At 49.9% G+C, this 66,035-nt stretch overlaps 1 long non-coding RNA gene across 1 annotated transcript; it reads left to right on the plus strand.

Annotated features, from left to right (window-relative positions):
• Positions 1–20,067: 20,067 nt before the first annotated feature.
• On the plus strand, positions 20,068–59,441 carry LOC114484839 (uncharacterized). The gene is made up of 3 exons (XR_003678203.1): positions 20,068–20,254; positions 28,953–29,060; positions 59,303–59,441. It is a non-coding gene; the product is annotated as an uncharacterized lncRNA (long non-coding RNA).
• Positions 59,442–66,035: the final 6,594 nt, after the last annotated feature.

Below are 66,035 nucleotides of genomic sequence, written 5' to 3' on the forward strand. Positions count from 1 at the left end.
GCTGACTTAAACATCTTTTTTTTTTTTTTTTTTTTTTTTTTTTTTTTTTTTAAACATCTTTTAGAGTAATCTTTTACCATTAAATCTTTCCCTGAACTTCCAACCAAGGTCTTATTTATGTTGAGACCTACCCACACATAGGTGCACATGTGCGCACACACACACACACACACACACACACACACACACACACACATACACACACACCCCAAGGAAGGCAAAGAGGCTCCCAGTCTCTGGATGCCTCTCCACAACACCCTCCAAGCCTGCCTGCACGGCCAGTGTCCTATAGAGAATGTCGCCGGACCCTGATGCTCCCAGCAGCACAGCTCACCCCAAACGCCGGCAGTTACCCCACACATCAGGCGGCTGGCTGCACCGTGTGGCTGCCCCTCCATCAGACAGTGATCCTCACACCCCGACTGCGCGGGGCTCTCACTGCACCTGTGCTTGCAGAGGCCTCAGAAACCAGGGCTGCCATTCTCTCCTGGGCTTGCAGCTCACATCCCCCTGAAGCCCTTCCTCCTTCCGAGCGGAACCCAGCAGGAGAAGCCCCAGCAGAGGCCTGGGGTGACCCCCTTTGAAGGGAAGCCTGAGGACTGGGAGTTTGTGAGGGAAAGGAGGGGGTCTGAACAGGGAAAGCTGGGTGAGGACCAGCACGGCTCAGAGCAGCCATCTCTGTCACCTGCACTCAGAGAGCCCCATTCGACCTCGCCACACCTGCCTCAGGATGGGCAGAGACAGAGCACAGAGAGGTGGGTGGAGGTCAGCTCCACTTCGGGCAGAGAGAAACCAGCCATCCACTCATCCTGTCCCCACTGATCCAGGCTCTGGGGAACTCAGGCCAGTGTGAGAGGGGCCCTTGCCCTCCAGGATGGGGGAGGGACGTCTGCTGAGCGCCTGCGGTACCCCGCGTCTTACGGCACTGATCTCACTCTCGTCACCCTGGGAATGACTCCATAACGTTCTCATCTCCCACGTTAGGAAATGGCTCCCTGAAGGCGAAGGGACCCGTCCAGGGTCACAGAGTGACAACACAGCCGGGACTCGGGTCTGGTTCTCCCAAGACTCTCCCGCCCCCCCATGCACCTAATCTCCCTGGAGAGATAACCCCCATCCACGCTACCAGCAGAGCCCCATGATGGGGCAGAGAAGGGCGGGTAGGTTGGTGGCCTTCAGTCTGGACCCTGAAGCCACAGAGAAGGGTGAGAACCCAAACCCCCAGCTGGGGGGCTCTCCTTACTCTCATGCATGACAATAACATAAGAGCAGGCAACAACGACAGCTCACTTTTATCAAGTGCTTACTGCGGGCAAAGCTCCATTCCATGCACTTTACGTGACGATTCATTTAATCCTCGCAGCAGCCCTCACAGGGCCTTCTGATTGTCCCCACGGAACGGGTGAGGACACTGACACCCAGAAAAGCAAAATAACTTGCCCACAGTTAGAAACAGTCCATGGCACAGTCATGATTCACACCCAGGCTGTCTGACCCCAGAGGCCATATTCCCATCTCCTGCGCTAGACGGCCTTTTCAATTGATTCACATGATTTCTCTAGGAATGTTGTGAGGTTAATTTAGCGCCGATCACAATACACCCTCATTAATTCCTCAGCACTTACTCTGTGCCAAGCACTCACTGTATGAGGCCCCGAAGCTTCTGGAAAAAGAGGTCACGCAGTCTTTGTCCTTAAAGAGACAGGAAATCCTTCCTTTAAAGCAAAAGCGTGCTAGTCACCCTTCTTGCAGAACCGGAGGCTGACCCAGAGCATCTGGTGTGGCAAGCGGAGGGGCTGCCTAGCAGAGAGGAGAGGGCATTCCGGGAGGGATGGGCGGGGAGGGGGAGGGAGAGGCAGAGGGGTGTCCTGGTGGCATTTCTTTTTATATATAAATTTATTTATTTATCTTTGGCTGTGTTGGGTCTTCGTTGCTGCGCGTGGGCTTTCTCTGGTTGCAGCGAGCAGGGGCTACTCTTCGTTGCGGTGTGCGGGCTTCTCATTGCGGTGGCTTCTCTTGCTGCAGAGCACAGGCTCTAGGCACGCGGGCTTCAGTAGTTGTGGCATACAGGCTTAGCTGATCCACGGTATGTGGGATCTCCCCAGACCAGGGACTGAACCCATGTCCTCTGCACTGGCAGGCGGATTCTTAACCACTGCGCTGGTGGCATTTTTCACTGCATAGTCAGATTTGGCACTTCTCCCCGGATGAGTGTGCAGTGACACAGAAAACGCCAAGGCCTGGGCTCTGTAACCAGCTAGACCTCTGAACCCATGGGTGTGACCTCAGGAGGCTCACCCACCTCTACCCACCTCTCTGAGCCTCAGTTCCCCCCATGCAGCGGAGGTGAGACCTACACCAACCCTGGGGGCCCTGCAAGGACTGGTAGATACGGCATTCTCGGTGCTGTCCAAGAGCCCAGAACAGACAGCGCTCAGAAAATGCTTGCTACGGTCACAAACGTCCTCCTCACCACCACCATGACGCTCCAGACACCCAGAGGACTTTTCTCAGCGTGCGGGCAGTGAGGTCGTCAGTGGTTGTCAACATTGCCACCCGGGTCTCTCTGAGCCAACCACCAGCTTCCTGGGTAGGATCACGGGCCGTGTTTGCGCTGTGAGTGTGTGGCACCCGGAAGATAAAGCCCACAGCAGGGGTTCTCCTTTCTGGGACGGCCCCTCACTCAGAGGGCCTCGCAGCCAGGACTGGGTGCTCCCTCGAAGGCTGGATCTCAACTTGGGATCAAGTCAGGCAGCCAAGATGTGGGGAGCCCTCCGGGTACCAGGCAGGCTCTGCTCCCACAAGGGCTCCTTGATAGAAATAGCCCTTCCCACAGGAGGCATGGCAGCTCTGGAAACTTCTCTACTTCTCAGCCAACTCCAACACTAGCTGCACAAAGGCCCTGGGGGAGAAGCTGCAGGACCGAGTCTAATTTTTATTCCAGAAGGTGTGAGTTTTGCATCACAGCACGTGGCTAGCTTTTGATTCTGACCACTGAGAAGGGAGGGGGCCGAGCCATCAGACTGTGACCTCGGGGACAGGGGTCTCTGGTCAAGTCCACCAGTATCTGAGCACCAGCTCAGTGCCTCCAGTGTGGCAGGCACTCGTGGTTGAGAATCTGCCTGCCAATGCAGGGGACATGGGTTCGAGCCCTGGTCTGGGAAAATCCCACATGCCGCGGAGCAACTAAGCCCGTGCGCCACAACTACTGAGCCTGCGCTCTAGAGCCTGCAAGCCACAACTACTGAAGCCCGCGTGCCACAACTACTGAGCCTGCGCTCTAGAGCCCGCGAGCCACAACTACTGAAGCCCGCGAGCCACAACTACTGAAGCCCGCATGCCACAACTACTGAAGCCTGAGAGCCTAGAGCCCATGCTCCGCAACAAGAGAAGCCACCACGATGAGAAGCCTGCGCACAGCAACGAAGACCCAACGCGGCCAAAAGTCAAATAAAATAAAATAAATAAATAAATATTTTTAAAAAGAAAGAAAATAATAACGATCATAATGGAATTTTTCCAAAAACAGTTCCACACACACACACAACTCTCTTCTAGTTTTCGCCATCTGCAGACATAGTTTTACATATTTACATAACTACAAAGGCTGCATTTGTAGTTCTGCACTCTTTATGTTTTCACTTAACGTAATATAAATATGGTCATGTTTCTACCCAGTCTTCGTAATTAATGGCTGTGTGTATAACAACCCATCGTGTGCTGCATACCACGGTATGTTTAACCATCCCCTTGCCACCGGACATCTACCTTATTTTCATTTTTTTCTGTATTACAGATAATGCAAATACACCTTGTTTTCTTTTTTTTGTTCTGTATTACAGATAATGCAAATATCCTCATAAATGTTGCTGTTTTCTTCTACTGAATGATTGCCTTAAGAAAGCTCCCTCGAAGGATGGACTAACTCCAGGAGTAGCTGTCGTCCTGGGGTTACACATGAGCAAGGTAATACCAGGAGGTACAGGCATGATCCACCACCATGGCTGCTCAGCAAATGCTGTGAAATGAATGAAAGCAGCTCGCCTGCGTGATGATGTCCTGAATGGGTGGCAGGGCCACGGCGGGGGGGGGGGGGCCCTGCCACCCGCCCATGTGGTCAGAAGCAGTGCACCTTCAATAAGTCGGCGACAGGGCTTTTGGTAGCAGGTGAGTGAGTAGCAACCCCCGAATGCCATTTTTTAATAAGAAATGAGGGTTGAGTTTCAAAATCCCTTTGGATTCTACTGGATGGAGGCTGGGCCCGTTGAGGAGCCCACATGTAGCCCTGGTACCTTTCACAACCTTCTGCTCTCATCACCCTTTCCCCATTGCTCCTAGATGTCTGGCTCAAGGTCACCTGAGGGCTGCACCGCTTAGGCGTTTCACCCGGGGCACCTCTCGGCCTTACTCGGCCCCAGCACCACAGGCAACTCCCTCCACCTCTGCACTTTGTGGACCTCAGTTTCCAAAACTCTTCCCCAAATACATCCCCAGGGAGTCCCTCTCACCCTGCTGAGATCTTTACTCAAACATTACCTCTTCTGCAAAGCCATCCTGACCCCTCATTTAAAATTAAACCACTCCTCGCCTCGGTCCTCTTCCTGCTTTCATTTTTTTCCATAGCACATTCACCATTTAACAAACAACACATTTCACTCATTGACTTACTGTCCGAACGTCTCCTCCTAACACCAAGACCCAAGTTCCACAGAGCTGACATTTTTGTCAATTTTGTTCAGTTACTTCCCCGTTTAGAAGAGTGGCCACCCCACAGTGGGTGTCCAACTCAGAGTGGATGCTAATTAAATACCTGTTAAAAAAATAGAAACAGTAATATAATATATAAAAAGATTTTTACTCTGTGCCAGGCATTGTGCTTTAGATGGCTCATCTCACTTACTATGAACAATTCTATTATAATCTCCATTTAATGAGAAAACCGTTGCTCAGACAGGTTAAGCAATTTGCCCAAAGACACACAAGCTTAGCCAGGAAGGGAGCGGAGTTTGAACCCAGGTCATCAAGCACCAGAACCTGTGCCCTCACCTAACGACTACCGGCTGCTGCTCACCCACCTGGCCTTTCCTCCAAATAGAAGCAGCCCATGAACCAGCAGAGTTTTCTAGAATAAGGGCAAGCACACATCCTGTGATCAAACTGGGGAAGAGAAGACAGGAGCGGCGAGCCCAGACAGCGGACCCCAGTAGGCCGCTTCGGCTCCATTTCCCCAGGGGAACAGCGTGTCTGACTGCCTCCTCTGGCAGCCACAGGGTGGCAGGGGCCAGTTTGCTGTGACAAGTAGGATTGGGACTTTGACGAGACGGGTGCTAAGAAAACAAATCCTGCCAGGCCAGGAAACTGCTTAAACCAAACAGGGCCAGAGAGGAAGTTTAGTTTTAGCTGTTAGATGCCCAAGACAAGGTCCGGTCATTCGAGGCCACCTAAGTCGCTTTCTGAGACTAGTCAGAAGCCCCCTCCAGCTCAGGGGCCACAAAAGGTGGGGGAGGGTAAAAAAGAACTGGCGCCAATGAGCCAGTTTCCATTAATCACATGGCAACTCCCAGCCCACGTGGCAGTCTGCACACGGGTATTGCGAGTAACGATGTCTTTAGCTTTTGGTTTCTTTTCTTTTCCTTTCTTTTCTTTTTAGCACTACTTCCTAAAACTCTCAGAATTGTCAAAGATGCAGCTGCAAGAGCGGCCCAGCGCTCTGTCTCAAATGCTCACCTCTCCTCATAAACCACCAGGCCAACCACAACAGAAAAGGTTTCCAGTCCCCTAAAAAGACAAGTTTCCATTCACTGGTGGATTCTTCCTTGCTCTGTTCAGTCCCTTCAGTCAGGATGAGTCACGGCCACCAGAGGGAATCTCCCCAGGACTCGTCACCTTCTTTCTCCTAAGATTCGCCAACATTTAAAAGACAACCGTGCCTGCACGTCCTGTCCCTCAGGCCCCAGTACTGCCCAGCGCTAACAACTACATTATCCTTTCTAACCAGAGCGCTTCAAAACAGAAGCCAAGTCCTCCGAGATGGAATCGGGGAAGAGCCTTCACTCTGAACCTGCCTCCCCCTCCTCCCCACCCAGGATGCTTTTCTCTCCATCTTCCTCCTCAGCCAGGAGCGTCCACCTCTACAAATGGTCGCCTGCTAATCTGGACTCTGATGCTGTGGTCATCTCGTCCTCTTTACAACTGTGAGGTAATCCCGTCCAAATGGCATGCAAATGGAGAGATTTTCAGACCCTTTTCCACATAGCATTATTTCTTCCAAAATGCTGAGCATTACCAAAGCTGACCTCTCTCTGCTCCAGACAAGACCCAAGGTCAAACGGGCTTCTGAGAGGATGCAATAAAATGAACGCAAGTGTCAGATCAGACGACTCTAGATCTGAACCCCAGCTCCACAGATTACTGTGACCTTGGGCCTTACTTCCCCAGCCAGAGTGGGTTAATAAGGTTGCCGTTACGGAGAAGCCAACTGAGAAATCTCCTATAAAAACTGGGCGAGTCTATCTCAGACTCGCCGTGACTGGGAGAGGAGGGCGTGGGGAGCCCGAGTTATCATATTCCTAGGATCCAGCCTTCCCTCCCCATCTGGCCACAAGTTCACATGCAAGGAGCCCGAGGAGCAGACGGAGCCTGGTTAAAGTTGGCCCCAATTCAATGGCATCAGAGCACCTGTCCTCATGCCTCACCTCCAAACAAAATTGCAGCCAATGTCTTCCACCAGGTCCATTTCCTGGAACTACCACATGGTCACAGCTCACTAGGTGCATAGGCTGTCCCAAAGTTTGGGAACCCCCTCTCTTTGCCCCACCCTAAGAGAAGAAAATGATGACAAGCACAGAGTCCCCAAGTCTACATTTCCAACGAGAGACAAACCAGAGTCCCCCTTCAGGGAAGACGGGGGGCGGTGGGGGGGGGCAGGGCAGAGCAGCACGGTAAACAGGGGCTTTCCCACGTCTATTTCGCAGGCTCATTTCCCATAAGGGGTGCCTAGATACTCATACCTGATATCGGCAGCCCCACTTCTGAGCTGGCAACCTCAGTTCTTGGGGCCCCTTCCCTGGCAGGCTGAGACTGCCAGACCCAACCGCAGACGACTGAGTTTCAGTTGCCACGGTGAAGCGCAGAGCACAGCTTGGTTCAAATCAAGAAATATTTCCCGAGTCCCCGCACATCTCAGGATGCAGAGATGAGCCGGCCCGGCAGCACAGTGGGCCTCCGTTCACACCTCACCGGTGCCTTCCATGAGTTCACTCATCTACAAACGCCCCCGCTGAGCTGACTTTCTCATTCACTCTCATATCCCACAACGGTACCTGGCACATAACTGGGGGGGTGCAACAACTATTTGTTGAACTAACTGCATTAATTCTTGAGGCCCAACTTGAGGGACATAGCCCCAGGCAACCTCCCTGAGGCAATGGCGGACCGCAGCCCTCATGGACCACCACTTCCCACTGTGTTCCAGGCACACTGGCCTCCTTTCTGGTCCTTGAACACAAGTTCATTTCTGCCTCAGGGCTCTTGTACATGCTGGTTGCTCTGCCTGGAATACTCTTCACCCGGGTTTTCACAAGTCTACTACTGCCCTCTCATCTTTTAAGACTCAGCTCAAACCTTCTCTTGGAAGAAAGCTTTCCTGACGACCCAATCTAAAGCAGCAGCCTTCTCCCCACCCCATCACTAACCCACTTGCAGTGTTCTTTTGCTCAGGCCACTTTTCTCTATCTATTGGCTGGTTTTTTATCTTTCTCTTTCCATTAAAGGAACTGCTCTGTCTTCTTCACTGCTCTTTTCCCAGTACTTAAAACCAGGCACACAGTACATGCTCAATAAACAGTCAATAAATGAATGGGCAGAAGACAGAAATAAATAGCAAATTCAAGATGGGGAATGATTTGCACACTTTAAATGTCTTACAATTTTATTTGGCAATTATAACTCAATAAAGATGTTTTTTAAAAAAATGAAGATGGGAAATGATTTAACAAGGCCCCCCAAAAATGGCCAGGTAGGAGAGGAAAGGCACAGAGACCAAAAAGGATTACAAAGAAAAAAATGAGCTAGTCAACCAGGAGTACAAATTTTAAGAGAGCTATCATTCAAAAAACAGAAAATGGAGGACAGTTTTGCAACTCCCATCACAAAAAATATCCATGCTCTTTGACCCGGTAATTCCATTCCTGGGAATTATCCCAAGGAAATGAATTCAGAATAGGAACAAAACTAAAGAGGTGCCTGTACAAAGATGATTCCAGTCACATTGTTTATAACAGCAGAAATCTGGAAACAACCAAAATGTCCAATAACAGGGGAAATGTTTTGGCAAATTACAGCATACCCACTGGATGAGATATCATGCAGCGATTAAAAGGGCCAAAAGGAAGATAACAGAGAAACATGGACAAGTGTTCTAGAATAATACTAAGTGAGAGGAGGTTAAAAAAAATACTGAATCCCTTCTAAGTACCATCCAGCACACTTTCTGTATCTCAGTAACTCCTACAAGAGTCTAAAATAAACCTATTCTTATCCGCTTTTAATGAACAAGAAAACTGAGGTTCAGAGAGCTAAGGAACTTGCCCCAGGTCACAGAGCTAGCAAGGAATAGAGTCAGGAGGTGACTGTGACCTTCTCCTTCCAGAACCCAGGCACACCCTGAAGTCCTGATGCAGCCCTCAATGACCTACTAAGTGCCCAAGACCATGCTTTCCCATAATGACATCATGACTGTGTTTGAGAGGCCGAACTCAAAGATCTGAAGCAGCTGGCCAAAAGCAACATGCTGAGAAACACTTGGGAGAATACAGCCCAAACAAAACGAAATGAAACCAACAGAAAGCAACAAAGAAAACCACGTCTGCTGGGGGCAAGAGACCACAGAAGAAAGAAATGTTAAGAGTGGCGGGCAAGACCAGGCTTCAGGAGGACTGAGCAGAGCCATGAGAAGAACCATGAAGGGCAAGGAAGCCCCTTCGCGGGTACTGGACCTCATTTTTAGGCCAGAATCGCAGACATGAGGGTTTGCCAGGAGCTCCTTGGAGACAGGGTCTGCCTGTACTCGCCGACTCTCCTCCCAGGGCGCACACACCGTGGCGCTCAGTAAATGTTAGCTGAAATACACTCATCTCATGACGTGTGGATAAAGCAACGAGGAAAAGCAGAAGAGGAGGCGCTTCCCTGGTGGAGCAGTGGTTAAGAATCCGCCTGCCAATGCAGGGGACACGGGTTCGAGCCCTGCTCCGGGAAGATCCCACATGCCGTGGAGCAACTAAGCCCGTGCACCACAGCTACTGAGCTTGCGCTCTAGAGCCCGTGAGTCACAACTACTGAGCCTGCATGCCACAACTACTGAAGCCCACGCGCCTAGAGCCCGTGCTCCGCAGCAAAGAGTAGCTCCCGCTCGCCACAACTAGAGAAGGCCCGCTCGCAGCAACGAAGACCCAACGCAGCCAAAAATAAACAAATATTATAAATAAATTTATATTTTAAAAAAAAGAAAAGTAGAAGAGGAGATACTAGAATATGGAGAAGAGTGGCCTGGAAGTCGGGACTGTCGCAGTGTGACTCTGTAGGGTCGGTCTCAGGTGGGGCTGTGGGAATAAGAAAGGCCGTGGACATTCCCTGACTCTGCCACGTGAGAACAGCTTTCAGTGCAGCAGGAGTGTCAGCTTACAGAACCAGATGACCTTCCTGTAATGTGTGGGCTGCCAGAAGCCACAGTAAGCTTCAGAGGAAATTTTATTTTTTTTAGTTTTTAATTTTTTTAATTTATTTTTGTCTGCGTTGGGTCTTCGTTGCTGCGCATGGGCTTTCTCTCTAGTTGTGGCGAGCGGGGGCTACTCTTCGTTGCAGTGCGCGGGCTTCTCACTGCGGTGGCTTCTCTTGTTGCGGAGCACGGGCTCTAGGTGTGCGGGCTTCAGTAGTTGTGGCTCGTGAGTTCTAGAGCACAGGCTTAGTAGTTGTGGCTCAGCAATGTCATGTTTGAACGTTTCCATAATAAAGTTTTTTTTAAAGATGAAAACTCAGATGCAGGCATTTCACCTAAGAATCACCAAGGGTCTGACCCAGGCTTTAGGGCTTGCCCTCTGGAGCCAGACAAAAGCCACAGGTCTTTAAAAAAAATTATTCTGTGCAAACAGATTTTCTAGGTGGATGAGGAGTTTGTAAATGCAAATCAGGCTGTGCCAGCGGGTAATTAAAACGGTCTGGGCTCAAGTCACAGCTTAGTCTTTCCTTGGCTGTATGACTCTGGGCAAGTCACTCAACCTCTCTGCACCCTCAGTTTCTTCATCTGTAAAATGGGAGTAACAGTCGAACCTTCCTCACAAGGTCGTCGCAAGGAGTAAATGTCACATAAAACTCCTAAGAAGGGGGCCACGCGTGCAGTAAGCTCTCGGGAAATGTCAGGTATTGCGACACATCTATTTAATAACATGTATAGATACTCATTTTGAAAACCACACATCCATTTGATCAGTTACCTGGGGAAAATGAAAAGGGGTGGACCCAGCCCCTATTTCTGAGCCCTCGGGCAGCAGTGTGGGAGCCGTGTAGATGTCTGTCTAGTGTACCCGGAGTGGTCCCAGCCAGCCCAGGCCTCCACTGGCCAAGGAGCTAAAGAGCGCTCCTCCTTTCAAAAGCCAGCACCAGAAACAGGAAGCTGCTTCCTTTCCTTTCCATTCTGAGCCAGTATTTCCTTTTCTGTTTCAAAAAGCATTCCTCGTGTGCAGCCCAGCCCTTCCCCTGCCCTCCACAGCCCCAGGCTCAAACGCACCCACAGACATTTGCATTTCTCCTGGATTGTTTGCTGCTCGCCATTGGGGTCAGGAGGTTCCTGGCAGACCCTGAGGGAGTGTGCCCTTGGCACCGGGCTAACTGGCCAGTGGGGCCAGGAAGAGGTAGGACTCGAGGACTCCAGACATATAAACCTCTCTGGGTACATCTTCCTAATCTTGTTGGGAGGATTAAGTGAAATCTGTCTCTAAGTGGGTAGTGTGGTACCCAGAACACAATCTGTCTCCCTTTGGAAAGTACCTCCCTTGACAAAAGGCAACTTTGCACAGCTAGATAAGTGTATGGGGTCACTAGCCTCTCCTCAACCTACCCAATTTCAACTGGAACCTCAAATGGAACCTCAGTATCATAAAAACAGCAGTAGTTGAAACTACACCTACCATTTCTTGTCTCTTCCCCGTTCATGTTTTCCCAACTATGTTCAGAGGAGAGAAGATGCCCTGGACAAGTAAGTTTGGGAATCCTTGCTGCAGGACTTCTCAGAGCCTTTAAAACACTAATCTTCATTTTCAGGAATCACCAGGAGGAAAACAGCTGATGCAGCTACTCGAAGCTTTCTTTCACAAGAGCATCTTGCAGAATACAGTATAAGAAAGGCTGCAAGCCCTTTCAAGGGTCCTAGACTGGGAGGAGGGGATCATGCCCCATGCATGAGAACACTCAGGTCACTTTTGAAATACGACCTGTAACTTTCTTTTTCTGGCCAGCAAAACTCTGCATACCATGAATGAAGCTGGTTCTGCTAATCCATAACAAAACCCAACCCAAATGAATTGGCTCAATTGGGACTCAATACCTCCAGGTGCCTTGTCAAAGAAAAGCTCCACCACTCTATAAGCAGCTTATCTCATCAGCTTTGGAGAAAGCAAAACCCTCATGATCAATATATTGCAGATTCATGCCTACAGTTTATGCTGTATGAAAAGCTATTTTTCCTGACCATGGCTGGTCTATTCCACGTAACGCATTATGATTTCTCCCTTGGCCCTGTTTTAAATTTTAAGCACAACTCTCAATTCATTCTTGCAATTATTCTGAAGGTGGAAAAATGAAAGGGGGGAGGAAAAACGACAAGCAAACAGGATGACTTCAGCTCCATTATTTTCAAAGGCAATCTGCCCAGTTAAAACACACAGTTGCCCACCAAGGCCAGGATGACAGAGAAACACAGATATATATAAATATATAGGTCTTGTATGTGGCGGCAGTTTGAATTAAAACTTCTTCGATGCAGATGAGAAACAATCGTTAACTGGGAATAAACGACAAAGCATTTTTGACCCCAACATCTGTCCCCAGGGTATGGCTCTGCATCCCCACCTGGGGTCTGGAACAGGGGAGAATGTCATATGGACACAAAGACCTTGGATTAAAAGGCTGTATCTTCTGGAGGCAAAATGGTAAATAAACACTGTATAATGTATCATGGTATTGAATGTAAAATCTGCACAAATTTAGGACATAAACCCAACCCTTATAGGGGAAAATGTTCACCCACCCACGTCCCAGAGGATCTTTCACTGGAAGGATGAGAAGCCCTTGTAAGTACAGTCAGGTCAGGTTCAAAGACTCGGACAGGCAAGCTGGCTTTCGAAAAAGGCCCCACCCACTGGACACCCCAGACTGCTCCCCAAGAATCTCTCCAGTCCCCAGGGTCCCTAAGACACTGAGATGGGGCTGGGAAAACAAACGCATTTGCTTCCTCCTGCAGGAAATGCCTTGAGGCTGAGGACCCCCTCCCCCTGCCCCCAACATCGGGAGAGTGGGATAGCAGGCTGCTGTTTTGCCTTTGGTCAAGGTGGTATAGTGTCTCACTCCAGGGCGTGAGCTCTCAGGTCTGACTCCCCACTCAGCGCTCCTTTATAAGCCCCTGTCTCTCCTCCACTCTTTGTTTTGTTCGGGTTAATAACCTAATATGTGTTCCTGGCAAGTCACTTCCTCTTTGGGCGCTGTTTCCTCACCTGCGGATGAGAGGGCTGGACCAGAGGAGAATTCCAAGACCTTAGTAAGTAGCCCACTTACCTTAGGAACCCACGACTCTTAAATCAACCTCAAAGCCAAGGCTCCCCAAACAGCGCTCTGATCAATATTTGTGGTTGGTGATGAAACCGAGCTTACAGTTCACTGAGATGCCTTTCATGAGCCTCAAGTGATGAAAACGTCACCATATGGCTGTGCACTGCCCAGAGGTGACCAGTCCCTGGACACAGAGCCCTGACATCGAGCCCCCGCTTTGCTGCACGGGAGCAAGGAAAGATCCCTTTTCTAAATGGTCAGTCCAGGGCCCCCCCCTTGCTACGGGTAACCACAAAACTAGAATCCATAATCCTTGACCCGGAACCCAGAACCGCAGCCACGGGGCCCACGTCCTGTCTCCTGTTCACACTCCTCGCCCTCAAGGTGGACACAGATCCAACGGCAAAGGGGTAAACGCATGAAGGCTGCCGTTTTGTAAATCCCGGCACTCCTGCTGAGGAGCGGGGTGGGGGAAATATATCAGGCCCTAAAGATTTCAAAGAATAGGGCTGCTGTTAAATGTGTTCATACACTTTGACCCAGCAAATTCCACTTCTAGGAATGCACTCATGCACTCACTGCAGCAAGGTTTATAACGGCAAGACATGGAAACACCCTGAATGGCTGACAAGTGGCGACAGGTTCAATGAATTTATGATATGACCACCCGATGCAGGCACGACCAGTGATGGTGCATATCTGTGGGTACTGGTGCAGACAGAAGACATTTACAAGGCAATGAGCACAGTGAGCTCCACGAATACATTCGTGTACTTTTTTTTTTTTTTTTTTTTTAATTTGGCTGTGCTGGGTCTTAGCTGCAGCATGCATGTGGGATCTAGTTCCCTGACCAGGGATGGAACCTAGTTCCCCTGCATTGGGAGCATGGAGTCTTATCCGCTAGACCACCAAGGAAGTCCCCATCCGTCTACATTTGTATGCAAATGCAGAGGATAAAAACACGAGAAGAATTTATATAGCCAAATGTTAACAAGAGTTAACTCTGAGAGGTGGCATTATGGGTGGTGTTTATTCTTTTATTCAACTGAATTTTCTTTTTAATAGTGAGCACATATCATTATGTGTATTTTAAAATACTTTAATACAACTGGAAAGTTAAAGAATGCAGCGCTTACCAGAGGAATTACGCATAGACGATAAGGCAGGTATCCATTAAAACAATTATGAGTAAGATGATCTCTAGGCAGCTTCTCATTTCTCAGAATGAGACCAACACAGAGCGATTGCATCACAGTTCGCTGACAGGGACCCATCTTTGAGGATGTGCTGGCCTGCACTTTGGGGAAGCGGCCCCCAGCCCGAGCTCAGAGGCTGCACAGCCTGGCGTGGCCACCAGAAGGCCCGGTCATCTGGAACTGAGCCACCCAGTGGCCCTGGGCCAGCCCTTTTTGTTACCGGCCAATTCCTTGGGCTCAGCCGTCACAACCCTGACCAGAAACCGTCCCCTCCACTGTGGTTTCTAGAAGCTGTTGTGAAGTTCAGAACATGAGTACCGAAGACCAGTCAGCCCAGGTTCCACCACCTACTAACTCAGCCTCTCAGTCCCCCTGAGCCGCAATGTCCTTATCCACAGAATGGGGAGAAAACCTCACAAGGTCCACGTGAGTGTTAAATGGGGAACATATGCCAAAAGCCTAGCTCAGAACAGGTGACCGAGAGGGTTCCTCGTTCCACGTCTGCCCTGGCCATGCTCGAAGGGCCTTCCCATGACCCCGAATGCACCTCTACGCAGCTTTCCCTTTGAACCGAATGTAGAAAAAGATTCCAAGCAGCCTATTCTGAAAGGATGTCCTTTTTATAAAGCATAGCTGAGAGAGACTTGGCCACAGGCATTGTTACTTCCCAGCACCAGCACAACCACTGCAGACACTGCCACCAAGGACCAGGGCCTTTGCGGTCCCTCTCGGGACCACAGCGGCCAGGCAGGTCCAGAACACTTGCGGTGGGGAATGCGGCTTTCCTGGATTTTGAGCTAACCTGGTGGGGAAGAAGGCATTCCCATCACTGTCCCCAGGCAGCAAACCAGAGGCCTCCTGGCACTCAGGCTCACCTGGGCTGCAGATCTGATAAGGCCTCCCTCCAGCGCCCCGCAGGCCTCCCCAGTCTTGGGAACTACAGGTCCCTCTCCAGACAGCCTCCGAGGATCGCCGGTGGCAAGTTTCACCAGGAAAAAAATTGCCAAGGTGAAAGCAGACACCAAGGGAAACAGCGCGCCAGCTCTGGCTCCCTCCGGGGACAGCTGGAGTGAAAGCCTACAGCAGGAGTTTAAAACTACCTACGGAGTAGAGCAAAAGCAGAGAAGAGCCCCACTCGGAGGCAGGGGCTGGGTGGGGAGAGGGAACCCAGGCTTCACTCTCATTTCTGCCAGGGGCATGTGATGTGGGACAAGTCGCCACCAACACTCTGGGAATATTTCCCAGAAAAGCAGGAGTTGGACTGGACAACCGTCCGGTCATATTCCCAATTCCAAACCGCTCTCAGTAGGCCATGGTACTGGAGTCACTACTGTTTGCCTGCCTGCCTCCCCCATTAGACTGAAAGCATCCCCAAACACCAGGAAAACATCCTACCTACCTCAGAATCCTTGCCAGGGGGGTGGCAGTGAGCAGCTCATCAGGCAAATCAGTAATAACTGCAGGTTTGTTGAGTGAATGCACGTCCGTGCACGCCCCAAGTACTTGCTCTGTGAGGACCCATGGCACCCCTCTCCTTTCCCAGCACTTCCTCCATCCAGGTGCTCCGAGGGGCAGGGGAGAGGACCACAGGGAGAGCTCAGGCCCTCCACACCACAGGGTTCTGACCTCTGCCACGGCAGAGCTGAGCAAAGGTCGAGGCCCTTTGGGGACCCCTTTCTCTAGGTCAGCTTGCTTGGGAGGGACTTTTCTCCGTAAGAGCACCAGATGGGAAGACTCAGTGTGGCAAGGCCTATCTCTGGAAAGTACCGGGAGGCTGGCAGGATAAGGCAAAGTGGCAGCGCCCACAAAACGTGCATCTTCATGAGGCACCACTATCTCCCCACTGCCCGGCACAGACTCGGCCCAAAGAGGACGCACAACTGAGGGAATGAACTGGCATGGGGCTCCAGGCCCAGCTGTGAGGCCAGCCGGGTATCCCTGTGTGAGCACATCTGAGGAATGAGAACATTCCACCTTGCCTCGGTGGAGTTCTCAGCGCCTGATGGAGATAGGGCAGCAGGTTCTGCTGGGATGGAGTGGCCTCCCAACCTCTGTTTACAGATTCAGACTCTGGGTTCAGATTTTATCCCCCCGCCCCCGCCCCGCTTCTCATGTCGAGAGAAAAAAATACATGTGTGATGAAGGTTGGTGGATTTCCAGGAAATCTTCGGAGACTGAGAAGGGTCCAGCACACTGACTGGCAGGTAGGAGGCAGACATTACACCCTGGCTCCTTCCACTCTTTTGGATCCAAGCTGGACCACTGCGTGGAGGAGGGAAGGGCAGCCAGACACGCTGACCCCCAGACATCATCTGACCTACGATCAGGCACCAGCAGTGGGGCCGGAGGTCCGGGACTTCCCGAGGCACCTCGCTGAGTGCTTACTCAATGAGGACCAGGGTGGGCTGGGGTTCCTCAGATTCTGTAAGTCTGGCGTGCTTGCGTAAGCCAAGCCCTCTGGTCAGCCCCTTCTTCAAAAGCCAGGAATCCTATGTTGCAAGTCCTGTCTCTGGGGGCCCTGGCCTGGAATGTGAGAGGAGCCTGCAGAACAGGAAAGAAAGCCAGAATGGACATCACCACTACCCTGCCTGAGCTCAGCACAGGCTGCGGGGATTGTTTCCTGGCCTGTCTCACCCACCTCTAGGAAATAAGAGCAAGTTGTCAAAGTGCCTTCCCCTAAATGTGGCCTGTGGCATGAATGCATTGGACCCTCACGAGGAAAGTTCACGGGCAGAATCTCTTGATAGAAAGCATGCGGACTTACAGACTCACGACAAGGTTGCGGGTTTAAGTAGTCTCATGCCCATTTTACAGATGGGGAAGCCTGAGATTCAGAAGTCATGGGACTTGACCAAGGTCAGACAGATAGAACCAGGACCAGATTTCCAAGCCATGGGCTTTCTGCCTGCCACACTGCCCCAAAGGTCAGGATTCTTTGAGTAATAAACTTTCCCCCTATTTTATCAGTCTGGTAAATCTGGATTTTAGAACAATTCTTAATCATGGATATTCTTACACAGCGGTGTGTATAACAAACATCTGATTCAACCCAACTGAGGCCCCTTCACTAAACCACAGAATTTAGAGCCACGAGAGCCTGCAGAGACCCACTCCAACCTCCCTGTTCAAGTAAGGAGGCTGAGGCCTAGGGAACTAGATCCTGGGGTATAAAGTCCCATTCCCCCAAACAGCCCAGGTCCTGCCTTTTCAGGGAGTAGGGGGGGACCTGAACCTACAGCATAGTGGAGAGGACAGGGAGCTGGGTACTTGTTCCCATTCCCACTGCAAATCCCCTTTGGACCTTTGGATGGGTTTCTGGCTGCCAGAGCCGATCATCCAATCAACACTCAGAAGGGAGGCTACCAAATAAACCAGATCAGAGACCTAAATAAGGGGATGCTCTGGAGTGTCTTGATGCCACACCTTGGTAAAAATGAGAGACTTTGGAAGGCAGGGTACAGAGAAGGCAAGGAGCCATTTCCAGAGAAAGAGCCGCACTTTTTCTCCCGGGTCCAATCTGCAAACCAAGAGCACTTCAGAGCGACATGGGGACAATCCAAGAGAGGCAACAGAGAACGTTCTCTCATCCCAACAACATAGCGGTCCAACAAGACACATGCTGCCAGACAACGACCCCTCCTCCCAGAACGAAGCCACACAGGCCCCCTATTGTGTCAGTTTAAAAACTGAACTTAGCTGGGCAAACACACCCGGTTATGTTCAAGAAACCAGTTTCTCTCGCCGCTTGGAAAACAGCAGCACGCATGCAGGAGGGACTGGTGGGGGGTGGGGACGGGGGGTTGCTGGTTGGTTTGTTTTTTAAGTAAAACCCTGGTCGAAACTGCTATAGCGACTGTAACAAAAATAATAAGAGCCAGCACTGATTAGATGCTTCCCATGTCCTTGTTTTGTAGCTTTTAAGAAAATAAAACTGAAGGACAGAAGTCACTCCCAAGGGGACTTCCCTGACGGCGCAGTGGCTAAGACCCCACCTGCCAATGCAGGGGACATGGGTTCGAGACCTGGTCCAGGAAGATCCCACATCCCACATCCTGCAGAGTAACTAAGCCCGTGTGTCAGAACTACTGAGCCTGCGCTCTAGAGCCCGCGAGTCACAACTACTGAAGCCCGTGCGCCTAGAGCCCGTGCTCCCCAACAAGAGAAGCTACTGCAACGCGAAGCCCGAAGAGTAGCCCCCACTCGTCACAACTAGAGAAACTCCGTGCGCAGCAACAAGGACCCAACACAGCCAAAAATAAATTAATTAATAAAAAAGAAGAAGTCACTTCCGAGCATTTTGGATCAAACAGGGATTCAGGCTTGTGGTGTGCACACAGGACTGGGTCTTGTAATAACTGCCACAAATCATCCGCTGGCCCTATGATTGCTAGCAGAGGCAATCAGCAATAAGAGGGTGTGGAGGGTTTAGGATGAGGAATTAAGGTTCTAATAAAACAAAACATCTCCAGATCTGCAGCAGGCCAGATGTGACAGTGCAAGGTGGAAAGAGGCAGAGCAGCTACTAAGTGGTGCCTGGAATTTCACAGTCTTCCCAGCCTCTGGACAAAAGCAAGTTGGGAATGCACTAGTTTCCCTCTATTATGTATGGAGGAGGGGGGGACTCCCCCTTCTGAGAACCCAACAGCCCTTTTGGCTGATTCTTTCAAATCCTTTTAATACTGCACTTCCCAGCTATAATTTGAGACAGGAGGGCCGGCGTATCTTATTTCTTCTTTACACTGGAGGCTGTCTCCACCAGAAAACCCCTTAAATAGTGTCATCTCCCATCAAAGCCTTTGGTCCTCAGCATAATTGTTCCTAAACCAAAGTCCAATGGCGGGGGGTGGGGCGGGGGGGGGGTGTCGGTGGGTAGAGCAGTGAAATGCTGTGGCAGTGCGAAAGAGAAGCACCCAACGTCTGAAAGGCAAAAATGCAGTTTCATCAAACACTGATAAGCGGCAGACAAGAACCTGGAGGAGAGCAAAGGAAGAGACAAGACAAAGTCTGGGGCGTGAGGGGAAGGCAGAGAACGACGGGCCTGCGCTCACACTTCAGGGGGACCTCCTCCCGCCCAGTCACCCCGGCCCACAGCTGCTGGGCTCAGTCACCCAGGGAAAAGTCCAGCACGTGACTCAGTGGGAGAATGAGTCCTGCGGCCGAGCGAGCTGGAAATGGGGTGGGGGCGGAGGGCGGGGGCGGCAGGGGATGTCCGTGCGCCGCCCATCCCTCCCGCGGGCTCCTCCAGCCTCCCTCCCAGGTCCCACTACGCCCCTCCCCCCAAATCCCGCCCAAGGTGAGGGGCTGGTCCCGGGTCCTCGGGCCGACGCAAAGGAGGTGACCGGGCTCAAGGATGCAACTGGGTAAGGAGTGACCTGGAGCACCGAGGGAGGCGCCAGGGCGCTTCCCGGGCCGCCGACCCCTGCCTCCTCAGACCCAGCGCGGGCCCCCGTTTCTCCGGCGCCGCGGCCCCTTACCTCCAGGGTCCGGATCTCCTGCTGGGTGAGGTCGTTGGACACGGCGCACTTCGTGCGCAGCCCGCGCAGGCTGCCGATGGAGATGTCGATGAGCTTCTGGAGCTGCCCGCACTGCTGCAGCGCCCGGCTGGCCGCGGCCCCGGCGCCCCCATCCGCGGCCGCCGCGGCCCCCCCGCCGCCGCCCTCCTTCTTCTCACCCATCGCCGCCGCGCGCAGCGCCGCTCTATCCATGCCTCGGCATCGGGGCCGCGGGGTGGCCGAGGCGGGGAGCCCGGGGGCGCGGGCGCCTCGTAAGGGAATCCCTGAGCCGGGAAGGCTGGCCGAGGAGCGCCCCTCGACGCTGCCGGAGCCAGGACGCGAGCCCGCCGGCCGCCGAGCCCGCCGCTCCCTCCCGCCCAGCCGCGGCGGCAAAGCGAAAGCCGCGGCGACCCGACGGCTGAGGCTCCCGGAGCCTTTAAGTGGCAGCGGGGGCCGGGTCAGAGCAGCTGGGCATGCTGGGACTTGTAGTCCGCGCCGCGCACCTGCCGCCGCCCGCGCCCTCGGGGTCCCCGCCGGCTCCAGCGGCCCTAGGTCCCGGCCTTCCCTTCCGCTGTGGGCACAGGCCGTGCGGGAGCGCCCGGCCTCTCCGTCCCGGGAGTGGCTGCTCCGCGCCAGCTCCTCCCCCGGCGCCCGAAGCCTGGGGAGCCTCATCTCCCCGCCCACCCCCGCCTCCTCCCCATCCCTCCGCCGGCTGGGAACTTCCCGCGACCCCCCGGATGGGGCGAGGTAGGAGCCGGAGGCCCTTTGGACGGGAGGAAGGTTCGCATCCTGCGGTTCCTCGACCGCAGCGGAACCCTGGAAGACGGGGACAGTGGAGGTTTCAGAATTTCTGTGTGGGTTTAGGGGCCGCCATCTAGTGGGAAGGGGCCTAAGGTACTTGTCTGTCCTGTAGGTGGTTCTCAAAGTACTGGACTCTCGATTGTCTACGCCAGAGGAAAGGCTCAGGCTTGGAAAGACGTAGGGCTTTCTTCTAGATGCTATTTACCCACCAATATAAGGGTCCCATCCCTCCGCCACCTCAACCCAGCAGGCCAGCCCAGACGCTTGGGGTGACACCTTGATTTGTCGTGCGTTTGGGAGCGCTCTAGAGCAAACCGACGGTCCGGGTTCAAACAGCGTCTACCACTGCCTAGCTGTGACTTTAGGCAAAGTTGGCTCACCTCTGAGTGTCTGAGTTTCCCCATCAGTCAAAATGGGGTGATAATAGTACCTATCTGATAGGGTTCATGTGAAGAATGAGTTAATGTGTGTACAGCACCTAGATTGATTACTGCCACGTGTAGGCACTAGATAAAATGTTAGCAATTGTTACTGTTCAACCTCAGACCTAAGCATGCCTCCACACCTGAGTAGTAGGCATGGGCGAAATACTGCTCCTGGACTGGCAGTTGTCTGTGCCTTTCTGTGCCTCCTAACTCAGCATTCCATCCCCACCCCATCCCTCACCCTCCCCTCCCACCTCCTACCACTTCCCCTGAGCTCTATTATCTGCCTAAACTGAATAGACAAGACTCTGATCAAAGGTCCCACACATCCATACTTCCAACATCTGCCAACCAGAAGAAATCTCTCTCCTAAGCTCCTTGGCTGCAGAAGCAGCTGGCTAATTTATCTTGGTATCCTCTTCACAGAGCCAAATACAGAGCATGGCACACAGCAGGGGCTCCATAAAGCTGTGCAATCCAATTCATGAGTTCTTAAGACAGGTCCTATGCCCTGAAAGAGAAACTGTGTAACAGTGGCTCTCAAACTTGAGAGTGGATCAAAATCTCCTGGAGGGCTTGTTAATCCACAGAATGATGAACCCCACTCCCAGAGGTTCCCACTCAGTAGGTTGAGGATGAGGCTGGAGAATTTGCATCCTAACAGGTTCTCAGGTGATGCTGATGCCGCTGGTCTGGGGGCTGAACTGTGAGAATCTTTGGCACAGAGAGAGGTCACAGAACAGGAGAACTATCTCGAGGGACGATCCATAACCAGGCTGCAGCCTGGTTGGTTCAGAACCTCTGTTCAGCAGCCAGAGCTGCCAGGCTTGAGTGACTGGCTCACTCCACTCAATGCACAAGAGATTTCCTGATAAATGCCTACTATGCAGTTACAGCAAGCTTGTAACTGGGGCCCGGTCAACACACTTTTCTGCAGGGCCACTTTACGTGGAAGCCATATCCTGCGAAGGGTCACTGCCAGCCTGTGGCATCCACACCTACCCATGCCGTTATGACAATGGTGTCAGGGCTGGAGACTGGACAAGCCCCAGATCCCTGGCTACTCTCCCACCAGGGCATGCAGCCAGTCCCTCTTCTGTGGACACAGTCTTCCTTCTGGTTGGTGGAGAGCATTCAGTAAGCCACAGCTTGCCTTCCCACTTCATCTCAGACGCACTCCAGCCTTCTCAACTGGGTTTGGGTGTCCTGCCGGTCACCTGTTCACAGAACTGCCTCTTAGAGATACAGAAAGCAAGGATTTTCAAATAATTCCTTCGTTCATCCTTTTAACATTCCATAAGTATTCATTAAGTGTCTACTTATGTGGCAGGCCCTGTTTTGGGCTCTGGGAAACAGTAGTGAACAAAACAAAGGTCCTTACCCTCCGGGAATTTATATTCTGGTGTGAGAAGACAGAAAATAAATAAAGAGAATGCACAGTGGGTTAGGTGGTAACAGATGCTGTGCACAGCATAAAGCCTGGAAGGGGACTGGGAGTGTGACGTTTCAGAGCTGCTTTAGAGACTGGTGTTCTCAGCATGGTCTCTGAATCACTGTATGACCTTGGGCAAGTCTCCTAACTCATAACCCTGGTCCTCATTTGCAAGATGGAGATCATATGTTGTGAGGATGAACAGAGATAGTTATGCAAATGATGGTCACAAAGTAAGGGTTCCACATATGTATTTTTATTTATTCAATAAATAAATTCATAATAAATTCCTTCCCCACCTTCCAGAGTGAGTCTCCTCTAGTGAGATGAATTCATCTATCAGGTGATGATTCTTAGGTTTGGCTTCAGCTCTTGAGACTTTTTCTGTGACACCCTCAGTACAGAAAGTTCGCCTCTTCCTTCCTCCCTCCCCTCTGCTTCAGGCACCTCTGTTAGCATCACTCTAAGTTTCCCCAGCTTGGACTCCCCTACCTGCATCTCAACACCCCAGCAGCCATACAAGCACATACATGAATAGACCCACAAACATGAAAAACCAAGTTTTTATTCCCGTGAAACGAATGTGAGAATGAAGAGAGGTAACTAACAAGTTAACAGGTAACTAACAATACAAATATATTGCCAAAATAAATTCACAGAATGATAAGTGCTATGAAGGGGGAAAAAAGCAAATAGTGATAGCAAATTCCCAGGGGATGAGGTGCTTCATTAGATGAAGTGGTCAAAGAAGTACTGTCTAACTGATCATTGAACTAAGATCTAAATAAAGAAAAGGAGCCAGCCATCTGGAGCTCTCGGAAAGGGGCATTCTAGGCAGTGGGAACACCACGTGCAAAGGCCCTGAGGCAGGAGCAAGTTGGCACACCAGGAACAGAATGAAGGCCTGCCGGTATTGCTACAGCATGATGCAAGAGAAAAACGGGTTGGAGATGACGTGGGAACGCTGGGCAGAGGCCAGATAAATTAGGACATGGACAGGAAGTTTGGATTTTTCTCTAAGTCTTTGTTAGTCCTAATGTGGTCCAAGATTACTGCATCGCCCGGGAGCTTGTTAGAAATGCAGTCTCAAGCCCCACCCCATATCAACTGAATCACAACCTGGATTTTAGCAAGATCTCCACGTAACTTGAATGTATTTTAAATGTTTGGAAGCATAGCTCTCTAAGTACATGGAAAGAAAACCACATTCCTTGCGAAGTGTTTTAAAAGATTCCTCTGGGGAGTTCTCTGGTGGCCTAGTGATTGGGGTGCCGGGATTTCCCTGCCGTGGCCGGGTTTAATCCCTGGCTGGGGAACTAAGATCCCGCAAGCCCGCGGCGCAGCCAAAAGAAATAAAAGATTCCTCTGGCCACCACAAGGAGAGTGGATATGGTAAAGAGGCAGGGTCAGAAGCAGAGATGCTAGATTTGAGACTGCTGCAGTGGCCCAGGTGAGGTGCAGGGGGAGGAGGGGGGATGGAGGACACGTTTTGGAGACAGAGTCAACAGCACAAGCCGATGGGCTGAATGTGGAAGGAGGAAAGAAATCATTTCGGCCATCCTGGCCATCCTCCGCTCCTCCAAAGATACTCCCGGGCACTGAAGGGTGGGAGGAGCCCTACCCTTCAGTCAGGTGCGGCCACACCCTCACGTGCCATGCCCACTCCCCCTTCCCACATCTACCCACAACTCAGGACTCGGGCAGTATTGTCTTAGAACCTAGAACAGTGCAGGGGGAACTTGGGATTCCTGGATTTCACCTTCAGTCAAATTGTCCAGGAAATTTGTGGAGTTGCCCTGGAGAGATGAACTCTGTTATTACAGACTCCTGTGCTCTTATTCATTCATTCATTCAGCAAATATTTACTGAGCCCCCAATATGTGTTCAGCACTGTGCCAGACTCTGGGAATAGAGCCATAAACAGTACATCCCTTTATCGTTTATTAAAGGACTTTGATTGGAGCTCATAGTAGCCTGTGTTGTCTTCCTGAGGCCCGTCCCATGTTGCTCCCCATGGGCCGCTGATGACCTCAGAGCAAAGTATGAATTCCTGAAAGAAGGCCTATGAGGTCCTTTATTCCCAGACCCTACAGACCTCTCCAAGCCCATCTGCTACCCAAGGCTTTTTTGAGTCAATGTCCCCCAACTTAAGAATCTGATGAAAATAAAATTGTCTCTCCAGAAAAGAGTAATGCAAGGGGACTTCCCTGGTGGTCCAGTGGTAAAGAATCCACCTTCCAATGCAGGGGACGTGGGTTCGATCCCTGGTCGGGGAACTAAGATCCCACATGCCGCGGGGCGACTAAGCCTGCGCGCCACAACTACAGAGCCCATGCACCACAACTAGAGAGAAGCCAGCGTGCCACAACGAAAGATCCAGCATGCCACAACAAAGATCCCTTGCAACTAAGACCTGAAGCAGCCAAAAATAAAAATAAATAAATAAATAAATAAATAAATAAATTTCTTTTAAAAAGAGTAACACACGTCTACTCACAATTGTGATACAACTTCAGGAGGTTTGTGGGTCCCCCTAAGCGTATCCTTGAACCCCTGGGCTGCAGACGAGGTTAGGAACCCTGCTCAACTGCTGATACTTGCTGCCTTTACTCAATAATCTTGGGTCACACTGTGGAGAGTCATGTCACCGTGCCTTTGCTCAGGCTGTCACTTGTGCCCACAGTCCTTTCTCTCCATCTCCCCAGATGCATTTCTGTTCATCGTGTAGATCTAGCTCACATGCCCCGCCACCCCTCTCCCACAATAGGAGCAAGCTTTCTAACTTCCGGGTTCCCACCGAACTTTGCAACTTCACATATCTTTGGTTCTTTCTCTGCCTGTTTCCCTGACTGGATAGTGAGGCTTCTTGGGCTCAAATAGACTCTATATGACCTTGGGCAAGTTTTTCACCTCCTTGAGCTTTTATTTCCTCTTCTGCAAAAATGAGGATAATAATCTCTCCCTCCAGGGTGGATGAGAGGGGTAGATGAAATAAAGCAGATAGGCCTGGCACACAGCGGTGCTTAATATGTGTTTGAATAAACAAAGGATGGATTGCATTTTACAGGTGAAGAAACCAGGGCCTCTGTTGAGGGATACTGACCCCTGTGGCCTTAGGCGCTCATTCTAGGATACATCACCACCACCTGCGCCGTGTGGTCAGAACCAGCTCTGGGTCAGGTCACAGGAAGGAGCCAAGTTGACCAATGGCCGTCTCAGCCCTGAAACTGAAGACACCCAAGTTGTCATGGGCTTTTCAGGCCACCTGCCAGGAGAGGGCTGTTCCGGGAGATGCAGGGAGAAACCAGTCCAGGGAAGGCCCCGAGGTGATGTGGGTGCCCTCCTGGCCCCCAGTTACCTTGTCCAAGCCATTTATCCTCCTCCGCTTCCAATCCTTGTCCTTCTGAAGCCATCAGGGTCCACCGTGTGCTCCCCCACCTTGTGGTTTCTTGTACCAAAATCTCCCCATCACTTCAGGTCTTCTGTTGTGGGCCCCGGCTTCCTCTCCGTCCCTGTGCTTCAGCATAACCCCCCTCCATTTCCATGATCACCTTTTCCACTATCACCTGCTCATGGCCTTCCTTCCCTCCTTACCCCATGCAGATTCCACACCCCAGCACGACTATTGCTCCCCAGCGAACCCCCTCCATAAACTACCCTTCCCTTCCCACCATACGCACCTGGCCAAGTCCCAGCCCTCGTAAAACCCCACCCTCCACTTTCTCCAGGCCTGTGCCAGAGCAGCTGATGGGTGCTGGGGGAAAGCACGCAGCCTTGCTGACGGCTGCGCTTTAAATTCATGACCACAAACCTCAAATTGGCACTCTTCATGCCTGGCAAGCCTACCAACCTTTCCTAGAAAGTTCATTTTCCTGTTCTCGGAGATGGCTATTCCATGCTTTCCTCTATCTCCACAAACCACCCTGCACTCCTCAATGGATGAACTTGGTTCATCCTTCCTTGAGAAGCTAGAAGCCAGCAGACCAAATCTACCAGCCCTTCTGCCCTGTCCCTATGCTCCCTGCCTCCTCCTGTAACCAGTCTAAGGCCAACCACCTTCTGCTTGGACTCTGGATCCATCCCCTCCAGCAGGCCTGTGGCCTCCACTCCAGGAAGTATCCTGCTTTTCTCTGCACTAGGATCTTCTTCCTTTCGGCCCTGTTATTCTCTTTTGTACACAGACATGTTCTAGTAACTTACTTCATGAAAGACAGAGAGAGTGGGAGAGGGAGGGAGGGAGGCGGGGGGAGGGAGGGAGGGAGGTGGGGGGAGGGAGGGAGGAAGAGAGGGAGGGAGGGAAGGAGGCCTCACAGCCCAGTGCTCCCAAGGTGTGTGATTCTTTGTTGAATTAAATGAGCCAATTTAATTAATAGATAGATCTTTCTCAAGCTGGATTTAATATCCCGGGAGGACTTGCTTTACTGGAAGTAGAGACAGCACTGACCTAGTCCCAGGCAGCAGGCAAAGACTTGAAAAGGTTCCCTTGTGCCACCTCCATCCCGTAAGCACAACCCACACCCTGATAACTGTGGGCCCTGAAATGCCACCATTTGAGAAGAGTTTATTGTCTTTTTCTACTGACATTCTTTTTTTAATATAAATTTATTTATTTATTTATTTATTTTATGGTTGCGTTGGGTCTTCGTTCCTGCGCGTGGGCTTTCTCTAGTTGCGGCGAGTGGGGGCTGTTCTTTGTTGTGGTGCGCGGGCTTCTCATTTCAGTGGCTTCTCTTGTTGTGGAGCATGGGCTCTAGGTGCGCGGGCTTCAGTAGTTGTGGCACATGGGCTCTAGAGCACAGGCTCAGTAGTTGTGGCTCACGGGCTTAGTTGCTCCGCGGCATGTGGGATCTTCCCGGACCAGGGCTCGAACCCGTGTCCCGTGCATTGGCAGGCGGATTCTTAACCACTGCACCACCAGGGAAGTCCCTTTTTTTTTTGTGTGGTATGCGGGCCTTCCTCTGTTGTGGCCTCTATGGCTCACGGGCCCAGCCGCTCCGCGGCATGTGGGATCCTCCCATACCGGGGCGCGAACCCGGTTCCCCTGCATCGGCAGGCGGACGCGCAACCACTGCGCCACCAGGGAGGCCCTCCCTTTTTTAATATATATATTTTTAAGTTTTTTTTTAAAAACTAATTATTTATTTATTTTTGGCTGCGTTGGGTCTTCGTTGCTGTGCGTGGGCTTTCTCTAGTTGTGGCTACTCTTGGTTGTGGTGCATGGGCTTCTCATTCTGGTGGCTTCTCTTTGTTGCGGAGCACTGGCTCTAGGCGCTCAGGCTTCAGTAGACGTGGCACGTGGGCTCAGTAGTTGTGGCTCGCGGGCTCCAGAGCACAGACTTAGTAGTTGTGGCACACGGGCTTAGTTGCTCCGCGGCATGTGGGATCCTCCCGGACCAGGGCTCGAACCCATGTCCCCGGGATTGGCAGGCAGATTCTTAACCACTGCACCACCAGGGAAGTCCTCTACTGACATTCTTATTCCCCTAGATGGTACTAGAGTGAGGCAGGTGGGGGGGTGAGTGCCCAAGAGGGGAGGGGGCTACTGAAAGATACTAGTCCTTACATTTATTTACAGATCTGCAGCTATTAGTCCCATTTTATGGAGGCTGAAATGGAGCACACCTGCCTCTCTTCCCTTTGCCCTGGACCTCTGAGAGGGCTTCAGGGCTCAGGAGCATAAAATGAGGTCACATTTCTATTGAATAGCACAATTACAAGAACTTGAAATGCTCACCTGCCTTAATCACAGGCTTCAGCCAGGCCCTATCCCTGGGGGTGTCCAGGCCTCCCCTTTGGGGACCAAGCCTGTTGCACAAGCCCGCTGGCTTGGGGATGGGCCTTGGCTTGTCCTAGGTGCCAGGTGCCTTGACCGCCTGGTCTAGGAGGGCTCCAGCTCCCCCCCCGAGATGCTCTTACCTCACAGCCAAGACCAGAAGGCAGGTTTAGCAATTTTTGAGAAGGGTCAGAGAAAAGGTGCTTATTTTTAGCTAAGATATACTTGCACTGTCTTGAGCACTTTAACTGTGTCGTCCTAGAGCCTCACCCACCCTAGGAAGGAAGGGTAATTAACCACTAATGCCTAGTGATACAAGGAAACTGAAGTTGAGGATGATGACTGAGCTTCCCTGGCTACTCCTTTTGAGTCTCTTTGCTGGGCTTCCCTCATGGTCCAATCTCCAACTGCAGAGGCCTGAGGCAGGCCTTGGTCCTACCCTCCTCTCTGGGCTCATCCAGGAGCTGACCTTGCCCTGACCTCCAAGTTCCACCTGCCTCTCTGCATATCCATGTGGATTTCTACAAGACAAATTCAAACTCAGTGTGTCCAAAACAGAGCTCCTGACCCCCAAGCTCATAGTAGACCATGCTACTCCCCCATATCAGACCATGGCAACATCGCCCTGCCATGTGCACAGCCAAAATCACTGGAATCGTTCTTGATTCCTCTCTTTCTTTTCCCCACATCCAATGCAGTCCTGTCAGCTACACTTAAAACGCATATATATATATATATATATGTCCCCTGCTAGCCATTCACCTCTGTGAAGGTGGGGTTGTGTCCATCTTGTTCACCAGCAGACCCCCAGCATCTAGCCCAGAGCCGGGGGCACAGCATGCACTAAGGCAGTATTGGTTGAAAGAGAGAGAGAGAGAGAGAGAGAGAGAAAGAGAGGAAGGAAGGAAGGGGAAAGTTCCATCCCTAAGAAATGCAGCATTCTTAAGATGATAGAACATGAAACTCAATTAATTAAATCAGGCACATAAATAGAGGTTCTATGTATGTTCACAGGTTCACATACGTCAAGATTCTATTTGTTCTGTGACAGCGTAAAACCGGCACATTTTTCATCAAGATGGAAACAACAAACAAACACAAAACCACGTGCATCATGTCCTGGTAAGAACTTCTGCCACTTCATCACAGTGAGCCCCTCTGTGAATTCAGTCCAGGCGGGAGGAGAGGGTGGGCCCCTAAGTACAGACAGACCTGGTCTGAGTTCAGGGGTAGGGACCCAGGAGCCAAGCTGGAGGTTCAGGAACCAAAGGCAAGGAGATCAGACGTAGATTAACTATCTCGTCTACACCAAGTGCAGGACTTGGTGGTTGGCTTGTTTAATACTCACAGTAAGTCTGTGAAGTAGGAACTGTTATCCCCATTTTACAGATGAGGAAATTGAGGAATTTGATTCATGTCACACAGTTCCATACCCACAGTTTGGGGTACACAACTACAGTTTGTTTTTTGTTTGTTTGTTCTTGGTTTTGTTGTGTTTTTGGCTGCACTGCTCGGCTTGTGGAATATTAGTTCCCCGAGCAGGGATGGAACCCAGGCCCCGGCAGTGAAAGCGCCGAGTCCTAACCGCTGAACCACCAGGGAATTTGTCCCAAATACAGTTTGTACCCAGATCCACCTGACCTCAACAACCACGCTCTTTTCTCCCTGTAGCTTCTCTGAAAAGAGGCAGAGGCACCACCAGCAGCTGTGGGTACAGAACTGAGGCTTTGAAAGTCAAGGCATCGATGGGCCGTGTCTGCTGGTTTTGCCTGTCCGACAGCCCTCCTCCTTTCCGGCAACACGCCACTCTTTCCAGGAGGAAATTCATTCTGTGAGGTTCTGGGGAGCTGACCCTGCCCTTTGCTCACCCCAGCTCCCAAAGGTAGACATACACCCCATTAGAATGCCCAACCCTACCTGCACAGCTAATGCTTCCGAACCAGGCATGTGATCAGGCTGGACCAGTCAGAGGCCATCCCTGGAGTTTTGTGCTGAATCTACTGGGAAAGGTGGTCTTTCCTACAGACGTGTTAAGTGAGTAGGAAACAGAATTGGGGCTGCCATGGAACATCTTTCTTGCTACATGAAGGTCAGCTGGGGACTGCAAAAGGGCAGCAGAAAAGACAGAGAGTGCCCTAAGACCATGTTTGAGCCTTGCCTGCCCTGCCCTTGGGCTTCCCAGATACACAAATTAATCAGTTCTCTTTTTCACTAAAGCTGGAGAAAAGTAGGCACACCAGGATGGAGAAGATGAGAGGGTAGACCAGGAACTCAGCAAGGCCTGGAACTATCCAAGCAGGACGGAGAGGGACAGGGAGGGGAGGGGAAACAGAGTCTTCCAACTCAATTTGGTGCCATCCCTGACACCCACCCAGCAGCCTGCCATGTGACTTTGTAGCCGGGGTGTACTTCTCTGATCTCAGGCCTGCCATCCGCAGAGGGATGTACTAATTTGCAAAACCACACCAGAGGTGGCTTGCTCCTGGGAAACTGCAGAGAAATGGGAAATTTTCCAGTGAAATAAATGTAAAGAGATCTTTCCCGGTCCGGAGAGGTAGGAGGGACCACACATTTTCTAAGTCCCTGGTGCGTGTCAGACACAGCCAGGAGGTATACCTTATCTGCTTACTTGTAAGCTACTAAACTGAAGGTGGGGACACAGTGCTTGATACTCAATGCATGTCACTCACTCAAAAGGGAAATATTTTTGGAATGAATGAACCACTTATACCGATTACTCCTCATAAGAGTCCAAGGAGAAGAGTTAGAGACAAGGAAACTGACCCTCCAAGAGGGTCAGAAACTCCCTCAAAGCCACAGAGTTGGTAAGTGGCCAAAGCAGAATATTCAATGCCCATCTTTCAGGCCTGAGAGCTTGCATTCTTGCCATTACCCTAGCCAGAGAGAGAATATCACCTCTCTAGGACATGCCCATGCAGGGCCTCCGGGAACTAGAACAGAGCAGTTGGAAAGAACAGGTTGAAATATATGACTTCCATGAGTAGGATTGAAAGCATTAGATGGTGAAGCCTGTGTGATTGCTAAGATGGAGGAAGAAGCCACACGGAGTGTAGCGGGCACGGCGGCACCCAGTCAGGGTCAAGGAGGACTCTGGGAGGAGGTGGAGAGAAGCCAGTGTTGAAACACAAAGTGATAGCAGGGAGAGGTTTGGAATGAAGGGTTTATCTGAAACCGCTGGCCTTGAGGATGGAGTTCTTGCTTGGGGAAGGAAAGAGAAGCCGAGAGATGGCTGTGGTCAGTAGTTCCCGAGACTGCCAGAGGAGTGAGCGTCTCCGCCTAAGGCAGAGGACGCAAAGCAAGAGGGACCACAAGAGAGACTCAGGGTAGACAAGAGGAAGCTTCCTTCAGGGCAAGAGTGAGGGAGCCCTGGGCTGGCTGGATGAAAAGACTTAAGACAGGAAAGGCTGCTGGTTCAACGTAAAAGCTCGAAGCTCTGGGGCCAGCCAGCCCGGGTTGGAACCCAGCTCAGCCTGTCACTAACTGTGTGACCCTGCGTTACTTCCTTCTGAGCCTCCGGTGGCATCTGAGAAGGAGTACAGTCCTTTACCAAGCCTGGCACAGAAGTGGGTATAACAGGAAAATGACAAGTAGAAGAACTTAAACCTTACACCCTGGGGTTTGCCCCAGAGAGGGGGCAGTCTCTCCTACTCTTCTGCCTTCCCCCCAAGGGGGCTGGGCTTGTGGACAACTTTCCACGTGCAGAGATCCCTAGAGGGGAAAGGAGGGGAAGGGGGCCCGAAGCCCAGTGCTTTACTCTTGAGCCTTGTCTAAAACATTTATCTGAGACTTTTGAAACTTTTTCTTAGGGGAAAAGAAATATAAACTTCAAAGTTTCCTTGTTCTCTGTGTTGGGGAAGGAAATGTCTTAAATTAGACTTTGGGGCACCAGCCCCTCTTGTTTTTGGAAGAAACACTTCTGTGGGCCTTGGCTGACCAGGGGTTACACCAGATCTTATTCTGGAGCGAATGTGCGCCCATGGGGGCTTCCCTAAATGTTTGTGGTTTAAGCCACCCAATCCATGGTCTTTCTGTTATAGCAGCCCAGATGGACTAAGACATATGGCAGTGTGCAAAGAGCTTGCACATTGACTCTGTTTCCCCTCCCCTCCCTGTCCCTCTCCGTCCTGCTTGGATAGTTCCAGGCCTTGCTGAGTTCCTAGTCTACCCTCTCATCTTCTCCATCCTGGTGTGCCTACTTTTCTCCCGCTTTAGTGAAAAAGAGAACTGATTAATTCTTCAGTACCATCTCAAGAGGGTTGGTTGAGTCAATTAAGTCCAAAGGAATGTCCAAAATAATTTTACATTAGATTTTATTTGATACAACAAAATCCCTGCGTTGGACCTGAAAGGCTCTTGGTGCCATAAGAAACTGGGGTCATTTGGGGGGAAACGTCAGTGGGGAATACACCGTATGTATTTCTTTTTGCTTGTTTGCAAGTTCCTCAGGATGAAAGACTGTGGCCATGCAGTGGTCTGATTTCTTTGCAGCAAGTGGTTGGGAAGGGCTGGAGCACAGTGGAGATGTGCTGCAGTGGAGGGGACAGTGGAAAAGAGAATCTTAACTCCCCCACTTATGAGTGGAGAAATCCTGGGAAAAATACTTAACCTCTTGGAACCTCAGCTTCCTCACCTGTAAAATTAGGAGGAATCTTTCTCGTAAGGTGGTAGGGCAAATGAAACAAATGAATGAGTAACATACACAAGCCCCTAGGATGAAGATAACTACTGCATAGTCAATGCTCAACTAGCTCTGGGTCCTCCCACCCACCTTGTTCCCAGATCACAGGTTGCAATGCTGCAGAGGATATTCTAGCCTTGTAGGAGGAGGGGTTGGCCCACAGACCCAGTCATCTGCATTGCACCTCTGAGATTTCATATTCCCGGCCTCTGCAAATCACAGGAGAGAGACATAGAGAGGATGGACAGTTAGCATTCCTGCTAAGGGCCCCAAAGAACCAGCCAGCTTCCAAGCAAGCCTGGCTCAGCTCTGTGGGACTTTCTCAGCCACTGCTCCGGTGTTTCCTATCATCCAGCTCCAAGTTTGTCTTCCCCTTCACCTCTGCCCTCATTGGCTCTGGCCATGGGAAGGCAAACACAGCTTGGACAATGAGGGAAGCTAAAGGCTGGACAAAATTACAGATGGGCAGTTGGTATTTTTTCTGATGTTTCTGTTCTCCAACTAGGGATCTGTTTCTTTCACTGTCATCATTTTATCTTCCAAGCCGGGGCTTTACAGGAAGCGGGATAATCAACTTTGGGAGACAGAGTGTATGACAAGCATAACTTACCCAGGACAATTTATGTGTGAGACTCCATCAAATAGATTTCCATGTTCTACAAATTAATATCCATAGGGGAAAAAAACTTTCCCCCTACCTCACATCACATACAGAAATTAATTCAAGACGGGTCACATACTGACATGTAAAAGATAAAACTATAAAGCTTCTGGAAGAAAACATAGGAGAATATCTTCTTGATCTTGGGATTTCTTTAGGCAGGACACTAAAGGATTAAGCATTTTAAAAAATTGGTAAACTTGTCATGATCAAAACTAAAAACACCAAAAGATACACTTAGGGAAGTAAAAAAGCACACCACAGACTGGGGGAAAATATTCACAACAGATCAGTCTGACACAGGACTCATATTTAGAACATATAAAGAACTCTTACTAAATCAATTTTTTAAAAAAGATACATACAAGAGTTAAACAGATATTTCTCAAAAGAAAACCTACGAATGTCCAGTAAGCAAATAAAAAGGGTGCTGGCATCTTTCATAATTAGGGAACTGAAATTAAAACCATGATGAGTTACCACTTCATATCCTTGAGAATGACTCAAAGTAAAAAGACCAACAATTCCAGGTGTTGGGAAATGGACTGCTACTCAACCATAAAAAGGAATGACTTTGGGGCTTCCCTGGTGGCGCAGTGGTCGGGAGTCCGCCTGCCGATGCAGGGGACGCGGGTTCGCGCCCCGGTCCGGGAAGATCCCACATGCCGCGGAGCGGCTGGGCCCGTGAGCCATGGCCGCCAAGCCTGCGCGTCCGGAGCCTGTGCTCCGCAACGGGAGAGGCCACAACAGAGGGAGGTCCGCATACCACAAAAAAAAAAAAAAAAAAAAAAAGAAGGAATGACTTACAGATACATGTGACAACATGGATGAATGAATCTCCCAAACATTTTATGCTGAGTAAAAGAAGCCTCACGCAAGAGCACACTCTGTATGAATCCACTCCATTTATATGAAGTTCAAGAACCGGGAAAATTAATCTCTTAGTGATAGAAACCAGAACAATGGTTGCCTCTGGGGAGTAGGATATTCACTGAAAAAAGGGCACCAGGGAACTTTCTGGGGTGATGGAAATGTTCTTACCTTGATTTGCATGATGGTTACATTGGATGGTACTTTAAAAATCTAGTTTTTTACTGTATGAAATATATACCTCTTCAAAATTATACAAAAGTTTGAAAAGTCTGAAAGACTCCTAAGACAGATAAATGGAGAGATGCATCTGTTATGCACAGTATTTAACTATTTGCAGTACAGTTGACCCTTGAACAACCCAGGTTTGAACTGCATGGGTCCACTTATATGAGGATTTTTTTCCAATAAATATAGTACCTGTATTTTCATTTTACAGATCCTTTTTTTAAAGCCTTTTCTTCTTTTATTATTATTTTTTAATAAATTTATTTATTTATGGCTGCGTTGGGTCTTCGTGGCTGCAGGCTGGCTTCCTCTAGTTGTGGCGAGCAGGGGCTACTCTTCGTTGCAGTGCAAGGGCTTCTCATTGCAGTGGCTTCTCTTGTGTGGGGCACAGGCTCTAGGCTTGCGGGCTTCAGTAGTTGTAGCACGCGTGCTCAGTAGTTGTGGCTCGCGGGCTCTAGAGCGCAGGCTCAGTAGTTGTGGCGCACGGGCTTAGTTGCTCAGCGGCATGTGGGATCTTCCTGGACCAGGGCTCGAACCCATGACCCCTGCATTGGCAGGCGGATTCTTAACCACTGCGCCACCAGGGAAGTCCCCATTTTACAGATCTGTAAGTTAACTAAATGTAGGGGAAAGTTTGAGTTTGATTAGAGATCACAATATGTGGAATCAAAAGAACTAGAGTTTGAGACCTGAAAATATCCAAACTGTTTCAGCTTCTCGCCTTTGAGTGAGTCATTTATCAATCCCTTTGTTTTTGAGACAGAGAGAGCAGCACGAGGATTTTCAAGTGCGTGTGGCAGCGGGGAGAGGAGTATTGGCGCCCCTAACCCCTGCGTGGTTCAAGGGTCAACTGTGCATTTTTGTATCCATGGTCCTAGTATTCGAAGTCCTGACTGGGATCTCTATTTTCTCACCAATTTTCCCCCGTAATGTTCACCCCCAAATTGCTCTGCTCCAGCCCCAGTGACCGCTAGTTCCTCAAAGAAGCCAGGCACATCCCCATCTCAGGGCCTTCTCACTTGCTGGTCTCTCTGGAATTCTCTCCTCCCAGAGTCCAGCTTGCTCCTTCACTTCCTCAGTTCTCTGCTCAAATATTCCCCTGCCAGGGAACAGCACACACATCCTCCTTTCCCTCTTTCCCCTCTGCTTCATTTTTCTTCATTACCCTTATCACTCCCTGACATTGTACACATTTACTTGCTTATTGCCTATCTCCTCTGCTAGAATATCAGCTCCACGAGGCGGGGCCTTTGTCTTGCTCACTGCTGTATCCTCAGGACCTGGAATAAAGTGCTCACTTCACATCTGTTGAGTATTTGGTCTTAGCGGGCGCTTATAGCAATCCTGGGAGATTTTTTTTAAAGATTGTAAAGTTTTAAAAGGATAATAATTGTAAGCAGAAGGCCTGACACACAGTAGATTGTCAATACGTGTGAGTTCTTTTACCTCTCAAATTCTTCTCTAGGGTGTAAAGGCAAGGATTCATCATCTTCCCTATTTTTTAAAAAAATTTTATAATTTATTTATTTATTTATTTTTGGCTGCATTGGGTCTTCGTTGCTGTGCACAGGCTTTCTCTAGTTGCGGAGAGCGGGGGCTACTCTTCATTGCGGTGTGCGGGCTTCTCATTGCGGTGGCTTCTCTTGTTGCGGAGCACAGGCTCTAGAGCGCAGGCTCTGTAGTTGTGGTGCACGGGCTTAGTTGCTCCATGGCATGTGGGATCTTCCTGGACCAGGGCTCGAACCTGTGTCTCCTGCATTGGCAGGTGGATTATTAACCACTGCACCACCAGGGAAGCCCCTTCCCCATTTTTTAAGTTAGGAAAATCAAGTTCTGAATGGTTTAGTGACTTCCCGAGGTCACGCAAATGGCAGCTCTCAGTTTGGAGTCTAGGCCTTAATGCAGACAGCAGCCATCAGTTAAATGGCCAGATTACACAATGGAAGGCAGAGGTATTAGCACATGGACTAATTTGCTGCTCACTAATGGATACTAGCTAGGTAACTCTCCCACTTCTCCAGTTTCACACCCTGGAGACTTTGGCAGGATACATGTAACTCTCTATTAACTTCTTGGGGGAGGAGGGAGGCCTGGTGGTGCTGTAGATAAGCGAAAAGTCACAGGCATATGACACCTGAATATATCGCTTAATCACTTATTTTCTTTTGACAGCAGGCTTACCTTCCCAGTTACGTAGGATCTCAGTTACATTCACATGAATCTTCAGGTCAAGGCCATGTACTCCATGTTTGCAGAACATTTGAGTTTAGGGCAGTGAGATTAAGGGACATGAAAGAACTCAGTTGATTTAAGGCAGCCAACAGGAGAGTAAGTGTGTGCCGTCAAGTCTAAAGTACATGCTCTCCAGAATGGAAAACAGCAAATCACTGTGAATGGAATAAATGAAAGCTAACAGACCAACATTACTTGGCCCTGTAAGTGCTAATATTGGACCCATCTCAGTGTCTGATTTGGTAGCACATCCCATCTAGCCTCTCAGTTCCTTTTATTACCCTCTTAATTCGGAATCACTAGCCTTGGCCCATCTGACCTACTCCCCAAGTTCACTGGTGACTTCACTACCCACCAGATCGAATGCTCCAGACCTCTCTCCTCCAACAGTGCGGTTTCTTCAAACCAAGCCTGACCCAGGTTCTGGGGATTTCATTCCCAGTGCTGAGCTCGAGAGGGCATCTAATATTTAATAACGGAAACCCCAAAGCTAGGGAGGACTCTGCAGTGCAAGCACAGGATGGTCGTCTTTTCCTGAATCTGAGATGTGTAATTTTTAGCAAGAGTCACGAACCCCTTTGGGAATCTGATAAAACCTGTGAACCATTTCCCCAGGGAAAAGCACATTCACCCAAGAATTCAGGGAATCCTGTGTTCCATGAAGCCCATCCGCAGGAACTGGGTTAGGTACATCTGCTTGAAGTATAAAAGCATCTATTTTTCAGAGCCTGTGTTATATTCCTTGAAACATTCCAATGATCTGCTGCTTTTCAACCTTAGGATGATCGGGGGTGTTTCCCCCCACTTAATTACAGAGGAGTTTGTGTTGGGAGAAGGCAGATCTAGAGGTAAATGAAGCTTAGGACTTGTCTGGGAGAATGAAGATAAAAAGAATAGCTCAAGTCTCGTGTTTTGCCAGAAGGAAAAGGAGCAGGTCGTCCTCACGCGCAAGCCTTGTTCTAAACTTAGCCAGCTCCTGTGGTTCCAAGTTGGCAAAATGAGCTCCCACCGTCCTAATAAACACGCTATGGTGCAGTGACTCATGAGATAGCAGCCGGGTGCGGGATTCGGCTGCTTCTAGCCAACCAGACAAGGGACATGGTGGGCTAGACCCCCAACACAGCAAGGATGTCCAGTGTAGGGGGCAGGATAGCCTGGGCACCGGGCTGCCCTGAAGAGCCAAAGAGGCTTGCCAGTGGCAGAACCCAACTTATCAATGCACAGAAGAGCAAATGAAGGCCTGGGGGTCTAGGGAGTGAAGAGGAGGACGTGGTGAGGTCACACAGTGAGAGAGGGAGCCATCCTGGGGGTGTCATCTGATAGGACTTCACACCCATCAGGGCATTGAACAAGGGAGACAGTGGTGCCACATGGGTACATCTAAGGAGGATGGCGTTCCTAGATGCCAAGGGTATTCTGCTCCCTGTGACCTTACACATCTAAGCATCAATAGAAGGTGGATTCTAGAAGGTAGACAGGTAATGCTCCTCTGTCCTGCCTGGCCCTGCTGTGGCCAGGCTGCCCTGGTTAGGCTGTGCTGGAGGCCTGTGCTCAGCTCAAAGTGCTGCACTCCTGGGGAGGGTGGGCAGTTTGGAGGGGGTGGGTGGACTTGGGGTTCGCCACTGGATGGGAAGGGGAGCCACCAAGGCATCATACAGCATCACCTGAGAGGTGATAGGAGGCTGGGACAGGTGGCCCAGACCAGGGAGGTAAGCGACAGGCTAGGGGCTGGAATGGAGCAGGACATTTGTCCTGAACAAGCAGGAATGGGCAAGTTTGCCCTGAGTGGGGAGTGGCCTCCTGGCACCAAGGGAGGTTTGAGGGCCCAATGACCTTTCACAGCTACTGAGCAATGAAACGGGAGGTAGTGAGCTCCCTAGCACTGGAAGGCTTCAAGCAGGTCCGCTTGGTGGGGAGAGGAGAGAGCAGATTCAAGCGTCAGAGTCCCTTCCAACCTTAACAGTCTTCAGCTTGGATTCCCCCAGAAGGCTTGTTGAGAGAGAAGAGCAGAAATTCATTTCTTCTTTTCCAAAGTGGGAAAGTTCAGACCCAGACTGAACACTGCACCCAAGGTCACACAGAATGGCAGCAGAATTGGGAACAAAACCCACATCTGCTTCTTCCCGAGCCCCAGACTTTCCCATCTGGTTTCCCAAATGGTGTCCCAGCCTGCGCTATTTTGGGCTGGCTTCCCCACCAGGACAGAGGTCGCCTATGGGACAGCATGGCCCTGCCTGCCGGCTCCCAGGTGAGGCTGGTTAACGAGCACCGAAGGGCCAGTCCTCTCTGCCCAGGTCCCAAACGGGGATCAACCTTGGCTCTGTCCCTGCGCCCTCAGGAGGGAATGAAAGGATGCAGGGCACTTATTCTGACTCTGGCTCTCTTCACCAAGAAAACCATGTTGACTTCCTTTGGGGAAGTTCCAAGATCCGCAGGTGAGGACTTCCCTGGTGGCGCAGTGGTTAAGAATCCGCCTGCCAATGCAGGGGACACAGGTTCCATCCCTGCTCTGAGAACATCCCACTTGCCGTGGAGCAGCTAAGCCCTGAGCCACAACTACTGAGCCTGTGCTCCAGAGCCCACAAGTCACAACTAGTGAGCCCACGCACCTAGAGCCCGTGCTCTGCAACGAAGAGCAGCCCCCATGCCACAACGCAGCCAAAAAAAAAAAAAAAAAAAAAAAAAGAGCCGCAGGTGAACCTTGTCCTCCAGGCCACCAGGGGGACCCAGCTGGCCTGACTTAGATCTTTGTTTCCCAAGTAAGTTCCTTAGAACACCAGTCCTTCAAAAAGCTCCTTGAGGAAAGGCTTTTTTGTTTTTTGTGTTTTGGAACAGCTTTATTAAGATATAATTCATATACCATACAATTCACACATTTAAACTGTACAATTCAATGATTTTTAGTATATCCAAAGTTGTGCAACCATTGCCACAATCAATTTTTGAACATTTTCATCACTTCTAAAAGAAACTCTGCCCTGCGACTATCACCTTCTAATTCTCCATGTTCCCAAGCCCCAGGCATCCACTATTCTACTTTCTGTTCCTATAGGTTTTCCTATTCTGGGCATTTTACATAAGCAGAGTCATATAATATGTGGTATTTTGTGTTTGGCTTCTCTAACCTGGCATAATATTTGCAGAGTCCAGCATGTTGTAGCATGTTTTGGTACTTCATTCCTTTTTACGCCTGAATAATATTCCATTGTATGGGTATCCCACATTTTGATGATGTATTCATCAGCTGGAGGACATTTGAGTTATTCCCACCTTTTGGCCAGTATGACTGAGGAAAGGTCTGGTGTTCAAACAAATTAGAGAGTGATACCAGCTCTATGTCCCTCTTCGAGATTCACAGTGTCCCTTAGTATATTAAAGGCTCTGAGAAGTCCTGCAATAAAGGCAACTGTTCATCTTTACTTGACCTGGTGTAACCAGACTTTCTTCACAGTCCTTCACACAGAGAAATCCCAGGGATTGATGTGTCAAGGTACATTCTTGGGAAGACAGAGACCAGACTGAAGAGAAGCTGCCAACCTGGAATTTCAACTGAAAGGAAGTGGGCAATAGAAAGCATTCCAGCTCCTCCAGCTACTGCCACTGGAGGGACTGCTCTCTGAGCTGAAATGCCATGAATCCTGAGCTATCCAGCAAACTGGGAGACTTGCCAGGCCAGTCCATTCATTTGCTCCTTTGGTCATTAAACATACACAGTTTGAGCAACTATGGGGCTAGAGCAGAGGCTTTCAAGCATTTCTGACTATGGGTGAGGGGTCCGGGAAGCAGTGGGGGGCAGAGAAAGGACCTAGAGCATCTCATGTTTCTGCCTTAGCAACCAGATGGACAACGGCGCCTTCAGAAAGCAGTCAGGATTGGGGAGGAAGAGGATGAGTTCAAGCTGTGAAATCTTGAATCTGAGGGGCTGTGGGCCATCCTCAGAAAATGTGGGGAGATTGGAGTTTTCCTTGGTCCAGGGCTCAGAAGAGAGATGTGGGGCTGAATGCTGAGTCTTAGGGGTCTTGTTAAGGCTTGGGAGTGAATGAGAGACTTGGAGAGGGTGGGAAGTGCTGGGAAAGAAAGGTGAGAACACAGTCTTGGCGAACTCTAGTATTTTTTTTTTCTAGCATCTTTATTGGAGTATAATTGCTTTACAGTGGTGTGTTAGTTTCTGCTTTATAACAAAGTGAATCAGCTATACATATATATATATATATATATATCCCCATGTCCCCTCCCTCTTACGTCTCCCTCCCACCCTCCCTCTCCCACCCCTCTAGGTGGTCACAAAGTATTTAAGTATTTAAGAGTGAGTACTTGTGGGGGGATTCCCTGGCGGTCCAGTGGTTAGGACTCGGAGCTTTCACTGCCGGGGCCCAGTTTCAATCCCTAGTCAGGGAATTAAGATCCCGCAAGCCCCGAGGTGCGAAAAAGAAAAAAAAAAAAAAAAAAGAGTGAGTACTTGGGAAGGGATGGAGAGAATGCAGCCAGTGAGATCCGAGATCTGAGGAAGACAGGAGGGTGGGGCGTTACAATAGTGATGACGTGGTCAGAAAGGCCAACCGCCACAGGTCACAGCGGATGAAACCAGGAACAGGGGACAGGAGAGAAGGGTCAAGAGCTCTATGGCAAGAGGTGAAAGGCAAATGATGAGGATGTGAAGCCAGGGTGTGTAGACACCCTTTGGAAAAGCATGACTGAGAGAGGGGAGAAGGAGGGGTCCGTTCCCTAGGAAACGGGAGCCGGGTTGGGGGGGGGCGGGCAGCAGAGCAGGTAAGGCGGCCTGGCTTCGGCCTCTCAGCACAAGCTTCCCTCGCAAACCTTCTTGCTACTTGGAGCAGAAGGAGCCTCTTTTTGGCAACCGTCTTGTCCTTACTCATGCTTGGATTAACAGCAAATTCTAATTTCCTGGCCGACTCATTTCCCACCCTTCAGGGAGCCTGGCAGGAGGCCCCGTCTCTTTCCCTGCCCCTCTGCTTCCAAGCAAGAGTGAGGCTAGGGGAGCTGCTGACCCTTCATCAAGGTCTCCCCCGGTCCCCCCTTCTGGGGGGATGAGTCAAAGCTAAGACCCGGAGAAGGGTCTCTGGTTTGCCCAAAGCCACAAAGCTGTCCCCACACCACTGCACAGACCCTCAGTGGCAGATGTCCCGGAGGCTTGGGTGGGAAAGGGTTGCCCAGCCAGTCTGGAGGCCCCGGGGAACACCTCCCCACTCAGCAGGAGCGCTGATCCCTCCAGCTGAAAGCGCCTCGAGAAAAGGGAGAGATAATAAAACAACTCTCCCGTGACTGGTTGGCCGGTTGCCCTTGACTACTTGAGTGGGGAGGGGCGGGCCCAGCCCTGGGCCTCCTGCCAGGCTCCCTGAAGGGTGGGAATGGAGTCTGGAAATCAGAATCCCCCGTGACCCTAGGCATGAGTAAGGACACAGGGGTTGCCAAAAAGAGGCTGCTCCTGCTGGGAGTAGCAAGAAGGATTGCGAGGGAAACTGACACCAAGAGCCCAGAGCCACCTCCCCCCACCGTGACCCACTCTGCTGCTGTCTGGCTCTGTGACCTTGAACCTGCTTAACCTCTCGGGGCTTGGAAATGCCACCCATCACCTCTGGCAGACACATGTTCCTTTGCTCATTCATTCATTCATTCATCCAAAAAGCATTTCTCAGCATCTGTTCCCTTGGAAAGGGATGTGTCATGGGGAGAGCTAAGGATTTGGAGTCAGAGACCCAAATGCAAATCTCCACCTGCCACTTACTAGCCACGTGACTTCGGGCAAGTCGTTTAATCTCTGTGTGCCTCAGTTTCCTCATTTGCAAAATGGGGGTAAGACTACCTACCTCATAAGGTAGTCGTAAGAATTAAGTTAAACTAGACAGACAACAGTCTTTAATAAATGCTGAACACAGCAGCTGCACTTAGACAACAGTGGCAGCCTGCTGATGCTGCTGGCTGTGGTAGTGTAAATACTCTGTAAAGCCTAAGCCAGATCCTGAAGCATAAAAGATGCTCAAGAGATTTCAGTTTCTGTTATTGTGTTACTGTTGACATTAACAATCATAACACAATAATATCATTGTATGTACAGTGCTTAACCGTGCTTCCTGATGTGGCAGCTACTCCAGAAGTGGTTGTTATTAATGCATTCATTTCGGCGATGGTATCATGATATGCCAGTTCCCAACACCTAGCAGGTACTCAGTGTGTGTGAGTTTCCTTCTCATCAGCAGGGACCTTGGGGCATCCTCACCCTGGTGAAGCGTCCGTAGTCATCTAGGGTGGAGTTAGGCACCTTTGGGTACCCAGAGCAGGGTGCACGTGAATCCCGGGGTCCTGTGGAGGCCTCCATCCTAGGGCCACTCAGGACCCAGATCTCTCTCACAGCTGTTGCTGGAGGACACAGATCTTTCCAGTAAACCTCAAGTCTGGTTCCAGACCAGCCACTGTCCCCCACCCCCACTCCATGTTTCTCAGCCCAGGAGTGAGCTGGACTCTGCTCTCCCTACCCAACATTTATATTCCTAGCTATTTATAACCCAGGCTTAGAGCAGCCATGGCTGGGGCTGAATGGGTAGTGAGAAATCTGGCTTCCCATCACGTGCGCAGCCCCAGAGGCCCCTGGCACCCATCAGAGCATTTCATTTTCCAAGCCATCTCTTTAGCTTTCTTTCTCCTTCCCTGGCTCTGGTCCAGCATCTCTGTAACTTGGGTGATTTGGTCCAAGAAGAGGTCATTTCAGCCCTCCCTGTAACTCTGCTTTGGAGTCACCTGGGCCAGGGGGTCCTGGCCTGTTTGTGGCCTGAAGGTGCTGTGCTTCCCTTTCAAAGCCTCCCTAGCAGCAGGGAGGAAGGCGGCCCTGACTGCCTGCTGGGAAGTGGAGGAGAAGATGAGAAGCAACGTCTAATAGCTTGGGGGGTTGGGATAGGAGGAGGGCACCGTGCTGTCTACAGTGCCAAGGAGCAGGGTGGGGGCACCAGAAGCCCCTGCAATGTGGTGAAGGGGCAGGAGCACAGGTGCTGGAATCCCAGATCTGCTACTTCCTAGCTGTGTGCCCTTGGACAAGTTACTCAACCTCTCTGAGTCTCCATTTCTTACCCTGTAAAATATAAAGATAGTCCCACGACAGAGTCACTAACAGGACTGAGAACATCTTTGAGGAGCTCCCACAGCACAGCGTCTGGCATGCAGTTGCCAGGTCTGTCTTCCTTTTACCTCCCCTCAAACACAGATTCCCTGGACCACTGAAGGCTAGAAGAGCTGCATCCATTGCACCTCATGGTTTCTAGGGTTTGCAACTGAAAAGGGCATCAGCTTGAGGAAGAGAGCCTTGGCCTCAGCTTCCGCTGACTGGGGTCTCCCCACCTAAACTGCCTGATTTGAAGCTGGCCTGTTGGTTGAGGGCAGCAGCCGCTCCAGCCTGAGCCTGAGTGACCACAGACACTCGGGCCTGGGAAGGAGGAGGGATGGAAGGGGGAGAGGGTGTCTGCATGAGGAACTCTGGAGGCTTGTGGGAGAAAAACGCGACCTCAGCTGAGAGTTGGGGCTCAGGCCTGATCCAAGGGCCTCTGGGTGGCTTTGTGACAACATCAAGACCCGGCATCGTGAAGGCGGATAGGTTCTCCCTACAGGGCTGAAGCAGGAGAGGAGAGACATGGTGGCCCAAGAGGCTAACGTGAGGCTCACAAGGGAAGAAATCCCCAGAATCCCTGAGGGGCAGGGCTCACAGAGCTGGAGGGCCTGCCATCACCCTAGGCTCCGGCCCAGGAATCCTGCTCACGGACCTTATAGCGCCCCCTGGTGGCTGGGGAGAGATGCTTGGCCCAGGCTGAGAGCTAAAGTAGGTCAATATCCCGTGCCACTCAAAGAACGGATGGACTCTGTGTGTGCTTGCGTGCACGTGTGCGCGTGTGTGTGTAAGTTGGCACCGGGGAGACTGGATTTAAAATTTACTCCAGATCACTCTGAGTCTCCTCAGGGACCGCACAAGCCTGCGAGCTGTGGGAGGGAAGGACCACCTCTAGCTTGCTCAGTGTGGTCTCCCCAGGGTCCAGTGCACAGCCTAGAACTCAAGAATGATGAATGGATGAGTAAATGATGTGAGAGAGTGGTTTTCAGGAAAAGCTGCCAGGACTTCCCTGGTGGCAAAGAATCCGCCTGCCAGTGCAAAGGACACGGGTTCGAGCCCTGGTCCAGGAAGATTCCACATGCCGCAAAGTAACTAAGCCTGTGTGCCACAACTACTGAGCCTGTGCTCTAGAGCCCGCGTGCCACAACTACTACGCCCGCATGCCACAACTACTGAAGCCCGCGCAAGTAGAGCCCATACTCTGCAACAAGAGAAGCCACCGCAATGAGGAGCCCACTCACCACAGCGAAGAGTAGCCCCGGCTCACCGCAACTAGAGAAAGCCTGCGCACAGTAACGAAGACTCAACGCAGCCAAAAAAATTTAAAAAATTTTAAAAAAAGGAGGTGGGACTTCCCTGGTGGCACAGTGGTTAAGAATCCGCCTGACAATGCAGGGGACATGGGTTCGAGCCCTGGTCCGGGAAGATCGCACATGCCGCGGAGGAACTAAGCCCGTGAGCCACAACTACTAAGCCCGCGTGCCACAACTACTGAAGCCGTGCGCCTAGAGCCCGTGCTCCGCAACAAGAGAAGCCACCGCAATGAGGAGCCCACTCACCACAGCGAAGAGTAGCCCCGGCTCACCGCAACTAGAGAAAGCCTGCGCACAGTAACGAAGACTCAACGCAGCCAAAAAAATTTTAAAAATTTTAAAAAAAGGAGGTGGGACTTCCCTCGTGGCACAGTGGTTAAGAATCCGCCTGACAATGCAGGGGACATGGGTTCGAGCCCTGGTCCGGGAAGATCGCACATGCCGCGGAGCAACTAAGCCCGTGAGCCACAACTACTAAGCCCGCGTGCCACAACTACTGAAGCCGTGCGCCTAGAGCCCGTGCTCCGCAACAAGAGAAGCCACCGCAATGAGAAGCCCGCGCACCGCAATGAAGAGTGGCCCCTGCTCGCCGCAACTAGAGAAAACCCGCCCGCGGCAACGAAGACCCAACGCAGCCAAAAATAAATAAAGTAGAAAAAAAAAAAAAGGAAGAGCCTGCCAGGTGTGGGCAGAGGAATAAGACCAAGAAGACGTTGGTCTGGGGCCCCCATCCCTCCCCACACCCAGCCGAGCCACAGCTCAGGATGGTAGAGGCAGCTGGTGGAGGGCAAGGAGAATCCCAGCTCTATACCGACATGCCGGGTGGCGCCTCAGGCTCCTCATTTAACCTCTCTGAGCCTCGTGATCCACATCTACAAAAAAGAGACCCCAAGTAGCTGTCTGGGCAGAGGTTTTTTGAAAATTAAGTAAGTTTGATGGATAAAACAGCATAGCGTGTTCAGGGCTCCGTGCACGGGCATTGCCCTGGCAAAGCAGGGATGGGTGGGCAGAGCCTCCCCCCACCACCCAGCACCCTTCCCTGCTCTCTCTTCCTGTTGCAATGCAGTGCCAGCTCCCCAGGAGGGGCTGGCAACCGCTGCTCCGGCTGCCGCCTGCGGGCCTGTGTCCAGGCCCAAACCAGCCCCAGGTACAGCTGCTTGCTTTCTTCCTGCCCCCCTTCCCTTCCCACTCACCAGCCCCCACTCCCCCATCCGTGCCTTTCCTTCTTCCTGCAGCAATTTCCCCGCCTCTCTTTGTGTCCCTTCTAGACATGGCTCCAGCCCCCTTGCTGGAAAAGGCTACAACGGAAACTTCTTCCTCAGATTCTCCTGTTGTGACAGCGCTCTCAGCCCCCTCCTCTTGGGCCCCTGGACTCCAAGAAGCCCTCCCACCCATGCACCCACCCCCTGCTCCTGAGGCTCAGCCTGAGAGGGGAGTGGGCACCTCACCAGAGTGGACACATCGCTGATTTAGGGAGCGGAGCTCAGGGAGCTGGCCTGACCTCCCAGCTCTGCTACAATCTCAGGTGGTGGTGAAATCTTCCTGGGTTTGGGTGTCTTTTCCCACAAACGTGGACCCAGTCACCACACTCCAGGCTCCTGTGCCACTGAGGCTGAGGTGACAGAAGCCCTGCCCGACCAGGGAGGTCAGTAGCATCCTCTCAGGGGCCCAGGCCCTTATTGCACCATCTCTTGGGAAAACACCTCCTGTAGCATCCCACTGTGGCCACCACTACCTCAGTGTAGGAGAAAACTCTAGCGAGTCTCACAGATGAGTGCTCACTGTCTCTCAGGCACTGAGCTTTGACCTTTATATGAAGTATCTCATTTAACCTTCACCACAACCTTTCGAGGTCAATATTATTGTTTCCCCCCATTTTACAGCTGAGGACACTGAAGGGCTTGCCCAAGGTCACGTGAAAGTCAGTGGTGGGATTGGAAGACGGCTCTAACTTCAAAGCTGACCCACTTTGATCACAATTCTTTCTCTGGACAGAAAATGTACAAACCCAGAAACAAAAACAAAAAACCCCAAACCCATATAAATAAAATCCCCTTCTTAACTGGAATTGATCTTATGCAAAGGAAAAGTCAGAGACTCTGGAAAGCCCCACCATTGTCACCTGAACATTAAGAAGTTCTGGGACTCGGTGGGCAAATAAGGGGTGGAAAACAGATCCGTATAATAAAAAGTGCATACAGGGACTGGAGCGGGTTAGCCCAGGGTCTGAATGCTGATTCTTCAATTTGCTGTCTGGGTGGCCATGAGCTGGGGAAGATACCTCTCTACGATTTGGTTTTGGGGTTTTCTCTTCCAGTGTAACCAAATGAGATCTTACTGAACTGACCCTCCCACAGATAACAACTGTTGACAAAACACACACACACACACACACACACACACACACTCAAGGCATTGGAGAGTGAATAAAAGCAAGTAGACTCTGGCAAAAGGGAACAACAAGGGAGAAGTTAACCATTTTTTATGGCTTTGAACTTGAGAGCAGACCATAGCCAGCACAGCACAGATGGAAAATCTGCAGTCTTTCTAGCTTGAAGAACCAAAGGACAAATTTCACATCAACCACAGGTACTAGAAAGTGAAGGCGGCAGCCTTAGCCAAAGAGGGAGAGCCTTAGGTCCTGTGCGTAAACTTGGTTCAAACCTCCAGTTGATCCTTGAACCACACATGCATGGAAGTGACTTCAGCTGAGGGGAGAAAAAGAAACTGAATTGAGATCTGGGCTGCCATCCAAAGAGCAGAGTTTGAAGTTAATTGCCTAATAAAACAAAATATCAACACATTTTGAGAATATAACAGAATCCAGAGCCCCTACAATGAAACATGCACAATGCCCAAGATACAATCCTTTTCCTTTACAGTTATGTTCTCAGACCACAGTGGAATTAAACTAGAAATCAATAACAGGAAGATAGCTGGAAAATCCCAAAGTATTTGGAGATTAAACAACGTACTTCTAAAGAACACACAGGTCAAAGAGGAAGCCTTAGGAGAAATTTTAAAATATTTTGAACTATATGAAAATGAAAGTACAAAATACCAAAATTTATTGGACGCAGCAAAAGCAGTGCTTTAAGGGAAATTTATAGCATTGAATACATGTAGTACAAAAAGAAAAGATCTAAAATCAATAATCTAAGTTTCTACTATAAGAAACCTTCCCATGACCTGTGGAAGAAACTAGAAGATGTTAAAACATGAGTTTAAACAAGAAAACAATTCTATTTAAAATTACATCAAAAAGAATTAAATACCTAGGAATAAAGTTAACCAAGGAGGTGAAAGACCTCTACTCTGAAAACTATAAAACATTAATGAAGGAAATTGAGGATGATTCAAAGAAATGGAAAGATATCCCGTGCTCTTGGATTGGAAGAATTAATATTGTTAAAATGTCCGTACTACCTAAAGCAATCTATGGGATATTACTCAGCCATAAAAAAGAGTGAAATTCTGCCATTTGCAACGATGTGGATGGACCTAAACGTATAATGCTTTGTGAAACGTCAGAGAAAGGCAAATACTCCATGTTATCACTTATATGTAGAATCTAAAAAACAAAACAGGGAATTCCCTGGTGGTCCAGTGTAGCACTTTGCGCTGTCACTGCCGTGGGCCCAGGTTCAATCCCTGGTGGAGGAAATAAGATCCCACAAGCCACTGCAGTGTGGCCAAAAATAAATAAATAAATAAAATTTAAAAAACAAACAAACAAACAAATGGATTTAACAAAACAGAAACAAACCCATTGACATGGAGAACAAACTAGCAGTTACCAGTGGGGGGAGGGGTGGGGGAAGCAGCAAGAGAGGGAAGGGGGTTAGGAGCTACAAACTACTGTGTATAAGATTAATAAGCGAGAAGGATGTATTGTACAGCCCAGGGAAATATAACCATTATTTTGTAATAACTTTAAGTGGAGTATAATCTATAAAAATACTGAATCACTACGTTGTACACCTGAAACTAATATAATACTGTAAATCAACTATACGTCAATAAAAAATAAAATCAAATAAAATTCCCCTGTAAATTAAAAGAAAAAAAAAACATGAAGAGTTTTACAAGAAAAAGAAAACTTCAGGGCTAGACAGGGCCTCAAACAGTGACTTTTCATGATGTCTCCACCATTTAATAGGTAAGAAAGCTGAGGTTAATAGCTAATGAAAATGGGCTTTGAAGTCAGGCAGCTCAGGGTTAAATCCTGGCTGTGTCGTAGCAGAGGGTCACTCTGGGTGATGGGCGGCTTTCTCACTGATGGTCGGTCCTTTGGCCTCTTCATCATCTCCTCTAGTCATGGGGAGCTCATTACCTCTCCCAGCAGCCCCCGCCACTACTGGGCCAATCTCCTTGATAGAAGGTTCTTCCCTGACTCAGTCCTGCTCTTCCTCAGTTTCACTTCTCCCCTGAGGGTCCTGTCGCACAGAACAGATGAGTGCCTTGTCCTCATGACAGCCTTCAAATGTTTAAAGACTGTATTCACCCTCCCCTCCCTTCCCCACCCCATCTTCTCTTCTCCCAGCCAAGAGCTCTAGCAAGCTCTTAAACTTTACTGACAATCACTATGTAGAAATCCAGGCTCAGAGAGGTGAAGTAACCTTCCCAAGTTCACACAGCTAAGACGTAAACAACCGTTTCTCTGAACCCATGATTGTCTAGGTCTCTCTGTGGTTCTAAGCTACCAGTACCTTTTTGTTAACTCTCTCTACCCCATATTAGTTTCCTGTGGCTGCCATAACAAATTACCACAAACTGAGCGGCTTAAAAACACAGAAATTTGTTCTCTCATAGCTCCAGAGGCTAGACGTCCAAAATCAAGGTGTTGGCAGGGCCCTGCTCTCTCTGAAGTCCCTGGTAGAGGGTCCTTCCAGCCTCTTCCTAGCTTCTGGTGGTTGTCAGCAAACCTCGGCATTCCTTGGCTTGTAGACGCATCACTGCAATCCCTGACTCCATCTTCACGTGGCCTCCTCCCTATGTGTCTGTGTTTTCACACTGTTCTTGCCTCCGTGTATGTCTCTGCCCTCAAATCCCTTCTTCTCATAAGGATACCAGTCACTGGATTTAAGATCCAATCTAATCCAGTGTAACCTCATCTTAATTTGATTATATCAGCAAAGATCTTACTTCCAAATAAAGTCACATTCACAGGTACCAGGGGTTAGGACTTGGACATATCTTTTGGGGGGACACTATTCAACCCCTCTACCACCAAATGTGGTAGAAAGCAATTCAGCAGAGGAAGCTGAACAGAAATTGCCATGCCTGGGGAGTAGGCTGTCCATGCTCAGGGGGTGATGGAGGGCTGGACGGGGTCCCATGGAGAAGGCCCAACTGCCCCGGGCTCAGAGACGGGAGCCTGGTGTGTGCTCAGTCACCAGACTGTCTTGTGCTTTTCCTGGCTGCTCCGTCTGTCTGTCCTCCAGCTGCTAGGAGGGATGGCGATGCAGGCAGAAGAGGAAGCCCAGGAGGGGAGGCCGGCAGCTCCTGGGCCTGTCCTGATCATTTGCAAGGAACTCTGTTCAGGTCACAGCGTTGCTCTGCAAGACACTCTGGGTTGTAGCTGCTGCCGAATTGACCTCATCGGTAAAGCAGCAGCTCAGTCTAGAGCCAAAGGATCCTTGGCAAGGGCTGGAAGGACGGGGAGGGAGGGCAATTTTTCTTTTTCTTTCTTTTTTTTTCTTTTTTGGTATCAGATTTTATTTTTTTTAATTTAATTTTTATTTTATATTGGGGTATAGTTGATTTACAATGTTGTGTTAGTTTCAGGTATACAGCAAAGTGATTCAATTATACGTATATATATCTCTATTCTTTTTCAGATTCTTTTCCCATATAGGTTATTACAGAATATTGAATAGAGATCCCTGTGCTATACAGTAGGTCTTTGTTGTTGATTATCTGTTTTATATATAGTAGTGTGTATATGTGAATCCCAAATTCCTAATTTATCCCTCCTGAGGAATTTTTCTTAAAAGAAAAGAGATAGAGGAAGACTCCCAGGGCAAAGAATGCAGTGTTTTCCTTTTACAGAGTCACCGACCAAATCCCAGTTCATAAGAAGGACAGACCTACACCTTATGATCTAAAAGAAGGGCCTCTGGGGACTTCCTTGTTGGCCCAGTGGTTAAGAATCCACCTTCCAATGCAGGGGACACAGGTTTGAGCCCTGGTCAGGGAACTAAGATCCCACATGTCGCGGGGCAACTAAGCCCAAACACCACAACCAGAGAGCCTGCACACCGTAACTAAGACCTGACGCAGCCAAATATAAATAAATAAATACTTTTTTTTAAAAAAGCTAATAAAAAACCAAAGAAGGGCCTCTGAATAGGGACTGCACGGTCCTTCCTGTGTGTAAGGCTATCCCTGGGGCAAGGTGGCTTTGTGCAAGGAGCCACTTGAAGCCAGGCAGACCGAGATTCAAGCCTTAACTCTGCCAGGTACCAGCAGTGTGACCTGGCGTGTCAGTTACCTCTCTATGTACCTTATGCCCCTACATCTGAAACAGAGTGGATTGAAAACCTTTTTTGTCTGCCTCTCTGGCTTCTGTGCCCCCATCTTAGAGCAACACCCCTTGATTTTCACTTAGAAGGTCCACCCCTCCCCTGCTCTCATCCATGAGGTTAGGGAGGGCACCACACCTCATTTCAGTGGTACATTTGGATGGGCTTGGAGCTTTCAGTAAGAGCCTCAACCATTGGGACGTCACCCCCCTCTGGTTGGAGTGACGGGCTCAAGGACATAAAAGTGACCTGAGCTGGGTTTTGGGGTGAGTGGCTGGGCTTTTGCAGGAGCTCCCAAAAAGAGGTCTCTGCTCTCCCACTGGCCTTAGAGCTCTAGGGATCTGAACCTGCAGCCAGATGGTGACTGTGAGAGGACCCACAGGGATGCTGGGGTGACAACATGGTGCCAACCTCAAGGTGAGAAGAAACAAGAGCCAGGGCAGTGTGGTCCAGGAGGCATTGTTGAATCTAGAGCCAGCCATGCCTGAAGCCAGATATGCCCCCTTAACCTTTCAGTCATGTAACCCAGTACGTTCCCTCTTTTGTTCAAGTCTCGAGTTGGGTCCCGTGTCATTTGGAACAAAAACATCCTAATCAACTTAGATTAATAATATTCATTTCAGCAGGTTACTGTAGGATTCAACAGAATTAGATCCTCAGATTGTGAGCTTTTTGAGGACAAGCTCTGTCATATCCATATGTGTGTTCCTAGTAGCTGACCCATAGCAGATGCTCAGATGTTTGTGGAATGAATAAATGTGCTTAAATGTCCCTAAAATCTTATAAGATTCTTAATAAATGTTAGTTAATATTATTATCCCAGCAAAGTTAATCTCATTATCTTTTCTTGTTCCTATTGTCCTACGTCTATGGCAATATGAAGAATGGCCATATTCTCTGCCAAGGATTAATTGGCTCCTCCAAATAATTAAATAATTAAGTTAGCAATATCTGTTGATGGCCTAGCATGTTCCAGGGTTGGCCAGTAAAAGTCCAGTGATGAACAAAAATGACACATAGAAACCGGTCTCGTGAAGTCTCAGCAACTATAAATTGTGTATGACAAGGTTACCATAGAGATAAATTTAAGCGCCCAGGGGACACAGAGCAGGGGCAGCTAACCCTGACTTGGAGGATTAGACAAGGCTTCTCAGAGGAAGTGTTGCTGGGGGCTGAAGGCTGAGGAGGGGTTACTATGGTAACTGGGGTAGGGTAGGAGAATGCTCAGGGGAGAGGAACCAGCCAGTGCAGAGGCGAGGAGGTATTAGAGGAACTCGGGTCAGCCTGGTTTGAGAGGAATGAGCCTGGGCTGTATGGCATTGATGAGGCTGGAAGGATGGAGGAGGCGCTCCCACAAACCATACTAAAGACTTTGGATATAGTCTTAGAGCAGAAGGAAGGCACTGAAGGGGTAAGAGGTGGGGTGGAGCATGTTCAGACTTGCAGTGTTGGAACACTCTGCTTGCCTGAAGTGTAAAGGATGGTGTTAAAGACCAAATGCTGGGAATTCCCTGTCTGTCCAGTGGTTAGGACTCCACACTTCCACCGCAGGGGCACGGGTTCCATCCCTGGTCGGGGAACTAAGGTCCCTCATGCTGCGCGTGGCGTGGTCAAAAAAAAAAAAAAAAAAAACTAATGTTTGTGTCCCCCCTCCCCCCAATTCATATATTGAAATCCTAACCCCCAAAGTGATGGTATCAGGAGGTGGGGTCTTTGGCAGGTGATTAGTTCACGAGGGCAGAACCCTCATCAAAGGGATTAGTGCCCTTATAGAACAGATCCCAGAGAGCTCCCTCGCCCCTTCTACCATGTGAGGACACAGAATATGGTCGTCCATGAACCAGGAAGCAGACCCTTACCAGGCACTGAATCTGCCAGCGCCTTGATTCTGGACTTCCCAGGCTCCAGAACAGTGAGAAATGAATTTCTGTTGTTTACAAGACACCCAGTCTCTGGTATTTTGTTACAGCAGCCGGAATGGGCTGAGATGGATGGGTTGTCCAGGCAGTACACCCAAGGTGGTGCAGAGGTCCGAGGGAGATGCTGGTGGCCTGAACCCAGGGAGAAGCAAAGGGTGGAGAGAATTGGGCTGATTCCACAGTTGTTTGGAAGTGATGGAGAGGATGTTGGGAAAGAGGGAAAGGGAAGACTCAAAAGGCAGTTGGGAGAACCACGTGGCTGTTTCCTGAGAAAGATCTGGACAGGAGAAACAGGGATGGCCATTCACGATTGCCGATTCCTTCCACTGCCGAGGAGAGCTCTGGCTCAGCCCATAACCATCCTGGGCTTTAGGGAGAAGCAGGGGAATGGCTGTGGCCCAGCTAGGTTTCCATGGAAAGAGCTGAGGTTGGGAGGGGGGACTGGCAGCCGCTGCCACACATGCAGGAACAAAAAGAGAGGGACGAAGAGAGGCACGCTCAGAAGGACAGAGAGAGAGACAGACAGCTGGGGAAACAAGCTTTTAAAAGTTCTGCTGCATTATCACAGTAATTCCCTGTATTGGTTTCCCAGGGGCTGCCATAACAAATTGCCACAAGTCTGATGGCTCAAAACAACGGAAGTTTATCCTCTCATAGTGTTAGAGGCAAGAAGACAAATCAAGGTGTTGCTGGGGTTATGTTCCCTCCAAAGTCTCTAGGGGAGAATCCTTCCTTGCTCCTTCCAGTTTCTGGTGGCCTCAGATGTTCCTGGGCTGCATCATTCCAATCTCTGCCTCCATCTTCATGGCCTTCTCTTCTCTCTGCCTATCTCTCCTCTGTGTGTCTCTTATTAGGATACTTGTCTTGGATTTAGGGCCCACCTGGATAATCCAGGATGATCTCACCTTTAGATGCTTAATTACATCTGCAAAGACCCTTTTTCCAAATCAGGTCACATTCACAGGTTCCAGGGGTTAGGATGTGGACATATCATATGGGAGGGCCACCATTTAACCCACTACTTTCCCTTCTAGTCTTTTCTCAAGGAACAACAATGAAGGTTTCAAATCACTTTTTTATTATTTTTTGTATTAGCTTTATTGAGATATAATTCACATAACATACAATTCAACACATTTAAAGTGTACAATTCAATGGTTTTTAGTACATTCACAGAATTGTTCAACGGCCACCACAATTTAAGAACATTGTCACCATCCCCCAAATGGTTTATTTCCCTTTAGTTGTCACCCTGCATCTCCCCATCTCCCACAGCCCTAGGAAACCACTATTTTATTTTCTGTCTCTAGGATTTGCCTATTCTGGGCATTTCATATAAATGGAATCATATGTGTTATTTTGTCACTGGTTACTTTCACTTAAGCATAATGTTTGCAAGATTCATCCATGTAGTGGCATGTTTCAGTATTTCATATAGGCAAATAATTTTCCATTGTATGGCTAGACCGTATTTTGCTTATCCATTCATCATGGACATCCTTGCAACGATGGACATTGCTCATCCATTCAATGATAGACATTTGAGTTGTTTCTACCTTTCGGCTATTATGAATAATGCTGTAATGAATAGTCATGTACAAGTTGCTGTATGGATATATGTTTACATTTCTCTTGGGTATATACTTAGGAGTGGAATTGCTGGATCAAATGGGAACGCTGTGTTCAACTTTTCGATGAACTGCCACATTGATTCCCAAAATGGCTGCACCATTTTACATTCCCACTAGAAGTATATGAGGGTTCTGATTTCTCCATGTCCTCACTAACACTTGTTATTATCTGTCTTTTCCATTACAGTCATCCTAGTGGCTGTGAAGTGGTACCTCATTGTAGTTTTGATTTGCATTTCCCTGATGACTAATGCAGTTGAGAATCTTTTTATGTTCTTCTTGGCCATTTGTATAGTGTCCTTAGAAAAATGTTTCTTTAGGTCCATTTCCCATTTTTTAACTGGGTTACTTATCTTTTTATTATTGAGTTCTAAATGTTCTTCATGTGTTCTAGATACAAGCCCCTTATCAGATAAATGATTTGCGAATATTTTCCTCCCATTCTATGGGTTGTCTTTCACTCTCTCGATAGTATCCATTGAAACACAAAAGATTTTAACCTTAATGAAGTCCAGTTTATCTATTTTTTCCTTTGGTCTCTTGTGCTTTGGGTGTCATGTCTAACCATTGCCAAATCCAAGGTCATGATTTACCCCATGTTTTCTTCTAAGAGTGTTATAGTTTTGGCTCTTATATTTAATTATTTTTATGCCTACTCAGTGTTTTGAATATAACACCTAAGAAGGATCCACAGGTGGCCAACCAAGTAAGCTGCAGCCATGCTTACTTGGGAAGGGCCCATGCAGGATTTGAAGAAAAGTTTCCCTGTGCCTTTCCTCCGCCTCCCCATCCTCATCCCTGGTGGTCCACACTCTGTGGGGTGATATCATCTGAGGAGGGAGCCCTCCTCATGGAAGAGAGTCCTGGAACACAGCTGAGAAGCCTGGTATAGATCTGCAGGGGTAGACACGAGCTATAGATCAAAACTGCAGGATGAGAGTGGAGGACCGAGAAGCTCGTTCTCCAGAATCCATTCCAAACTGAGAGAGCTGGAGCAGACTGCCAGTGAGATTGAGCCTGTGGTCAAAATTAAATAATCCACCCACCAGAATATCTGGACAAAGAAAGACAGGTAATGTCAAGCATCGGTGAGAATGTGGAGCAACTGAGACTCTCAAACCTTGCTGGTGGTAGCGACTGTTGTCAACACCACTTTGGAAAATGGCAAGTCTCTACTACGATAGAGCATACACCTTGCCTATGACCCAGCTACTCAACACCTAGGTAGATACCCAACATGAAGGTGCACACATGCCCCCCAAGACATGTACAAGAATGCTCATGAAAACACTAGTCTGAACAGCCCCCAACTGGAAACAACCCAAATGCCCATCAACAGCGGAATGAATAAATTATGGCATATTTGTGCCACAAAATATTATATAGCAATAAGGATAACTAAACCACAACATGAATAAATCTCATAAATACAGTACTAAGTAAAAGAAACCAGACTCAAAAAACTATATAATATATTATCATATTTATAAAAAATACAAGGCAGGAAAATTAATGGTGAAAAAAGCCAGAATAATGGTGACCCTTGGCGGGGGAGCAGTGCCTGGAAGAGGGCACAAGGAGGGCTGTTTACCTTCTCTTTCTTGATCTGGGTACTACTGACGTGGGTGTGTTCACTTTGAAAATTTGCCTAACTGTACGCTGATTATTTGCATTTGGGGGCATGTAGGTTATATCATGAAATTTACAACAAAAACAATGAAAAACTAGAACAAGCAGAAACTGGGTATAATGCTATGTTCAGGGATGGGGTGAGATAAATGTCGATTACAGCCGGCCCAGGCCCAGATCCTCATATGTGAGGACTGACACACTCCCAGCAGAGGGGGTGGATGCTGACAGCGGTGGGACCCTGCCAGGCAAATGTGTGGTAGGAAAAGGGCAAATTAACTAATAGTCCTCTTCTTTATTTCCTTCTCTCCCTCCTTCCTTCCTTCATTTATTAATTCACTCTTTTATTACAATCTCAGGACCCATTTATTGAGTAACCACATCAGCTACACCCTAGGTACACAAGCTAAGTAATATACAGCCCTTGTCATCGCAAAGCTCACAGTCCGATGCAGGAAGCAGATCCATAAAGAAATCAGTACAATCTAGAGGGAAAGGGGTCCTGATAGGCATCTGTCCAGGCAACAGCATGGCCAGATCAGGCTGACTGGGCACCAGGGGAAGGCAGGGGGACAGTTAGGGAAGGCTTCTCAAAAGAGGTGATACAGAACCAGGGGCCTTAAGCAGGCTACAGAGAGAGGATGCTCCTGGCAGAGGAAAGAGCCAGGCTGGCTCCCCTCCTGTTACACCAAAGTGGACCTGAGTAGGAGGTGAGTATGAAAAATTGGGGGGCAGGTCAAGAACCATAGAGAAGGGGCCTGGGGATAACTCCATGGTAGTGGATGATACAGGCTACTGTGTTCTTAACCGCTGGCTGGATAGGAGCCCAAAATGATCCTGGTAGCAAGAGGCTGAGATGATTTTCCAAGAAGTCATCTTCTTGCATTCGCACCTGTGAAGCACACAGATGCGCTACTCAGGGGTCCACGAAAACAGGGCAAAGATGCTCATCTGGCTGGGTGTGAGGCCATAGGGTGTGGTGGGGTCTGCAGGCCTTGACTCTTCCGAACTATCCACAAGCATTCAGATTCTGTTGTTTTCAAAATGAGGCATAGGACAAACGGAACAATCAGGTCCCTGAGTCCCATCCAGCGTGTGGCTGCCAATTTGCAGCCTCTGGACAAACTTATTTCCAAGGTGACTCCAGATTTAAAGAGTGATTTCAGTAATTTCGTGTGTGGGTGATGCAGTCACACAAGGTAAAGCGTCCTCTGAATTCCTTTGTCTCCTGACAGAGTCTCTCAGCAGACAGGGCCACCCTGGGAGCCTTTGTGCATCTTTCCCTGACTGTCAGGGGCAGAACTCAGAGGGATAGGTTCGTTGGTTTGTTTTTAATATTTATTTATGTATTTGGTTGCACCGGGTCTTAGTTGCGGCAGGTGGGCTCCTTAGTTGCGGCATGCAGGCTTCTTAGTTGTGGCATGCGAACTCCTAGTCGCGGCATGCACGTGGGATCTAATTCCCTGACCAGGGATCGAACCCAGGCCCCCTGCATTGGGAGCACAGAGACTTAACCACTGCACCACCAGAGAAGTCCCCCATATTTTTTATATACTTGTTTATGTATTTGGTTGCACCGGGTCTTAGTTGCAGCAGGGGGGCTCCTTAGTTGCAGCTCGCCAGCTCCTTAGTTGTGGCATGCGAACTCTGTGCACGTGGGATCTAGCTCCCTGACCAGGGATGGAACCCGGGCCCCCTGCATTGGGAGTGCGGCGTCTTATCCACTGTGCCACCAGGGAAGTCCCCAGAGGGACTGGTTTTTAATTGCGGAAAAATACTGGCGATCATAACAGATCTTGATCCAGGTTCTGGAAAATCCCAGAGGCCAAGAGCCTTGGATGCACAGTTGTCCCATGACCAGGGCAGGAAGAATTTTGGAATTTGTGGGACAAGTCATCTTCCTCTCTGGGAAGACCTATTTTGTGCCAATTATTGGGCTGGTCCCTAAGCCCATGTCATCTTTATAACAATGTCTTAGGCTGTTTATTATGATTATCCTCATTTAACAGAGGGGCAGAGAGGTTCAGTGACCTGCCCAAGGTCTCACCATGGCAAGCAGCAGAGCCATTGCAGCTAGAACTCCACATAGCCCCGAGCCCACTCTAAGGCAACCACATCCGTGAGGATGAGCCTGTGTCTAGTCCAAGGCTCAGAGAGGGGAGGTGACTCATTTAATGCCACACAGCTGGCAAGTTAGTACATTATTATCATGCTCCATTTATTCTTTCAAAAATTTTTCTTGAGGATCTGCTATTTATTCAACAACTACTTTCTGAGCACCTGCCTGACACTGCCCTAGGCTCTGGGGACACAACAGGGAACACAACAGACAATAATCCCAGCCCTGGCTGAGCTTACATTCCGGAGGGGAAACAGTGAACAAATCCTGAAGTAAGTCAGGTGAGAGACGGGGAATACAGTGGAAGAAAGTAAATCAGGGAAGATAGGCAGGGTGTGTAGGAGGTGTGAGGGTTGCTGGGTTTAATAGGACTCATTTATTAAGCCAGGGCTCACGTCCTCACTTCCTTGGGTTTTATCTCAAAGGTCACCTTCTCAGTGGGGCCTTCCCTCACCTGCTTTTCATCTCACCTGGTGTGTGGAGACAGACGCTACAGAGCAGGAGCAGGGGGGCCAGTCAGGAGGCCATCACACTGACCCAGGTAAGAGAAGACCGGACTCACCCACTCACCACAACTAGAGAAAGCCCACGCGCAGCAGCGAAGACTCAGCGCAGCCAAAAGTAAGTTAAAAAAAAAAAAAAAAGGACGGGGCTCAGTCGGGGTGGCAGCAGCAGAGGTGCAGAGAAGTAGGTGGATCCCAGGCATATTTTGAAAGTAGAGCTAACAGGATTTGTTGATGGATTGGGCATGGCAAATGAGACAGAGCAATGATGATATCAAAGTTTTGCACCGAGGGACTTCCCTGGTGGCGCAGTGGTTAAGAATCCGCCTGCCGATCCAGGGGACACGTGTTCGATCCCTGGTCTGGGAGGATCCCACATGCCGCGGAGCAACTAAGCCTGTGCGCCACAACTACTGAGCCTGTGCTCTAGAGCCCACAAGCCACAACTACTGAAGCCCACACGCTCTAGGGCCTGCGTGCTGCAACTACTGAAGCCCGCGTGCCTAGAGCCCATGCTCCGCAACAAGAGAAGCCACCGCAATGAGAAGCCTGAGCGCCGCAAAGAAGAGTAGCCCCCGCTCACCGCAACTAGAAAAAGTATGAGAGGAGATGGTTTGGGGGAAAGTCAGAAGTTCAGTGTTGGGCATGTTAGTTTGAGATACCTCCTGGGTTTCCGAGTGGAGATGCTGAGGCAGCACGGTGCTGGGGACTGTGGGGAGGAGTCAGGACGTGGGAGGATGTCCATGAACCTAAAGCGCTCTCCAGATAGTTGGGAAGGCCGGACACTCTGGTGAACCTCCCTGGGGCCTCTTGATTCCAGCAACACCCTGACATCAGGACACTCTGATGTCCCTCATGGTGGCCTCCAAGACGGCCCCAGTGGTCCCCACTTCCTGGTATTCACGCTCTTACACATTCTCCTCCCACACAGAATAGGGCTGAACTGTAACAAATAAGAGATGGCAGAAATGATGGTTTGTGATGACCAAGACTAGGTCATAAAAGAAATCATGGCTTCTGCTTTGCTTTCTCTTGGGTCCCTTGCTCTGGGGAAGTAAGCTGACATGTCAGGAGGACACTCAAGCATGCCTGTGGAGAGGTCCATATGGCAAGGAACTGAGGCCTCCTGCCAACAGCCATGAGAATGACCCATCTTAGAAGTGGGTCCTCCAGTCCCACTTCAGTTGACTTCAGTTGACTGCAGGCCTGGCTGATAGCTTGACTGTAACCTCATGAGGAATCCTGAGACAGAACCACCCAGATAAGGTGCTGCCAGATTCCTGACCCACAGAAACTGTGTAAGATAATGACCTTAGATTGTTTTAACCTGCTAGGTTTGGGGGTAATTTGTTACACAGCAATAGATAACTAATACAAAAAAAAAATTTTTTTAATGCCCAGAAGGGCAAGGCAGGCACTTTTGTAACTTACCCAAGTTATTAGTTATCTGCTGGCTGACCCTGATGAGCGAGGCAGCTGTCCCACCTGCCACTGCCCAGCTGTCCCAAGACCATCCTGTGGCTTCTGAGACTCCTGGGCCAGGTTTGTGCTTAGCATCTCCACAAAGAGTATCAGCTTCTCCTGTAGGAAACCTCCATCATCAAGGTCAGAGGCAAGAACTAGCACGGGTCTCAGTCCATCCTCTCAGGTTCCAGCTTATCCTCCCCCTCCCCCACTTTACATCTGTCTTCTCTGCCCAAATGCCTGCCCTATGGACCTAAAGCTCCATCATCAGACACGAAGAGAGCAGCTTTACAGAGACTGTTGACGCAATTAGTTATGTAATATCAAAGGCCATAACAAATCCCTTTACAGAGCTAAAGGTGGTTCTGCTGCTCTGACACAGCCCTTCAAGCCTCCGAGGGCACAGAGGCAGAATTCAGATTTGGGGAAGGTGAGTGCATGGGCCCAAGTGGGCCTTGTTCATATTCTTGTCCTGGTATCTGGTCTGAGCTCCACCCAGGAGAAGCACCAGACCTCTCTCCCCCATCCCCCAGCAGAGTGTCAGGATGCCAGAGTCCAGTGGCAATGGGTTTGGAGTCCTCAGACCTGGGTCTAGAATCCCTACTTGACAGTTACTGGCTAAATGACTTTGTGTCACTTTACCCATCTAACCTCAGTTTCCTCAGCTGTAAAATGGGTGTATAATGCTGACTTAATGGGATTATCGACATTAGATAAGCTGTGTTGACCATCCATTAAATAGTGGTGATTATTATGATTTGACCTCATGGCTCAAAGCTGGCTGGTCGGGGCTTGGACGGGGAAAACCCAGCACTTTTCATGTCCCTCCAGTTCCTTTTGGTGATATCAAGTGCCTAATCTTTATCCTTACCACCCCTCCTGGGGCTGTTGGGGGAACACAAATAAAAGTTTATGTGAGTAAATGTCTTAAAAGATGCTATCACAAAGGAGGGGTCTCCAATGATGGCAGTTGGATGAGTGGTTTGAGCCGGAAGGACCTCTCTTTCAGTATCTGCAACTTCTTTGTGAGTAAGAACCATCTTTTACAGTCCTCAAACCTTGAATTTCACTGGCGCGGCCAGAGGAATTTGGGGTCAGAACTGGGAGCGGAGGAGGTTGGTGGACAAATTTTCAGAAGAAGTCTGGGAGGTATAGAAGGGAAGAGCTTGATCTAGCTGCTATCTCTCTATCTATTTATGCACATATCCATTTATATATGTCTGTTTTAATCTAGCTACATTTCTAGTTATTTAGTAAACATTTATAAAGCACTTAACTATGTGCCAGACAGCACTCTAAGCACTTTATGCAAATATTAATTACCATTTATTAAGCACCTAGTGTATAAGTGAGAGCACCTGGCACATGCGTTCCCATTCAACTCTCCCAGCAACCCTGCAGAGGAGCTGTTATTGTCCTCATTCTGAGGTTAGCAAACAAAGCAAGCAAATGGGGAAGCTAGGATTCTGAGTTTTGTGAGATGCCAAAACCCACATCCTCCCACCACTCCTGACATGTTAGAAATCCAGGCAGGGTGGAAGCTGCCCGGGTGGAAAGATTCAGCTAGTCTGGAGCACTAAAGCTGAGATGGTTTACAAACTTCTTCCACATCGAAGAATGTTGACAGGACCTGCTAGCAGGTGTTTGAGAATCCCTTTCCCACTGTCGTCATATTAAAAGGGAATAAACTGGGACTGGAGAAGTCAAGGGAGTTGCCCAAGGACAGTTGTGTTCCAGCCACATACACTGTTAAAAAGAGTTTTCAGATGGGCAGGGAAAAAGCGAAAGGCTTTTTATTAAAGTCACCTGTAGACCCTTTCAACATTCAGCATTCTTTTCAGGAATGTTCTCATCTCTTCCCAAGAGGGCACATCCTGGCCCCTGAACTAAAGCGAGTCAGAGAGAATGGATGTTCTTTCAGCTCTTACTCCGCACCAGGCATTGTATACACATCACCTTGCACCAACTCTAAGTAAATATTTTCATTCTCCTTTTATAGCTGAGGAACTTGAGGTTCAGAGAAGTCAGAGGATTTGCTGAGGAAGTGGTGGAGGTGGGATCTGAACTCAGATCTCGTTGTGACTCCAGAGCCTGCGAGGCCCCTTCCACTCCTGCTCACTGTCTCATCAGAGGGCAGCCAGGCCGCCAGGCAGGACGGCAGGGTTCGGTCAGAGCTATCCCGCCCCTCAGCAGGACATGCAGACCAGCCAGGAACAACTCCCCAGAAGGCTCGGGAGCGGAGCATACTGCATTCCCCTGAGCCTCTGCTCTCAAGGCATCATGGCTGCAGGGCCAGGAATGGAAGGTCTCAGAGATGCCCTTTGCGTTGCTGTTCATGCCTCTGAGCGACAACCTGAGGTCCACCTCGCCCAGGTTCCCGTCCTGAGGTAAACCCCAATTATGCCACCTGCCCAGGGTGCTAGTCCAGCACCTGCTTGAACACTTCCAGGGACAGCAAGCCCACTCCCCACTAGCTGTGTTAGCGCAAGCCCTCCAAGCCCCCAGCAGTCCATTGATAGAAATAGGGCCACACATAACAGGAATCGGCTTTCTCCAGCTCTGTCCCCAGCAGCTCCTGCGCACCTTCTGGAAATGCCCTGCAGGTGTCTCACAGGTGCTCCGCCTTTGGAAGTACGCTTCCCAGAACTCAACCACCCACTTCAAAAATGCTGACTTTGGGGGACTTCCCCGGCGGTCCAGTGGTTAAGAATCCGCCCTTCCAGTGCAGGGGACGTGGGTTCCATCCCTCCTTGGGGAACTAAGGTCCCGAATGTCCTCGGTGCAGGCCAAAAACAAAAATCCTGACTTTTTTAAAAAACAAATCTTCAGTGTCCACAGGAGATATGAAGCCACCACACTGTCATAAAGCCACCACTGATCAACTTGCTTCCCAAGTGGAGCCCCAGCTGCCCTCCGCTCCTGCTGCTTCCAGGGGTGGCCTTGTTTCAGGGCCCACAAATGATGAGAATCTGGGAAATATTATTGTCTGCAAACTTTGCACGGGAAACACCATGGGGTGGCGGGGGGGGGCGAGGAGGGTAAAATTAATGCCCTCGGGTCTGTGGGGCGAGAGTGCTGAATTCCAGTCCCCCGCTTCCCAGGATGGGCTGTGCTGCCTTAGTCAAGGCACACCCCCTCCCCCAGGTCCCAGTTTCCCCATCCGTGACCGTCAGGGGTCTGATTCCGGGCAGAGGGCGGGGAAGAGCAGGGTCAGAGGCTTCTCCGGCTCCTCCTCGCCGGCCGGGGGAGCTGAGTCCTGGCAGCCGAGGGAAGCCGGCTCGGCTCCGGCGCCCGGGGAAGGCGCTGCGGGCTCGGGCACCCCCTGCGGGCCGAGAAGGGCCTCGCAGTGCCGGCGATCGAGGCCGGCGGGGAGGGTGCCGGGCCACCGCCCGGGCCGGCTAAACTGGGCGCAGGACTATGTCACTGGGGACAAGGGAAATGAGTCATCGCTCCCCGGGGCCGTGAGGAGGCCCCGGGCGAGTGCAGAGTCGCGGCCACAGGAACCCGGGACAATGGCAGGAAGTGAGAGGAATGTGGGCCTGGCTTCGGCAGCGGGGGCCCCCTCTGCCTCTGACGCCGGACCCTGCAGAGGGTCAGGCGACTAGGGGGAGAGGGGGTGATACGGTGCTGGGGGGAGTGGGGGTGGCTGGACGGATGGAGGTGGCCGGGGTGGGGGTGGACGTGGGGTGGCTGGAGGACGTAGGGGGCAGAGCCATGCCCGGGGTGCCCCAACCTGAAGCACAGCCCAAGTCATCTTTCCATCAGCCTAGCCTGACCCCTCGGTGGCTGCTCATTACCCTTGGAACAGCGCTCAAATTTGACCGAACGTGAGAATAATGACAGGGGCTTGTTAAAGCCCAGATCCCGGGGCCCCAGCCCATTGTAGGTCAGAGCTGGAGCAACCGGAGTGCATTTTTCACAAACTCCTGGTAGGTGATGCTGAGGCAGGGGTCCTGGGACCACTCCTTGAGTAGCTCCATCTTAGAATAGACTCCAAGCCACTTAGCTGGCCTATTGTTCCTCCAGCCTCACCTCTCCCCACTTCCTACCCCCTGCACACATGTTCTAGCAAAACTCAACTACTTACTTTTTGCTGTTTCTTTCCTCTTTGTGTTTACACAGGCTGTTTCCTTTGACGGAAACAACTTCCTCTCGCTCCACTGCTGCCCAAACTGGCTGACTTCCACCAGCCCTTTAAAATCTTCTCCATGGTGTACGTCAAAGGGCACAAGTAACACAGTGGAAAGATAGCCCACAGAACCGGAGAAAATATTTGCAAATTCTATACATGATAAGGGGTTGATGTCCAGACTATATAAAGAACTCCTATGAATCAACAACCAAACAACACACAATATGATTTTTAAATGGGCAAAGGACTTAAATAGACATTTCTCCAAAGAAGATATAGGACTGGTCAATAGCACAAGAAAACATACTCAATATCACTAATCATAAAAGAAATGCAAATCAAAACCACAATGGGATACCACTTCACCCATTAGGATGGCTATTATCAAAAAACAAAAAACAAGAAGCGTTGAAAAGGATGTGGAGAAACTTGGAACGCTTGTGCACCGTTGGTGGGGATACAAAATGCTGTGGCTGCTGTCAAAACCAGTATGGTGGTCAGGACTTCCCTGGCGCTCCAGTGGTTAGGACTGGATGCTTTCACTCACCGTGCCCGGGTTCAATCCCTGGTCAGGGAACTGAGATCCTGCAAGCTGTGTGGTGCAGCCAAAAACAAAACAAAACAAACAAAAACAGTATGGGGCTTCCTCATTTGATCTGGGTGTCTGCCAGAAAGAACTGAAAGCAGATACTCAAAGAGATATTTGTACCCCCATGTTCATAGCGGCATTATTTTTTTTTTATAAATTTATTTATTTATTTTTGGCTGCATTGGGTCTTCGTTGCTGCGCATGGGCTTTCTCTAGTTGCGGCAAGCGTGGGCTACTCTTCATTGCCGTACGCGGGCTTCTCACTGCGGTGGCTTCTCTTGTTGCAGAGCACGGGCTCTAGGTGCTGGGGCTTCGGTAGCTGTGGCTCGCGGGGTCTAGAGCACAGGTTCAGTAGTTGTGGTGCACGGGCTTAGTTGCTCCACAGCATGTGGGATCTTCCTGGACCAGGGTTCGAACCCGTGTCCCCTGCATTGGCAGGAAGATTCTTTTTTTTTTTTTTTTTTTTTTTG

This window comes from Physeter macrocephalus, unplaced genomic scaffold, assembly GCF_002837175.3.
Source record: "Physeter macrocephalus isolate SW-GA unplaced genomic scaffold, ASM283717v5 random_85, whole genome shotgun sequence".
NCBI classification, from domain to species: Eukaryota; Metazoa; Chordata; class Mammalia; order Artiodactyla; family Physeteridae; genus Physeter; species Physeter macrocephalus.